At 39.2% G+C, this 72,089-nt stretch overlaps 1 protein-coding gene and 1 pseudogene across 1 annotated transcript; both read right to left on the reverse strand.

The window, feature by feature from the left end:
- Positions 1–399: 399 nt before the first annotated feature.
- Positions 400–55,912, reverse strand: LOC116253097 (uncharacterized). Its single transcript, XM_031627860.2, has 13 exons — positions 55,683–55,912; positions 54,135–54,182; positions 52,180–52,228; positions 52,038–52,086; positions 50,836–50,906; positions 36,813–36,871; positions 31,427–31,522; positions 31,277–31,334; positions 25,508–25,644; positions 24,732–24,788; positions 1,763–1,860; positions 842–1,044; positions 400–749 (listed from the first exon to the last, which is right to left on the reverse strand). The coding sequence occupies exons 1-13, from the start codon at positions 55,758–55,760 to the stop codon at positions 673–675; spliced, it is 1,080 nt and encodes a 359-aa protein (XP_031483720.1). The 5' UTR covers positions 55,761–55,912; the 3' UTR covers positions 400–672.
- LOC116253726 (K(+) efflux antiporter 3, chloroplastic-like) lies at positions 45,058–47,004 on the reverse strand (annotated as a pseudogene).
- Positions 55,913–72,089: the final 16,177 nt, after the last annotated feature.

Here is a 72,089-nt window from a genome sequence, read left to right on the forward strand (position 1 = left end):
AGCTATAAGTCGGCTGGCATATGGGAGATCCGAAAATTAGGTGGTTGTAGGGTGCAAGGCATAGGTGCAAGACATACATCAATATCGCCACATCAAGTCCTAATACTACCTGATCCATACAATTCAGGACATGGCAGGAAGGTGTCTAAGTACATGAAGGTATATCTCAATCACCAAAATTTCCTTCACCTTGAGGACAATGTTTTTTTCATAGAAGGGAGTAATTATTAGCCACTGGGTCTCGGATCATAGCTGCCGTATGGGTTGGGTCCTAAACATAGACCCCAAATTTTATGCCCTTGAAGGCAGTTGAAGGTTAACAAAATCTCATCACAATGTCGTTGCAGCATAACTGGATAATGATATAGTGGATTCTCCGATCATTATAGTTCATAAAAAGAATCTAAAGCCAATATAGGCATATTAAGGAGGAAGGGGAAAAAAAAAGCGTCACCATGAAAGTGGAAGTCTATAAACCCGTCCTTTTAAGAAGTACATAACCGCGAGTTCTGCAGATTCCCCAATATTATCAACACAAAGAGAGAACAAACCTCACACCCATGCTTTTAAAACAATCATGCGATTCAATAATTGCTTTCCAGATTCTCAGCACATATTCATAAAAAATCTACAATTGTACTTTGAGAACGAAACTGCCAAGTGTAAACTACCTTAACTTACAACAGTGCCTTGAGAAGGAAATAGCTGCTGAAGGGCGGGTTTCATACTCAACATAATTTCTGCATAAGCTGCAAAAAACAAAGAATGGAGCAGCTGAGCAATCAGAGACTTCCATGTAACTAAAATAAGAACTATTTTGAAATGCAAAAAAGGACTGCACCTTCTGGTAAACCAAGGGTTCGCAAGGCTTCCTCTGCAAATGCGAGATGAGTTGGGATAAGCTGAGTCACCCCTGGCCCATTTGCTCTCCTGCCACCAGACAAAATGACTTGCTTCGAGCAATGAACAGGCCATGCTAGAACTTTGGTGCGTGTTGGCAACACAGAAACCAAATCGCCATACCTAAGACTAACAGTCACCTTGCTGTGTAAATGAGGAAAAAAAAAACATTTAGAACTTAAGCGATAGATGCCCCACTTACGGACATGAGCATTCATTTCCATTCAAGGAACAAAAGCTATATTCATTCAACAATTTAGAAAGCAATAACAAAATTATTGAAATGAAAGAAAAAGAAGAAACCATAGATTCCTTAAAATAATGATTATTGGAGAAATGGAATAAGTCACGATTCTTGCTAAGGATTTCAGTGTGAATAAAAATTGCAATATTTTTTTGTTACTTGTAAGTTTATTTATTTAACTGATCTCCAGAAGGCATGCAGTTGCTGTGGCACTTTTCACTTATGTGGATGACAATTGCTTCAGCACGTCTAGATTGATCTGTTAGTATGATACTATAAATAAAGAACTTCTGGAGAAGGCAGTTTGCTTAGCCTCAATGTTCAAAACGTTTACATTCAGAAGATAAAAAAATTCATGCACTTGCAACTCAAACCAAACACTGAAGGTTTTCCACGCATAGAATTTCAAATGTGCCTCAAGTAAGAAAGCCATAGGCATGATTTGGACATGAAAAGTTTGCAGCTGAGGAGTGTGTGAAATTTTACATACTTTGTCATATGTAAATTTGTACGAAACAAAGAATTTTTTGTTCTTGGCAGAGTTAAAGAGGAATAATTCTTTCATTGGTCTACATGCACAAAAAGCAGGACAAGTCCTAGTTCCTTACAGAAACCCACCAGTCAAGATCATCAATCACAAACTCGATTAAGTTGTACGACAGACTATGATAAAGTTCTCCAATTTCATTTCTGTATAATTCTTTGAGAAGTCGAACCTGCAGATTCAACAAATGAGGCAACTTAATATTGTATCACCGAGACTGTAACTTCAAGAAACTTTCAGGTAAATTAACAAGTTCATACATGCAAACTAGAAATGACAAAAATTGGATAGTAAATCTGGAAAATTACCACTTATGTAGACTTCATGTAAGTACTTATGTGTGTGTATAAATATATACTGCCATATATTACAATTTCTATGTGTACATGAAATCTTTGCATATATGGTTGGTGATTGTTTATATTTGATATATATATATATATATTACTTGTATATCAGTTTATTTTTATGTTCATTTTGTGAGAGGAATTTCTAAAGAAAACTATTAAACTACCTCGATCAGTATTCCAGCTAACAGATAGATCTCTTCACCAAAGGACTTGGCCCTCCTCCTTTCTCTTTTCTCCTCTGCAAACTTTTGGTTATCATACCATAAGATTGAAGACGGGTATTAAGATTTTTACTTTAGATTAGTCTTTAGATACTATTTTTTATTAGCTTTTCTCAGAAATTTTTAATCCTTTTTTGTATTTTTTTTCAGCAGAAAGCTCAGCTGTTTGAGCTGTTGTGTTACTCAACGGTACCCAACAGTTAGTTCTTGTACCTATACCATGCTTTTCTAGAGCTGCTTTAAACACTGTCAAAGTAAATTCTCAAGTGCCTTAGTACACTGTTTCCCTATCTCTTTTGTGAGTGGTAGATGTGAGAAGAAAATATTAGTTTCTTGTGTGATTCAACTTGAATCATTCAAGTAGCGTGAAGACTTCAAGAATTGATACGTGTATTTTGCTGTCTTACAATTTTAATAAAGAAGTGCACAAAGATGCACCTCTTGGTCATAAAATCCAATCTGACCATTGTGACTATATATTTACAGAAGGGATTATTAGAATGAAGCACCATTTTGTAGGGACACATTGTCATGTGGCTCCATGAACAGGAAAACCGGATAAACCTTTGCCATCATTTGTGCATCACCAATGTCTAGATATGATTAATAATTTACATCAGAAGAAGAAGGTACAAAAACAAATGGAAGAGGCAGATCAGGGCTATGGTGAGCTTTGGGAAGTTGAAGAAGAAGATGAAACCATTGAAGTTGATGAATATGACATCAGTGAAAGAATAAATGTGGATAGTCCAAGAGGTAAAGGGAAAGGAATCATGTATAAATGAGATAGATCTGACCATCTGGGAAAAAGAGAAGAGGTGCACTAGATAGGCATGGTCGTGGACCTCATGGTTGTGGTGGATTTGGTAGTAGAGTCCCTAGTAGCAGGTCCAAGGTTGGTTCTATCGGGAACTTTTTCCCTTCTTATATCGGTCTAAGTTCTCAGCCCCATATTTGTACTGCTATGACTTTTAAAGATATGCTAGAACAGGTACAAATGACAGTAGAGAAATAATTTTACGACCCATATATTCCCTTCAGTGCAACTAATCCCTTTCAGTTCCAGGCCATGGCAGATGCAATTGCTTCTATAGGCTCTGTTGGAAGATAAATTTAGGTGTTTAGGTGGTTATTAGCAATTTCTAAAAGTTAACAATGGCCTTATTCTTTTATTATAGTTAGTCCAGACATTATTTAATAATTTCTATCTTTTACTCTCCCTCTTCATGTTCTCTCCTTCTTCCTCCCTCACTCTCCAAATGACATGGTATCAGAGCGGTGAAGTCTTGGGAGCCTCTTGACATCGAAATCTCCTCTCTGCTGTTGAGTTCTCTTCCTATTTTGTTGCTCAATATCTGCTGCATTTGAGACGTATTTCCTTTTGGTTTGTGGTCACCTAATATGACCTAGGGTTTTCTAAAACCCTAGGTCGATATGCTGTTGAAGTCGATGGTGGAGTGTTGTTGATCTTCTTGTTGAATGGCCTCTAAGCTCCCACGTTGAAGGATCTTGGCTGCTGTTGAATGATAAAGGAGTTGACGTCATGGATGCTGCACCACGAAACTGTGAATAACATGGAAGTCCATAGTTGTTGAAGTCGTTGGATGACTTCATCTCTTGTGGACCAAGTCTGTCATCAAATGTGTGCTGCTGTTCCAATCTGATAAAAAGATCATGACAGTATTCAAGAAAATTATATTAAAGTCGTTGACCAGGTCAGATTTATTTACAGTTATATTCTTGTTCAGACTGCAACCATGGTTGAAACTGTCGTCATTATTTGTGTAATTGTGTTCCTTTCTGGTGTCTATTGGTATGCATCTCTTTGTTTGGTGGAGCTGAAATGAAATCTGTGTGCTGATGATGTGATATATATATTTTTTTTCTCTTCTCTCGTGGGTATTGGATGCTGTGGTGGTATAAAAATTTTGTCTTCAATGCTAGCCACTAACATACATTAGTTTCAGTGGGAGTTGTTGATTTCTATATTGCTGATTCCTAGTAGGTTTTCTTGGCTATACTTCAACTAGAATTAAATTCTTTGTATTAGTGGTGATTTGGGACATCTTATAGTTGTTTATTTACGTTGAGTTGTGCGGTTCTAATGGCTGCAAATAAAAATCATGATCAAGGGTCCGTTTCAATTGCACCTCAGATTGGGTCACTCATCTTTCAATAAACTTCGTCAATTGTGTCCACAGATTCCTTCTTCGACTACCTTCCAGTGTGAAGCTCGTCAACTCGGAAAGCATCATCGTAGTTCTTTTCCTTCGAGTCAAAGCCTATCGAGTCACAGGTCTTTTCAGCTCATTCATGTAGATGTCTAGGGGCCTAGTTGGGTCTCAAGTCGGTCTTTACTCAAATACTATCTCGTCATTGTTGATGATTTTTCTAGAGTGTCTTGAGTCTTTCTCTTAAAAGAGAAGTCAACAATGTTTTGCATTCTCAAATCTTTCATTATTGAAATAAAAACTCAATTTGAGGTTTTAATCAAAACTGTTGGCACTGCTAATGCACTTGAGTTCAAATCTGCATAGTTACTTCAATTTTACAAGGTGATGGAAGTTGTCCTTAGTATACTTGCCCGCATACCCCACAGCAAAATAGAGTCGCCGAACGAAAGCATCGGCACCTTCTAGATGTTGCCCATACCATTATGCTCCAATGAACTTGCCTTCTATGTTATGTCACATAGGTACGGGTACGAACCATTTTTAAAAAACTTGAGTACGGGGGTATGGCCGTACACATACATGCACATATACATATATATGTCAAAAAATTTCAAACAAAATAACATATTTGCACATATATATATATCAAAAATTACCAGAATAACATATTCATAAATCATAATCCAAAATTTATCAGTCTTGATTCTCATTCTCCTCAGTCTCATAATTAACATTCAAAATACATCAACTTTGTTGATTTTCATTCTCCTCACTCCTCAGTTGCATCATCAAGATTAGAAGGAACAACAGGTTCTGTAAGATCCATATTAAGAGCATGCAAATCATGTTCTCCTTCAAGTTCTACGTCAATATCTTCTGGATTAACATCCCAATACTTGGATGATCCTGAAGTGCAAGTTGCAACAAAATCAAAATATGATTTAAGTTAATATTAACTTTAAACAACCAACATAATATACATATGTAATATGTATACATATCAAAGATACAAAAAGAAAGAAATACCTGTTATCATTTCAAGTACGTGAAAGCAAGCGTTGGAGTCGACATAAACTAAATCTTCTGCTCGCTTACTAGTTAGCTTATTTCTCTTGATGTTGTGAATTTGAGAATAAGTGCTCCAATTTCTTTCACAACATGAAGAGGTTGCAGGTTGAGATAATAACTTCAATGCAAGTTGTGGAGATTTGGTGTCGATGCTCCAAAACATAACCACCAATTAACAAGATCTTCTTCATCTCTTGCCATTGCAACTTGTATTGAATCATTTCTTTCATCAGAGAAGGTCGCAAACTCATTATTTATTATCTTCAACCGATGAGAATCCGAATATAGTCTTCCCAAACATATCTCCCTATTTTTTGATATTTTTGGATCTCGATTAGGAGGAACACGACCAGTACTGTAACGTTACTTATTTGGGCAGGTCGGGTCGGATCGGGTCCAGATCCAGACCCGAGCTCCACTCGCGGAAAGGAGCCCGTCGCGCGAGGGAGCTTTTCTCCCTCGCCTTCTTCAGCGTCTTCTTCTTCTCCTTCTTCGACTCTTCCTCTACTACGACCGCAGCAAAGAAGAAGTGGGTGGACGGTGTGGTAGTGGTGGTGGCTGGACCGGCGGCGGCAGCACGTTGGTAAGCTCTCTCACCCTCTCTGTCTGCCTCTCCCCTCCCTGTCCCTCATGCGCATCCTCCCCTCTCTGCAGCGTTCTCTCTCTCTCCTCGCATGCTCTCCCTCTTCCTCCCACGCATCCTTGCACGCCCCCTCTCTGCCTGCACTCTCCCCTCTCTGTCAGCGCCTCATTCTCTCGCACCTGCTCTCTCTCTTCTCTCACGCACTCACACCCTCACTGCCCGTCTTTTCCCTTTGACCAAACCCTCTCTCTCTCTCTCTCTCTCTCGTTTTCAGCCTCCCTTGTATCTACCGTAGGCTTTTCTAATGGCAGAGCCTTCTCTTGCGTTATTTCTCACTGATTTTCACACGTGCGTATGTGGCTATGGATTGGAATACAGTTGGGGACGCGTTCCTCCCTTCATAACAGCGACTAGACGGCGTTGGTGGTGGCGGCATTGCATGATTTTTGTCGTTTGAGGATCGTTTGAACGCTTGAGGTGGCTGCTGGGAACGCTACGACAGTTTGGACTCTAAAATTGGGGTGAGCAAGGCCTAATCGAGCGTAGATTGTTATGTATTTTCTGTTGGAACACGTATAATTATTATTTGAGCATGCTAGACTCATGATTTGATGATTTAGAATGCATATTAGCGATGTTGCTTTTTAGGGAAAGTTTAGGATTATGTTGGACAAGCGATGATTCATGCCTATTGTTGAAGTATGTTAGATGGGTCTCGGGACCGGGTCCGGATCCGTATCCGATCCAACTTGTAGCCCTTGTTGGGCATTATTTAAGTCGTGTAACCCTAATCCTTAAGGTGTGAATGAAAGACTAAGGAGAGAGAGAGTCTGGCGGCTAGTGGGCACCGGCTCCTCCTCATTCGTGGTTTTTTCCCTCTTGTTGAGGGTTTTCCACGTTACATCGTGATCGTTGTTTCTCTTTCTCTTCTTGTTCGTGTTTCTACATGGTATCAGAGCCGACGAGTTTGGGAAATTTTTAGGGGTTGTGAAGTTCCAACCCTAATATCTCTCACCGCTACCACCGCCACCACTGCAGCCACCGCCGCCTCCGCTGCCACAGCCGCCGCTGTACCCAATACCACCGTCGCTGTTTCTGCCGCCGCCGGTGTCACCCTTTGCGCCATCGCCATCGCAGCCACTCTTGCGGCGTCGCTCTTGCGCCGTCGCTCTTGCGTTGTTGACCGTCGCCGTCACCGTTGTCCCTTGCGCCACTGCCTTTTGCGCCGTAGTCTTGCTTCCCGGAGAAGAAAGAAGATATGCGTGCTTAGGCGCTTCCTAAGCTTGCCTCCCCCTATTCACGTCACTTCCTATGGGTCTTTTACAAATCCGGTGAAGTGCATCCGCCTCTTACCTGCAATATATTGCTTGGTTGATCTTTGATTCCATCTTCTTGTTTTTTTTTGGCGCCCACCATGCAAGAAGAGGTGGCTGGTCCATGACTTGGTAGAGGACGTAAAGGAGGAGAGGAGCGTAACTTGAGGATTGCCTCAACGTCCGTCGGCGCTCCGGCGATTGCATCCCCCTTTCCTTACAAAAGACCGGGGTTAAATTGGTCTTACGGGTGAAGGCTTTCCTCGTCTCGAAGTTGATTTCCTATTCACTTCTATACCTTGATACTTGTTGGGTTTTGCCTCTTGGATCTTGATTCCAGCAAGGAGAACGTGTGGCGCAACCTCTACCCGTGGGAGATTGCAACCCGAGAGAGAGAAGGAACCGCTTCCGTCGAGCGACATCGACGATCGTTTCCCCCAATCGACATTCCGTTCACCCTTGGGGCTGATTGGGAATCCGTTTCTTCATCTATAGACGTTATGGCGGATTGCCGTATGGGAGAGTGGATCATTGACAGTGGCGCTACTCACCACATGACCGGCGATCCTAAGGTCTTTCATGGGTATAAGCTTTCATCAGGAAATGATCGTGTTTCCCTTGCCGATGGTTCATCTATCTCTGTGGCTGGAAAAGGGAGTCTCCCACTTTTGAACAAGTTCTTAGTCCACAATGCTCTACATGTTCCTCATATTCCCTTGAATCTCTTGTCGGTTAGCAAGATCACGAAGGAGTTAAATTGCAAACTTATATTTTCCGCTGATCGCTGTGTTATGCAGGACTTGGTGACAGGGAAGAGGATTGGGATTGGTCTAGCTTCTGACGGGCTCTATCGTTTACCTATGCATGCTGCTCAGGCTCTCATGACGGCAATCAGCCAAGCCACGAAGAATAGAGAGGACTCCCTTCAGTTGCTTCTACGTTGGCATGAGCGCCTTGGACACTTGCCTTTTGGCCTTCTTAGACAGTTGTTTCCTGATATATGTTCCAGGTTAGATATGATTATGGTGTCTTGTGATGTCTGTCACCTGGCCAAACATGTTAGGGCTTCATACCCTTTGCCTAGCCATCGGTCTAATGAGGTATTTGCCATGATTCATTCTTATGTGTGGGGGGGCCTGCAGAGATTCCTTCTTGTCAAGGTTTTCAATATTTTATCACCTTTATAGATGATTATTCTCGTAACACTATTGTCTACTTGCTGAAAGACCGTAGTGAAGTTCCTACTGTCATAGAGACTTTCATTGCTTATGTGGAAACTCAATATGGAGCATCTGTTAAGACTTTCATCTGACAATGCTCGATAGTATATGTGCCAGTCTATTGATAGCTTCTTTTGAAAAAAGAGAATTGTTCATGAGACTTCCTGTAGTTATACCCCTCCTCAAAATGGAGTTGCTGAACGAAAAAATCGTCAGTTATTGAATATGACTCGGGCTCTTCTTTTTCAACGTCATGTTCCAAAAAAGTATTGGGGGGATGTTGTGCTGACCAGTGCGTATCTTATAGACCGGTTGCCTAGTCGTGTGTTGAATGGGAAGACGCCTCACTCTCTGTTATCGGAGAGTCGTGAACCTTTCTCTCTTCCACTCAGAGTTTTTGGTTGTGTTTGTTTTATTCACAATCATAGTCCTCACATTAAAAAGCTTGATCCAAGATCTATTAAGGGCATTTTTTTAGGATATTCTCCCACTCAAAAAGGGTACAAGTGTCGAGACCCTTCCACTGGTCGGGCATATGTTACCAAAGATGTCACTTTCCTTGAACATGTTTCCTATTTTGGTGAGAATCCTCTTCAGGGGGAGTACTCTACGTCACGGGAAGAGTATTCTCCGAGTCAGGAAATTCAGTTTACAGATTTTTTGGACTACAGGCGTGACTCTGTTGGTCCATCTAGTGAGGTGCATGAACAGGAGAAAAATGGAGAGTGTTCCACTGAGGCAGAAGAGAAGTGCAATCGTCTATTTGGGCAAGTTTACTCTAGGCGAAGAGTTTGTACAGATGAGATGACAAGTGGTGAGAATTCTACTCCCAATCCAATTAGTCCTTCCCTGGATGACCCAAGTCGTGCGCAGAAGCAACCTGTTGAAGAAGAGATTCAGACTGTTGCTGCTAGTGAAGAGCTTCCCATCGCCCTGCGAAAGGGTGTCAGGTCATGTACTCAACATCCTATTGGTAACTTTGTTTCATATTCTAGACTGAGCAAGGACTACAAATGCTTTGTATCTTCTCTTTCTTTGACTATGATTCCCAGGAATGTTGCTGAGGCTCAGAGTGATCCTAAGTGGACTTATGCAATGCAAGAAGAGATGGAAGCCTTGTGAAGAAACATGACATGGGAAGTTGTAAAGATTCCTGAGGCGGCTCACTTGGTTGGATCTAAGTGGGTCTACACCATCAAGTACAAACCAGATGGGAGTGTTGAAAGATACAAAGCTCGTCTTGTGGCCAAGGGGTTTAGTCAGAAATATGGGATTGATTATTTGGAGAACTTTGCTCCTGTTGCGAAGATGAAGACTGTCAGAGTCATTATCTCTTTAGCTGTGATGAAGGAGTGGAAGATGTACCAACTTGATGTCAAGAACGCATTTCTCAATGGAGACCTTGAAGAGGAAGTATATATGTGTATGCCTCCAAGATATGAGGAACCTGGAAAATGTTGCAAGTTAAGGAAAGCTTTATATGGGCTCAAGCAATCTCCTCGAGCATGGTTTGAACGACTCAGACTTGTCATGAGACAATGTGGATACCATCAAGGGAATGGAGATCATACACTCTTGGTGAAGAGAAATGAGCAAAAGGTTACTATTCTGTTGGTATATGTTGATGATATGATTGTCACAGGTGATGATGAAGATGAAATAATGAAGTTAAAGAAACTGTTGGCGATCGAGTTTGATCTTAAGGACCTTGGTAAGTTGAAATACTTCCTTGGCATAGAAATTGCTAGGTCTGGGACTAGCCTTGTGCTAAATCAACGGAAGTACACTCTAGATTTGTTAAAGGAGACTGGGAAACTAGGGTGTAGACCAGCTTCTACTCCTCTTCTACTCCTCTAGATGCTGGCCATAAGCTAAGTCTTAGAGACGGGGAGCCACTCTGTGAAAAGGCAAAAAGAAGATATCAATGTCTTGTAGGGAAGTTAATTTATCTTACTCTCACTAGACCTGATATTACCTTTGCTGTGAATGTGATGAGCCAATTTATGCATGCTCTCACGGATGCCCACTTGAAGGCTGTTGACAGGATCTTGTGCTACTTGAAGAGAAATCCTGGCAAAGGTCTCTTATATGTCAAGCAAGACACTCTTGGGATTGAAGGTTATTCAGATGCAGACTGGGCAGGCTGTATTGACACTAGGAGGTCCACCTCTGGCTATTGTATTTATTTGGGAGGGAATCTCATAGTGTGGAGAAGTAAAAGGCAAGATGTTTGTTCGCGTTCCAGTGCTGAAGCAGAATACAGAACTATTGCTATGGGAGTTTCTGAGCTTTTGTGGCTGAAAGTATTGTTGACTGATATTGGTATAAAGGTTGAAGAACCAATGAAGATGTATTGCGATAACAAGTCCGCAATTAACTTGGCCAACAACCCTGTGCTTCATGACAGAACAAAGCATGTTGAGATTGACCGGCATTTCATTCGAGAGAGAATTGATGCTAAAGAACTTGTACTTCCTTACACGAGATCTGAAGACCAAACGGCCGATGTTCTGACGAAGGCTTTATCTTCGACCTCATTTGAGAGAAATGTATCCAAGTTGGGCATGTTTGATATGTATGCCCAACTTGAGGGGGAGTGTTGAAGTATGTTAGATGGGTCTCGGGACCGGGTCCGGATCCGTATCCGATCCAACTTGTAGCCCTTGTTGGGCATTATTTAAGTCGTGTAACCATAATCCTTAAGGTGTGAATGAAAGACTAAGGAGAGAGAGAGTCTGGCGGCTAGTGGGCACCGGCTCCTCCTCATTCGTGGTTTTTTCCCTCTTGTTGAGGGTTTTCCACGTTACATCGTGATCGTTGTTTCTCTTCCTCTTCTTGTTCGTGTTTCTACACCTATAATGATTTTTTAAGCTTGAGGTGTTAATTTTTGAAGCTATTTGGAAACATGGTAGAGATTTTGATGTGGGTGAGAATATTTAGAACCGTCTTAGTGAGCACGTAGCGCATGCTTTTGTGAACGGGTGTATCTTGGCATTATTTGGGGAAAGAATACGTAAGTTGGATGTAACTATTGGGTTGACGCCTCGACTAAATAAAGCTAATGAGAAATGTGTTAGTGATGGATTGATCGAAGCCTTAAGTTCTCACGTTTGGTGGCAACGTCAAGAAGTTGGGAAGTGGCCTGTTGGAGGGCCTTGTGGTTCGACACTACCCGTCGACACCCTTTTGAAGCGATGACATGTGCCTCAATGATTTTGTTTTATATTTGTATGCTTTGCGAAACTAAGCTAGTAGAGAATTCACCACTTGTGTATGTTTGCAGGTACACCGGGCGCGTCCAGTAGACCTTGAGCTATGTCACATAGGTACGGGTCCGGGTGCCGGTGCGGGTACGGGTGCTGACCATTTTCAAAAAACTTGGGTGCGGGGGTACGGCCGTATATATATATATATATATAAACAATAAGAAATACTTAGAAAATATGTATCAAAATAAAAAATATACATCAGCATAAACAAATAAATAACATAGAAAATATATATCAACGGTTCTTGCAGTAGCGTGCTTAAGAAACCTATGAAAAACTTTAAACATATGGACAACCAAGCAGGCCCCTAGTCAAATATAAACATCAATCGAATTTTCACATCTAAAGAATAAAATAAAAAGTAAGGTGAAAAAAATTAAATCAAAGTAAAGTAAGCAGTTTGGATCTATAGGTACCCAAGTGTCAATGTATCCATTTTGGGTACGGGTACGGCGACACGGGTACGTGCACCTTACTGAAGTACCCATGTGACTTAGACCTTGAGCAACTAGACATGAAACTCGAGGCATTTTGGAGTGTTTTGTGGACACGCGATAGGTATGACAACATTCCAGGCAAATCCCTGCCTAGAGCCAATGTGTGAATCTGTGTTCCTAGGATCGTGGGATCCTAGGATTGTGATGTGATTGAATGATTGTTTTGTGAGTGAATGTATGTATGTATGCATGCAAATGATTTGATTCATGATAAGATTTGTTTTGAAAAGCTATTAGAAGCTTGTTTTGAAAATGTTACGCATTGCATGTGCATGCTAGAATTGATAACTGCTTAGGACAGATGAAGTGGAGTATCGAGTCAAGTGTCTCGTCGACCCCAATTGTGCATTAGAAAGCATCCTAGAATGATAACTGCCTAAGACAGCTACGAGCCAATCACGGATCTAGACTACTCTCCGGGATTTGGTTAAGTTTTGAAAGATGTGAATGATGTGTTTGATAAGATGTGAGTGCTTAAGAATGTAAATGTTGTGATCTGTTGCATATGCATTGCCACGGGCAATGATGCAAATGAATGAATTGGAGGGTAGTTGTACCCATACAGTATGACGGCTAGCTAAGAATGTAATGATATGTATGACCCTCGTGTGGAGGCAATTGGAGGTGTGGGTGCACTCGTGAAGTGTACCAACCTCATGAGCTAGCCAGTCATTTTGTGAATGTGCAATTATAATGATAATAATGAAAGAATAAGAGATGAGAGGCCAGTGGGATGTAGCTATGTGTTTGGGAGTTGTCCCGCCTTCGCCACTGGTCTCGCCTGTTCGGAGCGCAGGCGGTGCAAGGCCCCAAGGTACTGTTGTGTGATGTGCTTGGAGCGTTGGGCTCCCGCCTTCCCAACCTGGGTGTCCTAAGAAAGGCTAAGTATCTCTCTTTAGAATTCACACACCCATGGATGAGTGCTCTACCGCTGCAGCGGATGAATGGATCCATACTGTTATGGGCCACCACGGGGGTTGTCTCTCGGCTATGAGCCGCCCATGATGTGCACGTGTCTGTGTTTGCACCCACAAAAACTGTCAATTCACTAAAGCTAATGAAAATAAAAGAATGTGAATGAAATGTATGTGAATGATGTGCATATGAATTGAAATTATGTTATCTTGGCCATTGAGTGGCCTTTACATGTTGTGGTCTATGTGAGGGGCCCTCTTGGCAAATGATGTGACTATGTCCCGACACGACATGATGATAATTTGTTTTTATGATTGTTATTATTTCATATTTGTGCCCTACCTAAGAGGGTTTGGGATTTTCCTGGCTTGTTGTCATACTGTTCATTTATTTCTTTTTTTCAGGTTTTGGCGGACCCGAGGTTACAGGTTGAGCAGATGGCTTCACTCACATCCTATTGGGGAGGTTTTGGGTCGTTTATAATGCCGGCACGTCGTGTTTTGGGTTGTATTGATGTCTTGTTGTTCTTAGGCATCAATCATATGGTTTGGAGCATTTTTGTCATACACATTGATGTAATTTTGTATCAACTGAAATTGTTATATAAATGAAAGTTTGCCCCATGGTTTCTAATGGCATAGCTCCTTCCTTTTTGAATTATTGTGTCGTCGCACCTCAATGCTTTATGTTTATGTTTAGAAAAAAAAATTTGTTTGAGGGTCAAAAGGTTGGGATGTGACAAGTAACCATGTTTGTCCATAATATTTGGGATTTAAGGAGTGTGTCATACAATGCAAAGGGTTATTGTTTCTGTTCCATCTTCTTAATAAATTCTATGCACATGATTGAAAAACTCATAATCATCAAGTGCAACATTCTTCTTCTCATCTCTAAAAATGATGTTTTGAATTTTTTCAATCATGTTATCCCACATATCATAAACTTTATGAAGCATGGATCCTTCTTTATCTACTTCTCTCAGCATCTGCCAAATAGGCTCTGTAAACTGCAAAAAATATGTAACTTTATCCCACCATTCATCATCTAAAATGCATTTTTTTATTTCTTAAGCCTTCACAATGTCATCATTCCTATAAAACTCCCAATCATTGTCAGTCACCATAAGTGTTAATGCATTTTATCATTACAATAATGGATGCAAAACGAGTATCTGCTACCTTCAACAATTTCAAATCAGAATGCCCATTAAATATAGCAAGAATTGTTGTGGTTTACAACAAAATTTCTTATGTTTCTGACATCATGCTCAAGCTCCTCAATCCATGAACACAAGAAACCGGCATTTGGATCATCTTTTCATAGGTTGCAAATACTTTTAAGTGCTAGATTTATACTGTGTGCCACACAAGGGGTCCAGAATATGTGACTATACTTGGGATCACTTGTCAAATTCATTCCTGCTCGTTGGCAAATTGGAGCATTCTCAGTAATAATCTACACAACATTATCTTCACTCACTTCTTTGATGACTTCTATAAATAGCCCTTTTAAATACTCAGCATCTTTATACTCCCCAGATGCATCAACACATTTCAAGAAGATTAGTCCATCAGGCGAATAAGCAATAAAATTTATCAGTGGCCTCCTTTGTATATCAGTCCATCCGTCAGAAACAATGGATACTCCATATTGTATCCATGAAAATTTCTTCTTCTCTAATAATTTTTCAATGTTTGTCTTCTCTTCTGCAAGAATTATTGTTCTTAACTTCTCTAAACTCGATGGTACATAACCACTCAAACTACAATTAGCCAAACCTATAACATCTTTCCAATAAGGACTTCTGGCTACATTAAAAGGAAGTGACCTTGCAAAAAAAAACCTTCCGATCCTTCTATCCATCTCTGCCCTTCCCATATTACTGAATGTTTGTGCTAATGTTTTTCTTTTCTTTGAAGCATCTTCACCTTCTTCAATAGCATAAAGAGGGACAGACACACTTGACTTGGATGAAGATTTCTTCGTCTCAGCTGCATCTTGTTCTTTTTTAAATATCTTAATCTCCTTGTTGGTTACTTTATGGCATGGTCTAATTCCAACGCTTGAGATATGCAACAAATGTGCCTTGCAACGTGTATAAGAGCCCGAGAACTATGTCACACGGGTGCGGATACGAAGATACGGGTGTGGATACAGCAAGTTTCACAATTTCCGGATACGCGGATATGGCAAATATAATATTCTCAAAAAATTATAAATTGAAAAAAAAAACAAACAAAACATTGTTTATCACAAAACAAACATCACACGGCCATTGGCATATATAAAAAAGAGCCTGTAATGGTTTTATTTCCTCAAGTATTTATAAGGTACAACACAACCAAATGCTAAAAATTATATGAAAGCCATTTTCAGATGCAAGAAGCCATGGAAGAATGCATGCACATATCATCTTTCACCCTTGTACCTTCAATGGCCATGACTAAACCAACAACACTTCCACCCAGAGTCATCTCCATTCCTCCTACTGTAAGCCCAACATAACAAGTTGGTCAAGGAATTTCCATCATCATGCCCATTCAAGGTTCTTATTTTCTGCAGCGTGCTCTCCTTGTCATAGATAGCCTCCATGGCATTTGAAAATCCCTTCCACCCTTCACCAACACCATCCCTGCCCAAAACAGGCACGACCCAGTTCACCAATTGCTTCACAAAATCAGCATTACTGAACAACACCTCTGTAATTGGCAAGATTGGCAGCATTTGGATGCTGAGCCGGCATTCCCTCCACTCTGCCGGCGCAAACCACAGGCCACTTTCTATCTTGTTTGACCATAGAACACCAACCACTCTAGTTGCCCTTGCTGAATACTTTCCAAGTTTATTTATTCACAAGTAGTTGGCTATTTGGGTTCTGTCCAGCATCAGGACCTATTCTACTTGGTATCTGATGATGCATAAAAATAACATAAAAATACAAATAACAGGAATCACAGTCAAATACAAATAACAGAAAAAGCATGCTGTCAATCTGATCTAGTGACAAAGATCAACGAACAACCTATCACGCATCACGCATCATTCAACAAAAACTGAATGAGTTACAAAATCCGAAACCCTTAAAAACACCCAAATGAAGAACACATTAAACTCGAAATGAAAAAAAAAAATCCATTTACATGTCCGTCGCCGGCTATTGCCGGCGACGACCGGACGTCACCGTGGGTCGCCGGAAGTCGTCACCGCCGCCCGCCATCGCTCGTTGTCGAGTGAAGAAGAAGAAGGTCGGGTGAAAAAAGAAGAAGGTCGACCTAATTTCACGGATTAATGGATCATTTTTTTTAGGTATGGATCGGGTCTGACCCAAACCCGATCCAAATGTATCCGTGAAGTATCTGTATCTGGATCGCCGTATCGGCATATCTATACGGATACGTGGGCTAATCCCGCGTATCCATGTGACATAGCCCGTGAACATCATATCACAAAATTTGCAAGAAAACATTACATTCCCACCACCACCTGGTCCTTTTGCTAGTTTCTTCACATAGCGCCAAAGAGGCTGAGATGGATTATCCTTCTCTACTGTAGCGGTATTAACACTACCACTGCTGCTTTCTACATTTCCGCTTCCTGTAGGCATTATTTCTTTTCCTTTATCAGCCATTACAACTTATGTTTGAAAAGCACCTAGCAAAAGAGCTGCAACACAGAACCAATAGAAACAGGGATCATTCCAAATAGACGAATCCTCTCACGAAACGATATATCACAGCAATAACTAAGGAAGACGCAGAGATGAAAAATCTGCAAGATGAGACTCAAACATGTCTCATAGTTAAGTTATTTGACCTCTTAATCAGAAAACGACTATCAATTAGCCAAACAGCTTGCCGAACACATTTATCAAATTATCAACACATTGAATAATTCCAAAACTAGAACCGAAAATGGATAATAGACACAAACACAAACATTAGAACCGAAAATAGAAAATAAAACACAAAAAAACAGACGCAAACAAAGGGAACACAAACACAAACAAAGGGAACACAAAAAACAGACTCAAGATCGCCGACTGTCGTCGCCGGTGACGAAGGCAGGGGTGGAGCCGATGAAAATGAAAAGAAAAGTGAAAAATACCGTGACAGCCGCCGATGCCGTCGTCGTCGCCGTTCCGCTGCTGCCGTCGCCGTTCCGCCCCTGCATTCGCCGCCCTGCCTTCGCTGCCACAGCCGTCGCCGGATGTCGCTCGGTAAGAGGTTTGAAAACCCTTAAAACTTAAAACGAAAACATGTTTTAAGTTTCAAGGGTTTCGAATTTACGTTTTTTTTAACGTTAAGATAGTTTTAAAAGATAAAATCAAATAATCGTTAAAATTAAAAAACGGACATATTTGGACTCGTTCAACTTTGACCGTGTCAAAAAAAGGACGGATATGGCCTCGTACCGAAGCCCGTACCCATACCTGTACCGGTGTCGTACTGGTACCGGACGGGTACTCGTCCTTTGGAGGAGTATCCGTGTTACGGAGCTTCTATGTTTTGGAGGGATGCTATACTTACTACTTGTTATCTCATTAACTGAATCCCCTGCCGTCTATTGAGAATAAATCCCTACACAAGTCCTATATCCACAGAAACCTCTCTTTGCTTGTGCTCTTGCTTTGTGCATCTTCTTGGTCCAAGAAGGGACAAGCTTTCAGCCCAGTCTATCAAATGTGTCTTTCTAGGATACCCAAGAAATAAAAGAGGGTACCGGTGCTATGATCCCCTCACCAAGAAAGAGTATATCAGTGCGAACATTACCTTTTTCGAGTCTCAACCATACTTCCTTAGTCGTGATCCTTCTCAAAATACTGAGGTGCCATCTCCTCATTTACCCGTTCCTCCAGTTCCCTTAGAGTCTAGTCCAATCCCTCCTCTCATATTGACAATGATGTCTCTTGATTCCATGATCCACCTCCTGCATATACTCATCGTGACACCACCTCTCAGGATTCTCCACCATCTCCTTCTCAAGAGGTAAATACACCTGTTGACCTTGAGATACCTGAGGATATTCCCTCTGCAGTTGCTGATCCTATGATTAATGATGATTTACCCATTGCATTGAGGAAAAGAAAACAACAATGTACCATTTATCCGATTTTCAAGTTTGTAAATAGTAATAGACTCGGCAAACATGCAGTAGTTTATTACAGTTTTGTCAGCTTCTTCCATTCATATTAGCCACCAGCAAGGTCTTCTTGATCCTAAGTAGCGAAAGGCCATGGAAGAAGAAATGGAGGCGTTGGTATCTCAAGGAACTTGGGATCTTGTTCATCCTCCTTCAAATGTAGATATAGTCGGCTCCACATGGGTGTTGACTATTAAATATCACTCAAACAAATCAGTGGAGTAGTACAAGGCACAACTAGTTGCCAAAGGGTACACTCAAACATATGGTATTCACTTCTTTGAGACCTTCTCTCCTATTGCTCGATTGGGAACTATTTGTTTGGTTATCTCTGCAGCCATTTATTTTGGATGGAACTTATATCAACATGATGTTGAAAATGCTTTTTTTTTTATGGGGATCTTTCTAAGACAGTATATATGCAACAACCTCCTAGCTTTGAGTGACAGGGGGAATGTTCCAAAGCATGCTTATTGAAGAAGGCGATTTATGGTCTCAAACAAAGTCCTTGAGCCTGGTTTCACAAGCTTTCAGAGGTGATGACTAGTTTTGGTTTTCAGCGATATCCCTCTGATCACCCTTTGTTCATTAAGAAGAGTGAAAAAAGTAATTGTAGTGATCATTGTGTATGTGGATGATATCATTTTGACGAGTGATAATGAACAAGAGATTACAAAAACCAAGAAGTATCTGCAAAAGCACTTCGTTACCAAAGACCTTGGTCCTCTTAGATACTTCTTGAAAATTGAAGTGTCGAGGAACAAAGGAGTTGTTCTCTCTCAAAGAAAGTATGTACTTGATTTATTGCAAGAGACAAGCATGCTTAGAGCAAAACCCACAAACATCCCAATGAATTCCAAAAATTCACCTTCATGATGATAAATTAGAGCCTACAAACAGTACATCTTACAGGTCGTTGATTGGAAAGCTTTTTATATGTGACTGTTACTAGACCGGATATATCCTTGGCCTTTAGGATGCTTAGCTAGTTTATGGACAAGTCTAGAAGAGTTCACTTGGAAGCAGTCTTGATGGTGTTGAGGTTTCTAAAGTCAACTCCAGGGAAGGGCCTCTTATTCCAAAGGGGATCTTCTTTAGATATAAAGGCATACTCTGATGCTGACTATGCAAGCTCAGTTGATGACCGGAAATCCACTACTGGATTCTGTGTATTTGTTGGGAGCAATCTTATATCATGGATAAGTAAGAAGCAAATGGTAGTGGCCAGGTTTAACGCAAAGTCAGAATATCAAGCTATGGTCAAACTGCTGCAGAAATGACGTGGATGAGATTTGTGTTGGATGGTCTTGGTGTTCAAGTAAAATTATCAATGGAGATGATGTGTGATAATAAGGCGGCTATAGATATTGCCAACAATCCAGTTTTCTATGAAAGGACAAAGCATATTGAAGTAGATTGTCATCACATTCATGGTCTTGTGCAGGCCGGAGCTATATCCACCATTCATGTTGCTTCAAAATGGCAAGTTGCAGATATGTTTACCAGACCTCTCCCAATTGAAGATTTTTCCAGATGTTTGTGAGACTTCACGCTAACAAGCACTCACGCACACCAACTCTCGGTGAAAGCCCAACCTTCACTTAAAAACAAAGAGATTTCATTACATATTAGGGTTTTAATCTGTCACATGGGTGCGGGTGTAGGTGCTGGTGAGGAGAGAGCAAGTTCCAAAAAAAGTCGAGTGTGGCGAGAGCGTATATATATATATATATATATATATATATATGTGTGTGTGTGTGTGTGTGTGTGTGTGTTTTGTCTATATTTTTAAACTTTTTATCAAGGTTGCCTTAGGGGGCAGAGAGAGAAGACGGAAAAAAATAAGAGAAAGATAGGAGAAGGAAAAAAAATGAAAAAAAAAAAGAGAAAAGAAGAACATGTGCGGTCAACAGCACCCGATTCGGTTTGACCGAGTCGGGTGCCATGTCGGGCCACACCTACACCTCCATCGGTGCAGGTGCACTACCATAGTTGGCGCATCTGTGTGACTTAGGTTTTAATCCCTGCTCAGCTTTATACAACCAATAAGTGGGTTGGGTTAGCTTGAGCTAAATGAAATCATAACTTTACTGAGTTACTCTGATTCAACTAAAGCAGATAGGGCTGTTCATGAGCAAGTTCAAGCCGAGTTGAGCCAGCTCGAAATCGGCTCGTTTGTCTTGAAAGGAACTCAAACTCGGCTCGAGCTCGAATCGAGTTCGATTTCATTAGCTCGAGCTCAACTCGGCTTGAGTTCTTAAAACTCGAACTCGGCTCGATTCAGCTCAAGCCAAGCATTTCATTAAAAAGATTATTTTTTAAAGGAAGAGGCAGCATATAGACTTGAACGTGCAACCTACCACAAAACAGTCACGTGTATACCCATTTGAGCAATCTTTTTTTTTTGATAATTTTATTGATGTATTTTATATATTTTCTTTCTCGAGCTTAACTGAGTTCAACCAAGCCGAGCCCACTTAACCCAAGCTCAAATCGTTTAGGTTGTCGAGTTCATGTCTTAACTCGAACTCGACTCGTTTAATAAATGAGTTGAGTTCGAGTTAAGTTCATCGAGCGAGTTCGAGTATAAATCGAGTTACCTCAACTCGTTGAACAGCCCTAAAAGCAGATGAGTTAGATCAGAACAAACGCCTAACAATGTTGTAACAAGCTGAGCATGATAAATATTTATGCTCCAGCTTGAGGGGGAGTGTTGGAAGATAAGTTTAGGTGTTTAGGTGGTTATTAGCAATTTCTAGAAGTTAATAATGTCCTTATTCTTTTATTATAGTTAGTCCAGGCCTTCTTTAATAATTTTTTTATTTTTGTTTTGGACTGTTTTTGTAATTTTGTTTTCTCTACCGTAATCTCTTTTAACATGAGATTAGGGTTATTGTGAATAGAACTTTGTTTTATAACTCTCTCTCTCTTCCTCACGTTCTCTCCTCTTTTTTCCTCCCTAACTCTCCAAACGACAGTCTCTAGATCTAAATGTCGTCACACCATCAGTTGAGGGCAAATTCCTTGACGCTATGGTCAAAGAAGTAATGGAACATCACGACAAATTGAAATGGAGCTGGAAGTAAACAAGTTGCACCATTATGGCAGATGGATGGACTGATACACAATCAATAACACTTGTGAATTTTCTTATTTATTGCCCTAAAGGTACAATGTGCTTGAAATCTCTTAATTTGATTAATCTTCCTAAGACAGCTGACATTTTGTTCAACATTTTTTTATAATATCGACAAGAGATCAGATCTGCAAGCAATGTATAGTTTATTACAAATAATGCTGCAAAATATAAAACTGTAGAAAATATGTTGTTTCAAAAGTATAGAACATTTTATTGGAGCCCATGTGCCACTCATTGTGTCAATCTAATGCTTCAAGATCCTGGCGAAATGTATGATGTGAGATCAGCAGTTGACTCATGCCAAAAAATTACAAAATTTATCTATAATCATGCACATGCATTCAGTTTCATAAAAAAATTTACAACGGAGTTGAATTAATATGACCTGCACAAACTAGATTTGTCACAAATGTGTTGATTGTGCAAGAAAGTACACACCTTAATCCTATGAGATTGAACAAGTTTGATGTGCTAGAACCATGGGTTGAGGAAGAACCAACTAAAATATTTGAAGATGATGATCTTCAATGCTTCAACATTGAAGTTGAAAGAACAGAAATTGTTGATGAAGGATAGTCTAATGGTGGCAGGGATGTTGGAACTTCTTTCAACCTGTAGTTATCTTCTATTATATGTTGATGATATGATAATTATTGGCAGTGATGAAGGAGCAATTAAATAGTTAAAGGCTTTCTAAAGAATGAATTTGAATAGGCTATTTAACTTACTTTCTTGGCATTGAAGTTGCTTACAGCCAAAAGACATACTATCACAAATCAAATTTGTTAGTGACATTATAAGCAGGTCAAGCATCGTTGATGACAAGATGGTTGGTACTCCTAAGGCACTCAGAGCCCAAAAAGAAACTAAAAGAGATGAAAGAGAAACTATAGAAAATCCTACGTATGTCACATGACCAATTGATTAGAGCCTTAACACAATTGCCTATCACTAGACTAGACATTTCACTTGCAATGCATGTTGTAAGCGAGTTCCAACAAGTCCTACCTCTACACACATGCAAGCAATGATGAGGATTGGCTGGTACATCAAAAGCACAATTACTAAATGGCTATTTCTATCATTGTCTTCCTACTTAAATACGATTGTTTATACTGATGGTGATTGAGGTTGGGAACATAATAATAGGTATTCCACCACTGGTTTTTGTGTTTTCTTAGGTGATTCTCTAATATGTTGGAGATGGAATAAACATAGCAAGGTTTCCTTATCCTCAATATAAGTTGAATTTCATGTTTTGGCCAGCACTTGCATGGAACTTGTATGGTTTGAATAGCCTTCTAAAAGACATGGGTATTCTTATCAAAGATGTTGCATAACTCTATTGTGATAACATGAGCGTAATCTACACAGTCAACAACCAAACTTTTCATAAAAGAACCAAACATATTGAAATGAATCCTCATTTTGTTTGAGAAGAATATCTGCGAAATACAATTAAGTCATCCACCATTCTTTCATAATATCAACTTGGAGAATTTATCACCAAGGCTCTTGTATCCAGCTCATTTTAGTTTCTCTCAGGCCAATTTTCAAATGTCGCACCATAAGTTTGATGGGGGTCTTGACATTTAGGTAATTACTTGTGTATATGAATGTGTGTGTGTATATGTCCGTATATAAGAGGAGTGCTTGCTCACATCAATGTTATCCATGTGTATCGTACGATACGTATCGTATATGTTTAGAAAACCTATACGGTACGCTTACGATACACGATACGCTCGTGTATCGTAAGCGTACGATACGGGTTAAAACACAAAATTCTTTATTTTTTTAAGTTTAAACACTCCTTTCTCTCTTCTTGTATTTAAAACTCCAAAAGACGTAGGAGGGAGAGATTTTGGCCATTTTCATAAAAAATAACCGAGGATTCATCAATTTGGGAGATATTATCGTTGAACCATGAAATATGATAACTATATGTTTTGAACTTATAAAATTGTGATGTAATGTAAGTCCTAAAACTCCAAGTTCTAAGACTCTAAGTCCTAAGATTCTATAAAATTTTAAAGTTTAAAATTGTGATGGATGCATGTTATGTTATTTTGAATATATGATTTCTTATTCTTGAATGTGTTGTTGATACACATGAATGTTCATTATGTATGATGATCTTTTTTATATTTGAATACATTTTTCTTGACTTCTGATTTTTTGTTTATTTTTTCAAATTTTTCATGATTTTTCTCTATTTTTTCCGATTTTTAAATATTTTTAAATTAAAAAATTAATTTACAATACGCTAAGCTATGTTTGCGATATGTTAAGATACGGCATATAGGTCGGCCCGACCGATACACGTTACACTACATCTTTTACAACATTGGCTCACGTACACCCCAGTGGAGCATTGCTCGACTTCTATGCACTGTCCAATAGGACAGCCCACATTTATTTCTAATTAGAAAAGGGGAGGCGGCAGCCTCCCTCTTCCTCAAAGGGGAGCCTTGATGCTTCCCATCTCTTTTTTGTTAGAAATCAAACTTGGCCATCCGATTCAGCAACCTTTTTGGAATCCTCGTCCATCTGGATGTCTCACACATGCAGCCCGATGCATTGCATGGGGCTGCTTGTGTGAGAAATAAGGATGGACGGAGGATTTCAGCTTCTCTCTCTCCCCCTCCCTCACATTCTTTATATATATATATATATATATATATATATAGTTGCTTCCACCTTTTCTCTCCCTTATGTTTATGTCCTCTATACAAATAAGTTGTAACCCATATTGTACATGGCCTTAGTGCCTTCTTGGTATGAAGTTCTTCATCAATTAATTCTGTTTTCCTCAAGTGTAAGAATACTTGCTTTTGATTAGATGTCTAGAATCCCTATTTTGTGTTTCTTAAGGCAATGTGCCTGTCAATTTTGTGATTGCTTGGGGTCTGATTTACATACACGTCTTAGTCTACTCATGTGAGTTAAGAATTTCAGAAATCCCTATTTTGCCCTTCTTAAGGCAATGTACATGTCTCTTCTGTGATTGTTTGGGGCCTCGTTTACAATTTTACACACGTCTTAGTTTACTCATCTAAGTCTTAAACCAAGATAAAGTATTGCACCACAATTTGCCATATTTCACTACGTGAACTTGATGTTGGCAATATATAGAGCACGTTATCATGAGTTACCTGCTCTCGCCTGTCTACATATCCCTGCAAGCAATCTCCAACATAATCGATGAATTTCTGCAACATTGCAAGAGATGCAACTAAGTCAAACATCTACCACACTACAAAAGGTTCATAAATATGCATATATATATATATATATATATATATATATATATATATATATGCATCCATTAGGATATGTTGACCCCCCATGCTACAAGTTGTGCTAGTTGTGTAAATGCCTTCTGCCAATGTTTTCAAATTCAACCCTAAAAGTATGCTTTAATGTAGTGGTACCAAGCACGAAAATGGTACCTTGTTGGCAAAATATGCAGGATGAGATTCCCACTTACAATGAATCAATGCATGAAAATCAGCCTTTGAAAAAAAACCATAATTTCTTAAGCATGACTACTTACATAATTTCTAAAATATTGATTTTAATCTTATAAAATACATTTGACAAGCAATCCAAGTGTCGGTTGTTCGCAAGCATTCGGCTAGGATGCTTGACATGATGGAATTTCGAAATGAGTAAGAAAATGCATAGAGAAGCCTCACATAAAAAAATTTAAAAAAATTCTGAACACATATATACAAGTGAAAAATGAAAGAATCAAACATAGCTGAAGAGATAGACAGACCACATTTTCATGGGAGAAGAAGCTTGGCTTCTTTCTGCTTCAGTGCCACCCCACCCAAAACAAAACCTCCCCCTCTTTTCTTCTCATTCGATGGCCAAACCCCAAATTGGAAAAATAAATAACTGAAAACAATATATGAAATACATGTACCATAGCATTCGACGACAAATAATCAGCTTCAGCTTCCTGTATAGGTATAAAAAAAGGAACTGTGTGTTCGCTGACCATCATCTTCTCAAGAAATGATCTACTTTCAAGCACACAATAATAAAATTCACATGTTTCACCTGCAATGGCACTATAACATAAATGATGACAGTTTCACATAAGATACAGGATCTCATAAGTTTCAAAATAACAAAAATTTTAGTCAAACACCACATGGTAGGTCAATAAGTTCTCAAGAATCATATGCCAGCCACTTGAGAGAACTTGAATAACATGTAACCAATTGAAAGAAGTTTGTAGCTAGCATGTGTTTTGTGATAGCATTAATTTTTAATATTATTTTCATGCAATTTTGATGTGATTGAATGCTTAAATCTCCATGTTTATGTTTGTGTAGGGCTCAAGAAGTCACGGTTCGAATTTGATGGAAATTGGAGCAAAAATGAAGAAATTATGTAATAAAACAATGAAATTTGGCTCCGAAGGGTAAAATTTTCTTTTCCTATCCTAAAAACCCATATTTTTGGTTGAAGTTGTAAGATTTTGGGTATCAAAGTATAACCCACGATCAGTTTCAACAAAGGAAAGGTTAAGAGAGAGAGAACAAGTAAAGAGAAATGAGGAAGGGAGATGAGTCTTTACATTCCGACACAGCCCATTTATATAATGATCCTTCTACACAGTTTACAAGAATCTAGAATGAAGCAATCACAATAATCTAGAGTATAAAGTGAAGCTAACACAATAATCTAGAGTCTAGAATAAGACAATTACAAAAAATTACAATCATGACCCTGCCTAGATAAATGTGATCAGACATAGTTAGACGTGTTGGATCTGGATCAGATTAGATCCAACATCTTATCAGAAGTTAGGCCTTTGAATCCTATTTCACATTTGTTTAAACTTTGATTTTGCGTTTTGTCTTAATATAGGTTTATGTGGAAACTAAATGAATCAAGTAGAAAAGAAATGAAAGAAGGTGTTTTTATAAAAAAACGAGTTGAGGACAGGTGTTTTGAAAAAGGGGAACAAAATATTGATTTTCTGTAAGGGATGCAGCTGCTTCCTCTTTGGTCTTCTTTGGTGATGCTTTGGAGGAAGGAGAGGCAGCCAAAGGTGATGCCCCATGGAGGACCTCCACATCCTCCGTGATCCAACCCCTTTCACAGCCTCATCCCTCTAAAACCCTTCGGTCAAGCTCAGCGGATAGAGGAGTGAAGTTAATGGAGGATTCTAGGAGGCAGCTGCAACTTTGCATCCAGGATTCAAAGGGGCTAGCACCATTTTAGGTAGGCATTTATCATTTTTTTTTTGCATTGCGCATTAGATTCTAGGCAATTTTTTTTTATTTTTCTACTGTCTACAATAGATTTCCGACTTGTTTATCCATTTAATATCTGTTTTTATGTGCCTTGCTGCTAAAAACCGTGTGTTCTTTTGCAACATAGTGCATTCGCCTTATGCTTTGGGTATTAATGTTGTGCATTTTCACCTAGAATGGTTGTATAACATAGTGTAGTTCATAGGTTTGTTATTTTCTATCGTGTAGTACTAGTAGGTCATTTGTTTTACCACAATATAGACTCTGTCTATTACCTACAGTGCTGCAGTTTTCTGTTGTAGCAGTGTTGAATCATGTACCCATGTTGTGTTTAGTGTGTTTTTCTGTTAGGGACCGGGTCCTGGGTCGCAGGTCAGGCCCATTAGACTGACCCAGGAACAAGTATAAATAAGGATTGGGCAGCTGTAATTAGGGTATCGCAGAAATTAGTGGGTGTTCCTCTGGGAGGAAAAACCCTAATCTGGTGATTAGGGCTGAGTGTGTGAGTGGAGTTGGGGTTTCTCTTGTAAGGGCTCATCAAGGTTGGCAGTGGCAAATAATGGTATCAGAGCCAGAGAAGGAGGAGCAGCTGACCTGGCGCGACACTTTGAAGGCATGAACGCCCTCCAAAAAGGGAAGAAAGAATCGATGGAGGCAGTGGACCAACGTCTGCAGGCGGTGTAGCAACATTGCTGGGAAATGGACGGAAGGATTCCAGTTGTTCTCAGTGAGCAGAAATCCCTCACGGTGATGATGCGAGAGCTTCTACAGCGAGGTAAGAACTCAAACTCACCGAATACAGAGAGGGCTGATACAGAGAGCTATCAACCGGCGGAGGGAGAGCATCGACTGCCTCCACTGGGAAAGGCAGAGACAACGCTGTCCTCGATAGGCAAAGGTATTGGGAGATTGACTGGCCGGGAGGCCGTGAAGATGCCCAACGGCATGAATAAGATGTGGGAGGCTATGGTAGCAGAATATAGGCAGATGCATTTGATGCTTGAAGAGCTTCTTGGCAAGGAACTGATCGAGGTTGTTCTGTCAAGAAGGGAAGTTCACGCACAAGCAACAATTGATTCAGAAACTTCAAATGGTGAACGGGAAGAAGAAGACGTTCAAGGCGATGGGTCAAAACTTGTGCTGGTGGGGAATTCTAGAAGAAACCGTCAAGCAGTTAGGGAGGATGAAGACATTGCTCTCCCACTCCAAGTCCTACCACAGAGGATGATTGGTCGTGTCGTCGAGCACCAAGGCAAAGACAACGAAGCTAAAGGTACTCTTATAGTTAAATGAATGAGCCAACGAGAAGATAGCATAACCCATAGGACTGCACACATCGAGTTTGGCACTAGGTTCACTAGTGAGGGAAAGAAGTAGAAAGAGAATGAGTTAGAGACGGAGATGCCCTCGCATATTTCAGTTAGGAGTCGAAGTTCAATTAGGCAGCAAGAGAAGCCCCCGTTGGAATCAAAACGTGGCAGTAACAACAGAGGATGTGGAAGGGTCGGCCATTGAGTTCGATGACCAAAAGGTGTCACTCCTGCCGAAAGAAGTACACGGGCAGGACATAGATGAAGACAACCACAACAAAAAAGGAAAAAGCTACCTACCATTACAGTGCGTGTATGGAAGAGATGCTTTGGGCGACTGTGGAATTTGGCCACCGATTAAAATTCTGAGGTATGCTTCTTTCTTTTCCTTCACAATTCATTAGACTTCTATGCAACCCAGGCAGCCATCTCAACCAGATTAGGCCTTCTGGGATGGAAGATGGAAGAGCCAAAGAAGGGTTCCATCGTGTGCAAGACCATTGGTGATGATGAACGAGGTAGAAGTAGCCTTCGCGTATGAAAGAGAATGACTCTAGAAATCGAAATGGAGGAAGCAGCCGGTGAGAAACGGGAAGGAGAGACGAAGTTGACTGTAATTTGGACGTTGGGTGTTTGGCTTGCCATAGAACTGGCAGGGTCACTTGTCACTGTGACTGCCCTAAAACCTACCCTGGCCTCTTTATCTAAATTCTTCCATAGTGAAGGTTATAAGGTCGACCTCGCCATGGCGTCCTTGAGGTACCTCGAAGGGGGGTGGAAGCTACAGATGGCTAAGGGAGGAGCAATCCAAACCATTAAACTCATATTGGGACCATCGATGTTGTCATTCTATCCAACACCATATATGTTGGTGGAAGCTGCACTTGGCGCAGGAGAAATCTTGGTAGAAAGTGGTAATGATGAGCATTACCTCACCAGGTGGCTAGAGAAGTTCAGTGCTGCACATGTTCTTACTGCAGGTAAGGACACTTGTCACAATCAGTCGGTAAAACTGGATGACTCATGGGATATATGTTCTGCCCTATTTTGTCAACCCACATATGTAGCAATTCATGATTGTTACATGAAGGAAATAGTAAAAGGGAGGCCATTTTTTATCATAGCTTTGATGAGGTTAGGTGGACATTTCTTCAATTGCTAGAATTTTCTACAAAGAAGCTATCTGAGCACTTCAAGAAGGAAGGACTCATGCCCTTGCTTGATTTTCACGCGGAAAGGTTACTAGATGCCAGATTAAAGGAAATGGAGCCTACTCTTTGCTTGAAAACATCTAATGAGGCAGCTGCCTTGTAAATTATAGGAATAATGAAGTAGCATGCAGGGAATTTTGTGTTTCAACTTTCACTTCTCTTACAACAGACAAGAAGGTGTATGATGGATGGAGGAATTCTTTATGCCGACTGCCACCACGTCGAGCTACTCCCAGCAATATTGGAGGCCATTATTGAAGGGGTCACAAGGAGAACGGGTCTTCGGTCACTTACACCAAGGCTGGGCAAGTTTGGATACGAAAGTTCCAAGCCTCTAGTGGTCACTAATGACTTCAACTTGAAACTCAAAAGAAAAGAGGGAACATCCAAGGGCTGCACAAAAGTTAGAAGAGAGGCCATAAGACAAACCAAAGGGAGTTTGACACAGTGATTGCCTTCCATGCTCACATCTTGAGGGCAAGGCGTGTTTCAAATGGGGGAGTATTATTAGGGATCAGGTCCTGGGTTGCAGGTCAAGCCCATTAGACTGACCCAGGAACAAGTATAAATAAGGGTTGGGCAGCTGTAATTAGGGCATCGCAGAAATTAGTGGGTGTTCCTCTAGGAGGAGAAACCCTAATCTGGTGATTAGGGCTGAGTGTGTGAGTGGAGTTGGGGTTTCCTCTTGTAAGGGCTCATCAAGGTTGGTGGTGGCAAACAGTTGCTTATACATTTTTAAGTAAAAAGCTAATTAGAATTAAGAATAGTGAGAAGGAGTAATCGGCAGCTGCTTACAAGTTGTCCCATGTGGCTGCTGTTTGTGTCCAGCAGCATTTGAGATCTATTTTCTTTTAGTTTCACTTATTTTCAGCATCAATTAATTAAGTTTTAATGTGCACTAATATAGATTAAGCAAGTTTTAGTTGTATCTTGTTAATTAAGTAGTAAATGGGCAGCTAGATTTAGGGATTTCTCTGTTTTCAGCTGAAGCAGTCAAAAACAGAAAGTTGGGGCTCGTTCTAGCACCAAAAGTAAGTACAAGTCTATGGCAGTAGTTATAGCAAAGGTCACATGAATGAGAAATGTATTGGGTGAATCAGACAAATAGATTAGTTGATCTATACTCCTGTGATAATCAAAGTGCTATCAACGTAGCATTCAACTCTCCAGAGCAGAACGAAACATATTGAAATTGATCAACGTTTTATCAGATAGTACTTGGAGGATAAAAAGACTGACTTGTGACATATCATAACAGACAGTAAGGTTGTGATATGTTTACCAAAGGATTGACCAGCGACCAATTTTGATTTCTCAAGAATAAGTTGTGCATGGTGAAGGACCATGTACAACTTGGGAGAAGGTGTCAGAGAGGATGTATTAACATGTTTGGATCTGGATCAGACCCAAACACATTATATGTTGGGTGCACCTTCTATTTTGTGTTGTAACCAGGGATGTTATTGTCCAAATGTGTAAACTCATGACATTGTAGATTACCATTGAAAGGCTGAAGCATGGAGCACCCAACTTTCCCTATCTGTCTCTCTCTAATTTTCTCGAAGATAGGGATGCAGTGAACTGAAGACTGATACCTCTTGATCTTACAAAAACAACATATTCTGCCTGATGCAAACAATATAATCTGATTTCATTGTATCATTTACTTAAATGATTTATTTGCCATACCAATACATCACCAACCACAATTTGTAAACTTGCTTGACAAAAATATCTCTAATCAAACGAATGGTGCTAATATTGTACTAAAATCCTAAACGTTTACCAGTACTTGGAATGCATTCATGTCCATCAACAGAAGAGCGAAGGGTAACTGAACAACATATTTAGGAAATTAAATGAACTTACTAAAAATGAGAACATGTTGCACATCCTCATAGATTACCAGCAAAAGATGTTCGATACTGTATGCCAATTCTTGCCCCTTCCAAGCAGCAAATAACCTGATAACATAGATACAACTTACTAACAAATAACAAGCTATAAGTTGTCATTCCTTGAAGCCGTTGATAAATAAATGTTAAGAAATATGTACCTTGTTACCAACTTTATAAGTTGTCTTTCCTTGAAGTCGTTGATTCAAAATACTGGTATGTCCAGGCATATTTTTCCTATCAGCTTCCATGTGAACCTGATTATATACATAAAATTCAAATTTTACAATAGGTACACTTATGCAAGAGAAGTGTAAACTAGTAAAAGAATCTCTGACCAATAGCATCCCAACATGTAACTAGGAATCCAGAAGAAGAAAGCAACGTCATGCATCATCTCTTAGTATAAAAGTAGTTTGATGCTTCACTAATACTAGAAAACAGCCCCAATAAGGACAAGCTCTAGAAGGTAAAAGGTCATCAACAAAAATTCTAATGTCAAATCAAATAAATTTTTTTATAAACTAGACTTGCTTTTTCACAATTTTACAAACTTGTCACCTTTTGACTTTTTTAAAGGCATAATCCTCATACAAAATTTCAGACTAATCGATATATATTGTAAATAAGGAAAACATAAGCATAATTAATGTATATACAACTCTTAGACTTATATTTTTTATTAATTTGAGAATATATTTATTGTTAGAATATCTTGTATAGGGAACCGGGTCTGGATATGGACCCGGTCCCATGTGCATGGGTACCGAGGGTGGCTCGGTACCCTAGGCGGGCCTCCCTCTCATATTATCTCACTTATTGTGTAATTGTTGATTAAGTGAAAATAACATTGAGTGTCCTACGGAAGGCTGAGTATCTCACCTTGGAGCGTAGGCTCCCACCTTCCCAACCTGGGTGTCCTAGGGAAGGCTGAGTATCTCACCTTGGAATTCACACATCCATGGATGAGTGCTCTACCGCTGTAGCGGGTAGATGGATCCATACTGTTCTGGGCCACCACGGCAGTTGTCTCTCGGCTGTAGGCCGCCCGCGGTGTGCACGTGCCTGTGTTTGCACCCACAGGAACTGTAAATTCACTGATAGTAATGAAACTGAAATGTATGTGATTGAAATGTACAGGATTGATGTGCATGTGACTGTTGTGCTTATGAATGCAAGTGACATGTTTGAGTATGCCTTGCATGTGATTGAAATTATGTTATTGTAGCCATTGAGTGGCCTCTGCATGTCGTGTCCTGACACGACATAATGATAGATTGTTCTGATGTTTGCTTGTATAATTGAGCCCTACCTAAGAGGGTTTGGATTTTTCCTGGCATGTTGCCATACTACGAAGGCTAAGCCTTCAGTTGTTTCTTTTTTTCAGGTTTTGGCGGACCCGGGGCAGCAGGCTGAGCAGATGGCTACACTCACGTCCTACTGAGGAGGTTTTGGGTTTTGTTTTTGTAGTGTCGGCGCGTCTGGTTTTGGTTTTACTGATGCCTTGTTTTTTATTAGGCATCGATGTTGTGATTTTGGGGCATTTTTGTCAAATGTACAGTTGAACTGAAATGCTATATAATGGAAAGCTTGCCCCATTGTTTTGAATTGCTTGGCTCATTTCTTTTTGAACTGTTGTGTAGTCACACCTCGATGTTGGATGTTAGGAAAAAAAAAATGTTTGAGTGTCAAAAGGTCGAGGTGTGACATACCTAATATTAAATTCCAAAATACATAAAACTTTAAATACCAAAGCAACACATTTTCTCAACATTAACTATATGTAGCCCTCGTGTGGAGGCAATTGGAGGTATGGATGCACTCGCGAAGTAAACCAACCTCATGAGCTAGCCGGTCATTTTGTAAATGTACTTTCATAATGATAAGTAAGAAAGAATAAGAGATGAGAGGCCAGTGGGTTGTGGCTATGTATTTGGGATATGTCCCGCCGTCGCCAGTGGTCTCGCCTGCTCAGAGCGCAGGCGGTGCAAGGCCCCAGGGTACCGTTGTGTGATGTGCTTGGAGCGTTGGGCTCCCTCTTTTGCAAACTGAGTGTCCTAGGGAAGGCTGAGCAACTCTCCTTGGAATTCACACATCTATGAATGATTACTCTTCTGCTGCGGCGTGAATGGATCCATATCGTTTCGGGCCACCACGGGGGTTGTCTCCCAACTGCAGGTCGCCCGTGGTGTGCGCGTGCCTGTGTTTGCACCCACAGGAACTATCAAATGAAAAGAATGCGAATGAAGTGTATGTAAATGAAATGATTGTAAATGATGTGTTTAGGCATGAATTGCATGTGACTATTGAATGTGTTATTATGGCCATTGAGTGGCCTTTGCACATCGTGGTATAAGTGAAGGACTTCCATGAAAAGTCATGAGACTACATGCCCCATCATGACATGATAGTGGTTTACTTTCGTAATTGTTATATTCCAAATTTGAGCCCTTACCTTAGAGGGTTAGGGATTTAACTAGTGTGTTGTCATACTGCGAAGGATAAGCCTTCAGTTGTTCTTCTTTTTCAGGTTTTGGTGGACCCGAGGCAGCAGGTTGACCAGATGGCTTTAATCACATCCTACTAGGGAGGTTTTGGGTCTATTGTAGTCTCGGCGTGTCGTGTTTTGGTCTTATTGATCTCATGTTTTTGTTAGACATCAATGTTGTGATTTGGAGCATTTTTGTCATCCGTGTTATTGAGAGATATGAAGTGAATTTTGTATGAACTGAATTTATTATCTAATGGAAAGTCTGTCCCATTGTCTTTGACTTGCATAGCTCATTTCCTTTTGAATCGTTGTGTCGTCGCACCTCAATGTTTTATGTTTTAATAAAAAAAAAAAGTTATTTGAGGGTGAAAGGGTTGAGATGTGATAGAACAAAAGCTCCAAATTGAGTTTCCACAAGGATGATGGTCTCAATGACATTGGGCACTTCATTACGGTCCTTCAAAAGTACACAAGGATGTTATGAGAATAATCATCTATAAATGTAACAAAGCACTGAAAACCATAACAAGAGAGAATTCCCGAAGCCCTACACATCTGAATGGATGAAAGCAAATACTTTATTAAAATGATTTGTGGAAACAAGGTACGAAGCCTATCACGTTTAGCCAAATGACAAACATCACAAGATGACATTGTCATATCTAGACTAGAAAATAGGTCAGGAAACAACTGTTTAAGTACTCTGAATGGAAGACGCCCAAGTCTCTCATGCCACTGCAAGACAAGCTGAAGGAAGTCCTCTCTACTCTTCTTCGTCCTATTAACCACCATCACGAAAGCCATAGCAACACACATAGGTAATCGATAGAGACCCTTAAAAGCCAAACCAATCTCAGTCCTCTTCTCTATCACCAAGTCTTGCAACACACAATGATTAGTAGAAAAAATAAGCTTGCAATTCAATTCTTTCGTAATCTTGTTAATAGACAAGAGGGGTAAGGGAAGGTGAGGAACATGTAAGGTATTATGAACCAAGAATTTGTTTAACATTTAGAGACTCCCTTTCTCGGCTACGGAGATAGATGAACCATCGAAGAGAAACCTGTTCCTTCCCAAAAGAGAGCTTATATTCATGGAAAACCTTAGAATTTTCGGTCATATGGTATGTAGCACCACTATCAACAATCTACTCTCCCGCACAAGAATTACCCTTTTCACCAGAGATTGCAAGGGTGCGATTGACTTCCACATCATCTCATGACTCAACCTGACTACTATCAATGCGGCTCAGGTATGCACGAAGCTCACAAATCTGATTGGCAGAGATTATTGGTTTTTCCCCAGCTGGATTTGCAATTTCAGAGATAGGCTTCTTCTCACTAGAAGTTCTTCCACGACTATTTTTCTTCTCGGGATGAAGATCTCAGCAAAACTCAATGGTATGACCAGATTTCTTGCAGCGAGTACACTTCTGAGAAACAAGACAACAAAAAAATGTGCAGTCGAGGCAGGCCATGGCAGCAGCTTAGACGGTGGACACTAGCGGTAGTGGCAGAGGGTGACGGTGAAACCGGCAGAGAAATCTACTTGAGCTGCACGACAGAGAGATCTGCAGGAGCTCCACGCCAGTGGCGGAAAAGGAGAGGACAACGCCGAACTAGAATAGCGAAAGGATTTGGGCACCGACAAAGGAGAGTGCAGCAATGATAGGGGAAGGTGACGCAACGCTAGGGACTACGACAGCAAAGACAGACAACGCAGTATCAGAGGAGGCGACAACAGAAGAGGCGGGTGCTAGGAAGAAGTGCAACGCCGGCAACAGCGGGAAGGCGATGCTCTCAAGCGGAAGGCGGCGACAGTAGGGAAGGCGACGACCCCAGTGAAGGCAGTGGCAGACGATGACGGCAGGGAAGGTGAAGACAGGGAAGGTGAAGACAGGGAAGCCAACGATCAGGAAGAAGGAGGCGACGGAAGGGCAGGCGGCAACAACAGCAATTGACCAGATGTAGGCTGTGACAGCTCAGGTGGCGACGACAAAAAAAGGGACGACAACGGCAACCGGCAGCTCAGGCGACGACGGCACAAGGGGCAACCGAGAAGAAGAATAATCCGGTTGGTGGGTCATACTCCTCCAATCGAACAGGGTTCCACCGAGATCGCCAAAGATTGAGGAGACTGTCTAAGCGTTTTTGGCAGTCGATGGTCGCCGGTTGCGGTGATTGTGTTCCTTGGATCAGGCGGAGCTCTGCAACAAGGCAGCGGCTTACACGTCCCCCACCCCCAACTTTTCTTTTGCCGAAAAATCATCACAAAAGCTCTGACACCATGTTGAACAAAAAGAAATGCAAAGAACACAAAATGTAATGTGGAAAACCCTCAACACGAGGAAAAAAAAAACCATGATGTTAGGAGATGATTCCGGCACTCACCAGCTGCCAGTCACTCTCTCTCTTAATTCTCATTAACACACAAATTAGGTTTACAAGGGATACTTAAATAGGACCCAACATGAACTGCTCCTTTGGAATGGGTCGGATCGGGTCCAGACCCGGACCTAGTCATACATAAGACGCCAATAGAATCCAAGTCCAGATGTAAGGAAGGTACATCATCACCATGAGAGCGAGGGCAAGAGAAAGTATTATTCCTCTTTCTTATCAAACTTTCTAAGAAAATCTTTAAATAGTAAATTCATGATAATACTGCCTTATTTAATATGTCAATAGTTTGGAACATGAGAATTAAACAGAAAAGTTAGCTTTCTGTTATTTTGTTTGTTCATTTTTTTTTAGTTATGGGTCAAACTTCATAGTTTTTTATTATATTTTATTTGTGAATACTTTTTCCCGATTATTAGCCAAATTTCTTACTTTTTTAAGTAATTTGTTTTTGCATTATATACCATAGAACTATCTGTACATCCAACAGCAGCTTTTGAAAGAACTTCAAAATTTTGTTTACTTTAATCTGTTATTCTCGGGAATGTAATCTGTTATTCTCCAAAAAATAACAATAATAATACTCTTAAATTACACATCAAAAACAGAAATTGTATCAATATTAATGACACCTAGTAAGTTTAGAGGACTCCATACCCGTTCCCTGATAGTTGCCAACAAGCCATCATTCCACTGTTCTCCATTTAAATGCAATTCTACACAATAAAGAAACAAATAACTAAGTGGAAAGCACAAAGGAGAAAATGAAACGAAACTCTAGGCCTCAAACAAATGAGTACAAAAATAGACACATCTATGTCAGGTGTGTGCTAGGGGTATATATCACATATATAGAAACAACAAAATTAAAATTTTAAGCAAACAAACACATACATTGATTGTTTATATTCATAAATTATAGATTGCTAAACAAAAACTACCAAAACATACCAAAAATATACCCAAAAAAAGCGTTGTGGTCAACCCATGTCTTCTTATACCTGCACCTGTGCCCAACCATCTCGACATAGTACAGTGTAACAGTCCCTGTCCAGGAGTGTTGACATAAACACGTGCATCTGTGCAGGACACATGCATGTGCAGTAGGATAAAGAACACCAGACGATGAATCTACTACTAGAAAACATGGAGAAGAATTACAACCAGTGCACCAATGACTTGGACATCGCCAAAGAATCCAAACATTCTGTCAGAACACCAGTCGCTCCATGTCCTCCTTTCGAAATGCTTGATAAGGTGAACCCACAATCGACTTCTGAAAATGCTTTTGCTTCACACCTCAATCAGGAGAAGAGGGGAGCAGCAGAGACAATCAACGCCCTTTTTATGATCGACCACAAAGGCAAAGGAGTAGGTAAAAGGGAATGTGCAACCCAACCACAGAGCCCCCTCTAGTGCAGAGAAAGTTTACGGTTCCCAAGATGGAGTTTCAGAGTTTTCAGGTGACGACCCTCTCAATTGGGCTAAATAATACTTCGAGTCAGGTGATGGTCCTCTCTATTGGGTCTTTTGCACTGAACAATACTTCTGAGCAGCAGGTCTTCCTATAGAACAGTGTATCACACACATTGCAGTTCACCTGGAAGGCAAAGTGATCATGTGGTATAGGTGGTTATTAGTGCATCTAGGTAAGAAGCAATGGGAGTAGCTAGTCAAAACCTCACTAGTCATATTTTCACCATCACCCAACTTGGATTACAACATGGAGTTGTTCAAAATTCAAAAGAGTAGATTGGTGGTGGAGTATCAAGCTAAATTTGATGAACTGAACAACTTACTTTACGGATGGCCCATAGAAGCATTATCGATGCTTTTGTTGGGGCCTAAAGATACGAAATATAGATTGAAGCGAAAGCAGCCACAGTTTTTGTTAAAGAGCTTTGGATTAGTTAAGTGGCCAAAAGGAAGAAAAAAAGGATGAGCGATGGAAGCAAGGAAAGCTTCTGCCTCATCTTCATGAAACTAGTGGCTGCATCTAAGGACCACACTGATAGTCTATAGCAAAAAAGGATAACCAAGAAGGGAAACCTACAGTGGTGAAGAAACTTAACCCCAAGCAGATAAACAATCAAAAAACAAAAGGGGTTAGTTTTCACTGTGTTAGAATATCACGTAATAGGGAACCGGGTCCGGATATGGACCCGGCACCCATGGGCATGGGAACCGAGGATGGCTCGGTGCCCTAGGCGGGTTTCCTCTCCCTCTTATTTTCTGATCAAGTATTGTAATCAGTTGATTAAGTGATAATTGACTCTCTCTCCTAGGGTTGCGGTTTTGCCCCTAGGTTAGAGCTTCTCTGTGGTTTTTTTTCTCTTCCTGAGGTTTTCCACATATATCCTGTGTTGCTTCTTCGTTTTTTCTTCTGTTGCGTGTTTCTACATGGTATCAAAGCCAGGTTGTGTGGGGTTCAGTCTGTGATCGTGGAGTTTCCGCTGTTCTTGTGCCGCTGCCGTCGTTTCCGCCGCTGCCGTCCTTTCCGCCGCCTGCGACGCCGCCGTCGTCACCCTTTGCTTTGTCGCCTCTTATGCCGTCGTCGTCTCTTGTGCACCGTCGCCTCTTGCGCCGTCGCCGCTACTCTTGAGCCGTCACTGCCTCTCTTACGCAGTACTCCCTCTCGTGTTTTCTGGTGTTGGATATTGTTTGTCTTTGGTGCTCGTGATGGCCGCAGAGATGACTCCCAAGAGCGAGAATGTGCCTGTTCAAGTCACCTCTATTCGGCTGAACAAAGACAACTATCTCTCTTGGTCTGCTGCACTGGAAATTGGAATTACGAGTCGCGGTCGTCTGCCCTACATCACTGGGGAGAAACTCGCGCCTAGTAAAACCGATCCTAGCTGGGCGTCTTGGGCGTTGGAGGATAGTCAAGTTAAGGTGTGGATTATTAGTTTTGTTTCTGCTGATATTCAGCCCCTTATTTTGCGAAAGTCAACCTCATATGACATGTGGACTGTGCTTGCGAGGATGTATGGCCGTAAAAAGAGAGTCTTGTGTACGTACCAGATCAAACGCAGCATCTATTCCCTTAAACAGGGTGACTTGTCTGTGGCATCCTTTTATGCAGCCCTGAAGACTAAATGGGAAGAACTGGATTATCATGTGAATGATGACTGGAATTGTGGTTCTGGTCATGCCCTGTACTGGCAGAAGGAGTGGATGGACCGGACGTTTATTTTTCTGGGAGGTCTACGTGATGAATTTGAATCCATTAGGAGTCAAATTCTCAACTGTGACGAGACTCCTGGGATTGAGGAGGTGTATGCTCGGGTGAAATCTGAGGAACAACGCCGTCAGGAGATGCATATCGACTCTAGTCATGGGAGTTCACCCTCAGCCTTTGTTAGCCGTGCTCCAGGGACTGGGCAGCGTCCTGTTCGGCGTTGTAGTCATTGTAACAAGTTGGGGCATTCTGTTGATTTCTGTTGAGATATTCATCCTGAGAAGAGGCTCACCCGTGGTCGTCCCCCTTCTGGTCGGCGAGGTCCTCCTGTGCCCGACTCTAGTCATGGTAGCTCTACCAATGTTGAAAAATCAAAGCTTTCCTCCGACCAAATCAAGGAACTGCAAGCTTATATCAGCCGGCTTTCTACTACTCAGGAGGACGCCTCCACGTCTGAGGGTGCTCAGTTAGCCCAAGCTCTTGTTGCCACAAGCGATCAAGGTAATCCCTCACTTGGTGATTGGATTGTTGATGGTGGGGCTACGCATCATATGACAGGGGACCCTAAGATGTTTCAAGAGTACAAATTGTCTTCAGGGCAGCAACGCGTGTCTATGGCTGATGGGTCTTCCATATCTGTGGCTGGAAAAGGGAGTTTGTCCTTGTTAAATAAATATCGTCTTCATAATGTTTTTCATGTTCCCAATATCCCTTTGAATTTGTTATCTGTCAGCAGTATTACAAAAGAACTCAATTGCAATCTAATCTTTTCTGCTGATCATTGTTCCCTGCAGCACTTGGTGACAGGGAAGAAGATTGGGATTGGTTCGGTTATTGATGGTCTCTACAGACTGCCCGTGCAGGTTGCTTCTGCTCTCATTTCAGCCACTAGTGGACAGTTGTCGGGCGTGGAGGACAGGTCTACCATTATGCGATGGCACGAGCGTCTTGGACATCTCCCATTCCAGTTGATTAAGAAGTTGTTCCCTAGTTTTTTTACTTTTATTTCCATGAACTCCTTCACTTGTGAAGTGTGACAGTTGGCTAAGCATGTTAGGGCTTCATACCCTATTTCTATCAATAAAGCCACACGTCTTTTTGCTTTGGTTCACTCTGATGTTTGAGGTCCTTCGGGAGTACCCACTTGTCGTTGTTTTCATTACTTTATGACTCTTATTGATTACTACTCCCGGTGTACGTTCATGTACCTATTGAAAGAACGTAGTGAAGTCCCAGTCATTGTCAAAAATTTTGTTGCATTTGTTGAGAATCAATTTCAGACGTCTGTTCAGACTTTCCGCACTGATAATGCTAGAGAGTATGTCTCCCAATCCCTGTATGACTTCTTGAGGAGCAAGGGTATTGTTCATGAGACGTCCTGTAGCTACACTCCTCCACAGAATGGCGTAGCCGAACGGAAAAATCGCCATTTATTAGATGTCACCCGTGCTATTATGTTCCACAGGCACGTTCCTAAGCGCTACTCGGGTGATGCTCTTCTCACCAGTGCCCACCTTATTAACCGTATGCCTACTCATGTGTTGAATGGTCGTACTCCTTACTCTGTGCTCAGGCCCACTCATAACCCCTAGCCTCTTGCTCCTCGGGTGTTTGGGTGTATTTGCTTTGTTCATAACCATAGTCCAACCATCAAGAAACTTGACCCTCGGTCTGTCAAAGCTGTCTTCTTGGGGTATTCCTCAACTCAAAAGGGATATAAATGTCTTGATCCTACTACTTCCAAAATCTATGTCTCCCGGGATGTTACCTTCCATGAACATGAGGCGTATTTTCCTGTGAATCCTCTTCAGGGGGAGTGTATAAGGAACAGTGTGGAAGAGTATTCTTCAAATCAGCTTATTCAGTTTATGGACTTCTTGGATTACAAGGCTAGTTACAATGTGGAAGATACAGTCAGAGATGATAGAGACAGTGGAAGGGGGCCCTGTGGATGATCAGCCCACAGCCCGTGATCATTTATTTAGCCAGGTGTACACCAGAAAGAAAAAAGATGTGGTTGAGGATGTTGATGTAACCAATCCCAATCCTGTGAGTTCCCCGAATGAACCAAGTCCAATGAATGAAGAGCTTCCCATAGCCTTGCGCAAGGGGACCAGGTCATGTACTTCTCACCCTATTCAGAGATTTATCTCATATGTGAAACTCAGTAAAGATTACAAATGTTTTATTACTTCTTTGTCTATGTCTGTGATTCCTAGGTGTGTGGAAGATGCTAGAGAGGATCCTAAATGGCTACAGGCCATGACAGAGGAGATGGATGCCTTGGCAAAGAACAACACGTGGGAAGTGGTTGATATTCCCAAGGGGACTCACTTAGTCAGTTCCAAGTGGGTGTTTAATGTGAAGTATAAACCTGATGGTACTGTGGAACGGTATAAAGCTCGCCTGATTGCAAAGGGGTTCAGCCAAAAATATGGAATTGATTATCTTGAAACCTTTGCTCCTGTTGCAAAGCTGAAGACTGTGAGAGTCATCTTAGCACTTGCAGTGCAAAAGAAGTGGGGCATGAACCAGCTTGATGTCAAGAACGCCTTCTTGAACGGCCATCTAGAGGAAGAGGTCTATATGAGCATGCCTCATGGATATACTCAAAGCGGAAAATGTTGTCATCTCAAGAAAGCCCTGTATGAACTGAAGCAGTCCCCCAGAGCATGGTTTGAAAGACTGAGGGTGGTAATAAAGACTAATGGGTACAAACAGGGAAATGGTGATCATACCATATTCATTAAGCAGAGAAATGGCCTAGTGAGCATTCTTCTTGTATATGTTGATGATATTATTGTCACAGGTGACGACGAAGAAGAGAAAAGGAAGATGAAGGAGAGGTTAGCTGCTGAATTTGACCTTAAAGATCTGAGAAAATTAAGGTACTTTCTGGGAATAGAGATTACTAGATCAGAGACAAGGCTTGTTATGAGCCAAAGGAAGTATACTCTGGATCTTCTAAAAGAAACAGGTAAACTGGGATGCAGGCCCTTTCTAACTCCAATGGAGTCTGGTACAAAGATAAGTATCAAAACTGGTAACATCCTGGATGAGGAAGGAAAAGGACGGTATCAGAGGCTGGTTGGTAAGCTTATTTATCTTACTCTTACTCGCCCTGATATTACTTATGCTGTAAATGTGTTGAGTCAATTTATGCATGCTCCTATTGTCACTGGAAGAGTGCAGAAAGAGTGTTGGGGTACCTGAAGAATGACCCAGGTAAAGGACTTCTTTATACACAGCAAGACAAACTTAATATTGAAGCATACTTTGACGCCGATTGGACAGGGTGCACAGATACTAGAAGGTCTACCACAGGGTACTGCATCTTTCTGGGAGGAAACCTGGTGGTATGGAGAAGTAAAAGGTAGGAAGTCTGCCCTAGGTCCAGTGCTCAGGCTGAATACAGGGCTGCTGCTATGGGGGTTACAGAAATGTTATGGCTGAAGATTCTTCTTACAGATATTGGAATTGAAATGGAAGAGAAGATGAAGATGTATTGTGACAATAAGTTTGCAATTAACTTGGCAAATAATCTTGTCTTGCATGACAGAACCAAACATGTGGAGATAGATCGTCACTTCATACGGGAGCGTATAGATTCAAAGGAGTTGATTTTTCCTTATATGAAGTCTGAAGATCAAATTGCAGATGTGCTAACTAAAGCCTTATGTACATCACAATTTGAAAAGAATGTTAGCAAGCTTGGCATGTTTGACATGTATGCCAAGCTTGAGGGGGAGTGTTAGAATATCACGTAATAGGGAACCGGGTCCGGATATGGACCCGGCACCCATGGGCGCGGGAACCGAGGATGGCTCGGTGCCCTAGGCGGGTTTCCACTCCCTCTTATTTTTTGATCAAGTATTGTAATCAGTTGATTAAGTGATAATTGACTCTCTCTCCTAGGGTTGCGGTTTTGCCCCTAGGTTAGAGCTTCTCCGTGGTTTTTTTCCTCTTCCTGAGGTTTTCCACGTATATCCTGTGTTGCTTCTTCGTTTCTTCTTCCGTTGCGTGTTTCTACACACTGCAAGGACAAACGGAAAGTAGGGCACACGTGCAAAAAAAGCACACATGTACTTGGTCGAGGATTCTGATGCCATGGAATCAAAGGAGAAAGAAGACATTACAAGTAGTGAAGAGTATAATTCACACCAAAAATATCTTTTCATGCACTAACGAGCTACGTCACACAGGTGCACCTAAACAGTTGTTGTGCCACAGTTGATGCAACAATGGTGCTGGTGCAAATCTGGTACAGCAGTAGAAGCAGACAGTGTGCGTCTGATGATGGGTGAACATCAAAACTAATCATTTTAGATGCACACCCAACTAAACTAACCCTAATACAAAATTTTGCAATAGCTAAAATGTAAATATATACAAATAAGGCTATTAAGTAGTTAATTTAACTATAGAATAGATTATATGTATACATACATAATTATATATGTGTGTATATATATACATACATACATAATTATACACACACATACACACACACACACACACACATATGTATACACACTCGTTGGTGCACCTTGCACTTACATTTTTTAAAGAATTGTTGCATCAGCACATGCATGCCAACCTATCATGACATAGCAAACGAATAATGATGCGTCACAAGTCATGTGAGTGGCTGGGCAATTGAAAGAAGGGAAGTGAGCAGCCTTTATGGGCACAAGGTCCACGAAAAAAAATTTGTGTGCAATTAAGACAGCGCAAAACATGTAGATGCAATGTGCTTGAACAACCTGAATTCAAGGTTGTTGTTGGGAATGGCAGTTTTCTTATGTGAAAAGGAAGATGTCCCAAGGAGACAGTGGAACTACAAAGGCAAAAAATTTCAGATCAAACATTATCCCCTTGCCATGGGGGGGGTGGACATGGTTCGAGGCATCCAATGGCTGAAGTAGTAGGACAACGTCATGTGGGACTTCATAGATATGAAAATGAAGTTCCAAAGCGACACTGAGACATAATCACTTTGGGTTGTTCCAGCAAAAGATGTGAAATTGAAAAGGGGAGTACCAAGTGAATAAACTCAGCCATAGGAACCAACTATGCGAATTCTGTTAGCCTTCACCTACTAACTACTCTGCTGATGACCCTGGAAGGAGATGCGGGCAAACACCAAGAGAAATAACTAAAAATCATCACCTCCATCCCACAACCAGTCATAGAAGAGTTCACGGATGCAGTTGAGCAGCCAATGATTGAAGAATTGTTAGATGAGTTACAAGGAGCAACGATCTTCTCAAAGCTGGATTTGAAAGTCGGATCTTCTAAAAACATTTCCAACATATTTTTCTTCATGCCTTAGATTAGTTGCACACAGATAATTGTTTTTTTCTCATAGTAAGTTATGATTTATTGCACACACTTTGTAGGAATATGCACCAATGACCGACACAAATTGCAGTAACCATCAACACTCGAGAATTTAAAGAACTGGTTCTAATCATGTGTAAGCCCCCTGCTAATTCACCAACCCTTTACAAGAAAACCCTAAGATGACATATGCACAAACACACACCCTAATCCCAGATTAAGGCTTCTTCCTCCCAGAGGTAAGACACTCTCAAAGCTGCGATGAACACTGATCTGGCCAACTGACCCTATTTATGGAGGCTATCAGGTCAGTCCAATGGACCTGGCCCATGATCCCATATCCGGTATCTAACAATACTTCTCCCATCGAAAAACGCCTTGTCCTCAAGGTGTGAGTGGCTGACAAGAAAGATTCGCTGCATGAAAATAGTCCTTCCTCACCAAAATTTTGTTGCATTTCCCATAAAGAACTGGAAACCCAAGTTTTCTAGCTGCCTTCACAACATTGGGGTCAATATCAAATGCCACATATGGCCAACCCATGATATTACTCTCCAGACCTGAGGCCAGTGGAGTTGATAAGAAATTGGCAAGGACCTGCCCATCTGTCCTGTTGAAGCATGTAAAGATGGGTCTTGGGACCGGGTCTGGATCTAGACCCGATCCAGCTTGTAGCTCTTGTTGGGTCTTACTTAAAGACGTGTAACCCTAATTTCTGGTGTTAATGAAGTTCTAACAGAGAGAGAGTCTGGCGGCTAGTGGGCACTAGACCTCCTCACCCGTGGTTTTTTCCCTCTCGTTGAGGGTTTTCCACGTTACATCCGTGTTCGATCTTTATTTCCCGTGTTTCTACATGTCCAAAGCCAACAATGACAACAGGATCAATGGCATCAAAGTTCACCAAATCTGCAACTTTTTCCTGCCCTTTGAGCTTCTCCTCGATTATGCCAGCGGCAGTCCTCCCAAGTTCATTGAGGAATGGAGTTAATGCCATTGATAAAATAACAAGGATAAGCAACTTATTCAGCTCAAGAGCCTGTAGACTGAGAAAATACCACGAATCCAAATTCTCCTCCATGGGATAGAAGCAGTCCTATTTGCATACTTTCTTGCAAAGACAGCCTGACGTGGCCCTATTGCAGTTATTGTCAATGTATTGATTACAATGAGACCACCTAGGAGAGATAGTACATTTGGCCACTCCCGAAAAAGAAGCTGCATATCAATGGAAGTCCCTGTTGTTATATATAATAATACAAAAAAAAAAAACCCGAGTATTAGTCCTCTGAAAGGTCTAATATGTGCCTCAATCTGTGTACGGAAATTTGTCTCTGCTAATAATGCACCAGCCAGAAATGCTCCTAGCGTGTCACTAAAGCCCAACATTCTAGTAAGAAGAGAGGTGCCTTCTACAGTGAGGAGACAAAACAGCAACAAAAGCTTCTGAACTCCTTGATGCTGCAACAACCTCAAAAATACGCTGAAGTAGGTATTTCCCTCCCAAAGAGAGCATGCCAAGTCCCCCTAAAGCTTTCAGGCTCTCTGCAGCTAACATGGGCCAGATACTTTCTTGTACTAAATTCTGGCTCTCCAGCAGTGGAAGTATGACCAGGAGAGGAGCAACAGCAATGTCCTGAAGTAAGAGAATCCCAAGAATAGCAGAACGAAATCTGGTAGGCAGCTCTCCTTTCTCTGCAAGTATCTGTAGTACAAAGGCGGAAGATGACAAAGAAAGAACAGCACCAATCACCACAGCTTCATCGGCACTTCTTATATTGTGGGTGTGTGCATAAACTGAGAGACTTGATTCACTGCATATACTATTTTTGGGTGTGTAAAGGTGAGATATTGCAACATGCCAACTATACTCCGGTAAAAACTAGGGTTTGAGTATGGATCACTCCCATCAAAGGCATTCAATTTTGTGTTGAGAATACTATGAGTATTGATGGGCTTGCAATTTGTCATACTTGCTCTGTGCAATATATCAAGAGTATATTTGTGTTGCGTAATTGTCAAAATATCATCCTTTCTATCAAGCTCGACACCCAAAAAAATACCAGAGTTCTCCGAGATCTTTCATCATCAATTGTTGCTTCAACACTTAACATGAGAAGAGATATATGAAATGGAGAATTCCCAGTAAGAACTATGTCATCTACATATATGAGTAGCCGAGTTGTAATTTCACCTATATGATATATGAATAACAAATGGTCAAGTGAACTTTTGAGAAAATCAACTTGCTGGACATGGAGAGAAAATCTATCAAACCATGAGCGAGACGCTTGCTTAAGCCCATATAACGATTTTTGTAACTTACATACCCATCGAGTTGGATCATTGGTAGCATAACCTAGGGGTTGTTCCATGTATACTTCTTCTTTTAGAAAACCATGAAGAAAAGCATTTTTAACATTCAATTGATATAAAGTCCATCCATGTGAGATTGCAAGAGAAATGATAACCTGGATCGTTCCCATCTTGATAACTAGATTGAAAGTCTCATCATAATTTTTCCCGTATTGTTGGGTGAAGCCTCTAGCCACAACACGAGCTTTATATCTATCAATACTTCCATCAGGTTTATATTTGAGTTTGTAAACCCATTTTGAACCCACTACATTATTATCATCTGGATGAGGAACAATCTCTCAAGTTTGACATTCATTTAAAGCAGTCATTTCTTCATTCATGGCCTCGATCCAATATTTTCGCTTGCATGCATGTTCATAACATTTGGGCTTCACATTTTTGCTCAATTCTACCCTATGTCACATAGGTACGGGTAACGGTGCGGGTACTGGTACGGGCCATTTTCAAAAAATTTGGCTGCAGGGGGTACGGCCGTACACACACGCGAACATATCAATGTTATCACTGGCGTAGCGTATTTATCGGTCGGGCGACCTATACGCCGTATCGTGACGTATCGTAATGTATCGTAAAATTAATTTTTTAATTTTTAAAAAATATTTAAAAATCATAAAAAATTCCAAAAAATAAAAAAAAATCTCAAAAAACAAGAAAAAATCAGAAAAAATCAAGAAAAATGTATTTAAAGGAACATTCATCATTCATGTATATGATTATGAAGTATGAAGTATGAAGTATGAACTATGACAGTATGAAGTATGAACTATCAACAACACATTCCAAAATAAGAAATCAGACATTCAAAATAACATAATAAGCAGCTGAAGAGAATTCGATTACATCACAATTCATAAGTTCAAAAGTGAAAACATATAGTTATCAATCATGATCCATTCAAGTTTCAACAACAATCCTCGTCAATCGTCATTTCCATCATCATCTTCATGATCATCTTCATTTTCTTCATTAAGTGCTTTTATCCCCTCTGTTGGAAATGGAAAGTCACCAACATTCCATTGCTCTCCAGCCTCTCCTTCTTCAATAATCTATGCTACTCCTTCAAGGTTCAAAAAATCAAGATCGTCCTCAAGGTCATCAAGTATTACAGATTGTTCTTCTTCAAGCTTCTTTCTCCAAGCTTCCCACCGTCCCGAGACTCCCACAACAAGAAATAAAGCTTCTTCACTGGCAAATCTTGATGCAAATGGAGAAAATCTCTCTCTCCCACGTCTCTTGCAGTGTTTAGATTTAGAAACAATAGAAGAGAGAGAGAGGAGCATAGGTTTTAAAAGAAGATGCAAAAAAGGGGCCGTCGGGCCCCTTTTTCATTTTTACCCCGTATCGTACGATACGGGGGTGTATCGCCCGTATCGTACGATACGGGCGATACACGTGCAATACGCACGCGTATCATGCGTATAACATGTATCATATCGTTTTTGTTGATACGGACGATACGTATCGTACGATAGGCACCCTTATCGTACGATAGGCGCCCGTATCATACGATACGGATAACATTGGAACATATATATATATATATATATATATATATATATATATATGCCAAAAAAATTAAAATGAATAACATATTCACGAAATACAGTATGGAAGTAATTAACATACAAATATATCAGCTTTCTTGATTCTCCATCGCATCATCAAGATTAGAAGGAGCAACAGGTCACGCTTTTAAGATATATTGACATTGTTATGGTTATGGCTCACAGCCTCACACTATTGTCGAAGAGTCAAGTTATAGAGAAGGAATGGATTTTCGAAACATTGTATGGAAGATTTTAAAAGAAAAGTTGTGAGGAACTATGTACAAGAAAGGTTTAGAGTGAAAAAGGAAACAAGAAAAGAAGGGGATTTTTAATTTTCAACTCAAAAACTGGACAACTTTGGACTTGGACAAAAATGATCCTGGGTACGTTGACCGTACCCGATACTGTGTTGACTGCACCAGGGCCGTACCCGTACCCGTACCATTAAGCTGAAGATCTAAAGAAGAGTTATCATAATTTACCCACCTATCAATAGGGTATCGCACACGTTCTAAACGTAGGCAAGTAATGGTAGTTTCTGGAGCAGTTGCTATAACTGATCGTCGAGTATATACCATTCCTGAAAAAACGATTAGGTGAAGACGTATTGTCTGTTTGAGCAGATGGAGGCGTGTGGTCCATCTGAGCATCTGAGGCTGCCTCGAATTCATCAATAATCCTGTCACTGTGTGTGTGGCATGCATCATCTCCTTGGCCTAATATTTAGCATTTATCCATGGATCATATGTATTATCCCTTGCATTGAATGTTGTCTGTGGTTCCTTTAAGTCCATCAACCTGAGCTCCATTTCACATAGGTACGTGTACGGGTGCTGGTGTGGGTACGGGTATGGGTGCTGGTGCGGGTACGGGTATTGACCATTTTCAAAAAACTTGAGTGCAGGGTTATGGCCGTATATATATATAAACAATAAGAAATACTTAGAAAATATGTATCAAAATAAAAAATATACATCAACATAAACAAATAAATAACATAGAAAATATATATCAATGGCTTTTGCAGTAGTGTGTTTAAGAAACGTATGAAAAACTTTAAACATATGGACAACCGAGCAACCCCCTAGTCAAATATGAACATCAATCGAATTTTCACATCTAAAGAATATAATAAAAAGTAAGGTGGAAAAAATTAAATCAAAGTAAAATTAAGCAGTTTGAATCTATAGGTACCCAAGTGTCAAAGTACCCATTTTGGGTACGGGTACGGCGACATGGGTACGTGAACCTTACTGAAGTACCCATGTGACTTAGCCTGAGCTCTATGTCACACGGCAAAAAGGGGGCTGCACCTGTGTCAACACGATGCTGGTGCAGCTCCGACATGCATCACCACCAAATGGAGTCTCAAAGAAGACGCGAGAGGAAGAGAAGAGAATAAGTCTACACGAGAAAGGAAAGAGAAGAAAAACGATGGCCTTAGGTAAGCACCCGCCCCTTGTCATTACTTAAACTAATTACACTTAATTATCACAAATAAAATACACAAAAGAACAATAAATATTACAAGTTTGCCACCGCCCATGTGCTATGGGTCGGGTCTGACTTGTGGGTCGGGTCTGACTTGACCCAAACGATAACTTAACACAGTTGACATCCATAGTCCACTGGCGACCAACAACTCAATGACTTAGGGCATCTGACCACAGCTACATCTCAAGTAGTAGTGATTAGCTCCCTACCGTCTAATGTGCAGTGCCTCCACATGCTCCTTAGGGTTCCTCGTAAACTTAGATGTTGGAGGAGGAAGGATGACAGAAGGTGAGATAGAGAGAGAGAAGAGCTCTCAAACCTATGCTTCAGGGATCCCAGGGTAGACGTGCACTCTGATACAGTGTTGCGATAGATTTTGGGAAAGAGTAAAAATTGTATTCCATAACCTTAGTCCTATGTTAATATAGGAACAAGGGCACAATCAAGAACCTTTACATAATAAGTCCATACACTAATTAGAAATAATAAAAAGAGGCTTATAAAAGTAACAATTCACTTCTATAAGTATTTACTAAAAGAGTGTCTACGATATAACTATTATTACTAACAAAAAATATAGATTGCAGCTAGCGGTGGTAATCTATCTAGGAAGTTTGTGTAACATAGCAAGATGATAGGATGCTGCTAACAAAATTTTGATACAAATAACTTTGCACCACCATTTCCAACTATAAGAGAAAATAAGACTGTCGTACAGATGCAATGAAGTTTTAAAACTGCTTACCTTCAGTTTGGGCACTTAAAGCATCATCAAATTCCTTTCGAAGGCGCTCGGAAGTAACCTTGTCAGAATCTCTACAACGAGCAAGATATTTCATTTCAATCAATGTGGGAATTACAATGAACATGGTACCCATAAACATTTACAATTTCAGTAAAATTTTAAAATTTGGAAATAGCTACACAATAGGACATAAATTTGGCACGTTACCATGTCCACAAAAATTCTTTATTTATTTAGCTTTGCCTATAATTTTTCAAGATTCTTTTCATTGATTCCCATAGTAGCTTCTAGTACATATTAGTTGTTGTCCGTCTTGTCATCTTTTTGGTTGAAGCTATAACCCTCTACATCTGGGAGACCAGGAGTGTAGAAGAAGGACTGAAACTATCAAGAACCATATTAACCTAAACTTGCACATAAGCAATTCAATGATTGAATCTAACCATGGCAATGCCACCCAACCTTCTACAACATCTGGGAGACCAGCAATGTAGAGGAAGAACTGAAACTATCAAAAACCATATTAAACCAAAATTGCACACAAGCTATGTCACCACGGTACGTGGGGGAGACCCGCGTACCCATACTGGCACACTGGTAGGCCAAAACGGGTACGAGGGTACGGTGTGGTACGTTTGAATCGAGTTTCGGGGAGGAACCACATCCAAACCATAATAATATGTAAAACTTACCCGCCCACAATCTCGACAGACGATGCTTCTCCCTCTGCAATCTTCAACCATAATTTTGTTTTTTTTTTTAAAATAAAAATATATAATTATTGTCGTACCGCCGTACCAAGATTAGGTCGTACCCGTACGCGTCCCTATGTGCCATAGCACACAAGCAATTCAATCATTGAATCTAACCATGATAATGCCACCCAAACACTATCACGGCTCTCGTGATTTTTTTCTCCTTGAGAAATAAAACCTTATGAATATAAGTTACAATAAAGAATAAAATAAAGTTTCATTTTTGAGCAATAAAATTGGCTAAAAGGCCTCATAACATGCATTATATGGATATTGATCATCCAATTAATAGGATAGATCGAGGCTACATCTCTACCAATCACACGAACCAAACAATCAGAAGCACCAAATCAGAACAAACCAATTTACATATGACCTAGAAAGGTACTCAATACATGTGAATTTTTTTCTTCTGCTATGGAAGAAATTACAAGTCTGTGTAGATACCTTGTCAGCCGATCACTTAGTTGCTCATGCTTTTTCAGAATATTTGACACTGCAGAGTAAATGGAAAATACCAACGGTTTTGAATGCGAGTGAAACAAATTTGAAATCCCAAAATCAGAGGGAAGCAGTTTGAGATCCTTACATCTAGCCCGTGTAGTGTCTAGTCGAAAATCTGCTTCCTGCACAAAACTCTATAGAAGAGAAGAGAAAAAACCTTGACTAAGTTGCCTAAACTTGCATGAAACTCTAGAGAAGTATCTCCGGAGAATTAAGTACTTCATGAATGACAGTTACCAATATTCAATCATGAACCAGTATTTACAGTCAATTGACAACATAATTCAACACTGTTAAAGAGTCAGGCACAAGATTGGTTAACTTGTTGAGATAGTTTCTTTTAGCCAAAAGGTTATATTCCAGTATCCGATAGTTTATTTTTGCAAAAAGTTATATTCCGCCGAGTTTCCAATATTTATTAGTGCACATTCAATAATTATCATTCCCCTTCAGTCAAAAAGTTACTATTATATAATGACTAGTATCTTAAGCAATAGGGGCCTTCCAGCCTTCTTTGTCTAAAACTCTAAATCATGCAATTATACTGTCTTCCTATACCTCAAGATACTGTAACTAAATTCAAAAATTTTAAAAAATGAAATATTCTACAGGAAAGGCTCCAAACTGTGAGCAAGCAACTGAAAAATCTGTTGGAAGTGAACACTACATTTTGCAGGGGCAAAGAACCCTCAAAAAAGTTATCAGATTTTGTAAACGTATTTCAGCCTCTGGATGATCAAAGGGAAAAAGATATCCAGACAAACATGAGCAATTCCAAACATTATAAACTGAAACCAACAGATAGTCTATCCCAAAACATGATTGGTGTGGCTTTTTCATGAATAAATCAAGTCGCGTCTTTTTCAAGAATAGAAATTTCTAATATGCTTTTTGTGAAACTAATTGCAACCTTTGTTCTGATATATTATGTTGTTGCCAAAAAAAATGAAAGTGCTACATGATTTATGACCCTTTCAGAAACTAAATGTTATTCACTTATTTGACGAGGCAGCCTGTCAAATGTCAATAACCAAATACTTAAAGAGGCTATGAAACCCCGTGCCCTACAATTTCAGCAAATATCTTTCAACATCTATCAATAACAAATCTCCATTTTTTTTAATCTTCTGCATACATATTATTTTTGTACTCACTGCTTCTTACATTTTGTTCCTTCATTTAACCCTTTAAAGAAAATTGTTTATGGACAATAATTTTTGCTCCTCTCATGTTTCCAGTTAAAAAAATAAATAAATAAAGGATCATTTACTTCAAGTTAAATAGTTTTTCATCTAAAGCATGTGAAATGGCTATATAAAACTAGTTTGCACAAAGAGGAGATAATTGATAACTACAAGAATTGAGAAACCATTGCTAGGCTTTAATGCTCGCAGATACCTCCATTCATGCATGCTTGCATGTGGACATGATGTGGAGATTACTAAACATCTGCCCCAAGATATGAAGTAAAAATGTAAATATGTATGTTCCACAGTAAACACTTGAAGAAACAACAGTGCAAGGATAGCAACTGTAACACTCAAAGCTTATATAGAAACTTCCATTTTGTTGTCTCTGCGTCAAAAGACATCACCCAAAGGTCTCATGAGTTAATTGCATGAGTATTAACTTCTGGCAAAGAAGCTAGAAACCAACCTCGAAGTAACACTTTCAGCCAAATCCATTTGCACGCTCAAGCATTAATGACTAAAAGCACAATTGCAATTGATTATAAATTTTTAATCATGTAAAAATTGAAAATTATCAGGCAGACGGAGTTCATGATCTTAAGACATAAGAGCATCAAAATTCAAATGGCTTCAGTTCTCTACATACTTGGATTTATTGCAAAGGGAAGTTTCACTTCAAAGATAATGCATGCTGTCAGAAGATATTGTCTGAAACATTAAGCAATCCGCCCATCGAAATGACCAAACAACACAACATTAAATGCATTCATGAAGAAATACCAACTCTTCAAGCATCACAACCAACATCTTTCATGGATAAAGAAAATTTGGGTATGTCAGGTTTTATTACCACTTCTCCTGATAAAACATGTGCTGGTCTCTTAAGGTGCTCCAGCTGCTGCAAGATCAAAGAAATGTAACATCTAACTCAGAATGCATCAAAGCTTTGGGAAAGAAAGTCTCACTAACATGCATGTCGCTAGATGTAGTAAAGAATGATGATGTTGGCTGACAAAAGCAAGAAATTTTCTTAAATAGCGCCTGCCCATCCCTTGACCCAGTTGCGCAGTCAGACAGAAAGAAAAAGAAAAGAGAAAGAGTGAATTTAACCTCTGCAAAACTTGGATTTTGGTTGAAAAAATAGGACAAGAATAGAAATTGTAGAGGAGTGTTGAGAGTTATTCTATGTTATGCGGATCTTTTTTGTGATTTGGTAGAAGGAAAAGGGTGTTATTTTATTATTTTTAACCTTTTGTAAATGTAGTATGTAATTCCTTTTAGGCGACCCTAATCCTTATTAATATGGAATTAGGTCTAAGGAAGTTCACTCTCAAACCATGCGTAACAAAAGTAAATGCTGCAATGGGTTATTGTTACAACTTGATATTATATGCTAGGACAAAAGATATGAAAGGTGCAGCCGCGACTGGAAACATGTTCACTTCCTACGCATTATTCCCAGGGGCACAATGGTCCCCTACATCATAAGCACGTGCTTCTTTCATTTCAATGATAGTAGATATTACTTGATCTACGTTAACGGTAGAAAGCATCATATTATGCACCAGACTGTAACTTTCTCAGTTTATCCCACTTAATCAGAATAAGCGACTGCCCTAAATCACTTCTACAAGTTCCCAAAACCCAATTACCAATACCCTCCCCTAAATAATGGACAACTACCACTCTGAGAAACATGCTGCCTTAATGTCGATCAAAGGCACACGCCTCTGCAATGAAATAGTCAACAGACAAAAAAGAAATCAGGCATGACAGGACCAACCACTCCATGATTCCGAAGGCAGCAAATTTCATAATCCTAATCTTATAGACGCCCTAAACACGCCCTAAACAGCAAGTCTGCAAAGGACTGGCCCAATTCCGGCGGTGAATAATCTCATATCCGCAGAACCAATCATCCACAATGTAACCAACACTTCAGCCAGAATTCACAGTTTAAGTGGGCATGATATCCAGAAAAGCGCACACAAATAACCATCCTAAATGGGGGCCTATCAGAGAATCTGTCAAGCATATGCAAAAATACCCAGCAAACTCGAGAATCTTGTCACATACAATGGTTCATGGCATAAGAGTACTCCGTGACCCCATAGAATCACACGTACAAAGAGGAAACTCCTGTTATAATTAGACCACAGCTATTTCAAGCCCTATTTCTAAATTTTGACACCGAACACAAGCGAAAGCAAATGAGAAAACAAAGAGGAGAAGAGGGATAAAAAAAATACTCTAGTGTTCGACCGAAAGTATTTATTAAAGGAAAATCAGAGTATGTCCGAGAGAAAAAAAAAAGGAGGGAAAAAAGAAAATTGAGATGGGGAAAGAAGCGAATAAAACAGTCGGGAGATGAATTCGAAGTAAAGAAGAAGAAGACGACCTTGAGGGCTTCTTCACCCTGGGGACGCTTAAATCGCTCGGCTTTCTTCCTGAACGACTCATCCTTCTCTGCTTCCATTCTTTTTTATGGTGGCCTTGGCGCTCCGCTTCCCTTCTCGGGGAAAGAAAAGGAAGTATTCCCCGAGAGCTCTACCCAGACGTAGCCGCACAGCGTCAAACAGCTTCACAAATCTGTAATTAGCAGCTTTGTTTATAGCGTAGGCTATCAAAGCTCGACCCGACCGTTGATTTTAATCTTATGGGGGTGTTGGGTGGACGTATATTTTGTTGGGTGCGCAATATTTTTCGTCAATTTCTTAGATGCCTTCACCGGACGGTCCATAGTCGTTTATTAATTTTTACATGTATCTTACCTTTGTAGGAATGACTTTATACAGCTAATTGATGGCCTCTCATTAGCCAAAAAGCGATGCTCTTCCCTCCTTTGTTAAAGTGTGCTTTAGAAACCACCAAGAAAAAAAAACGTTATTCTCTCCTTGGTCCGAAGCATATTTTGGAAACCTCCTTTAGGAAGGGGGGAAACCTACCTGCATTTTTGTTCATTCATTGGTGGTAGGTTAATATGTTGCATATTCATGTCAATGTTTCAACATGTCAACATTATGACATTGATGAAGCTTACTTTAGATGGTCCATTAGAAGTCCCATATTAGGCACGAGCACAGTTAAAATTAGATTGAAAAACAATATTAACAAGTAAAAATAATATCCCAATTGATGTCAGTGTCATAACATCAAACTGCTAACTCTAAGTTTTTAATTGTGATTGCAGATTGGTTTGTTAATTGATAACAAAATGTTAAGTTTATATGCCATTGATGTATGATTTTTTATCACGGTTTTGGGTGTAGAATTATATAGCGATCCTATTCCATGTCATGAAGATAAGCCTTTTTTTTAGATGATAGAGACAATGAGTTGCATTTCGCAACATCAATATGGTTGAAGTTTTGCCTTTGATTTGTTTGTTGTAATTGAGGAAGATGACTAGCATAAGATGTCACACATTGCAGCCAATGTTACTTTATCAGCATCAGATATAGAATTATTCCTAAAACAATTCGAAAATGCAATTCTAGATATTGATTATAGCATAGGGGATGAAATTTCAAACATGGATTAGTTAGTTAAAGGTGTACGAGAAATACAAATTACAGATAGATTTTATTATGTAGGTGATTATTTTGTCGGTGTACCCAACAGAGAAACAACTAAAACAATGTACATGGAGCAAATAAAAATACTTCAATAGATTCAAGCATGCATGAACGATGACAACAATTATGTAACATGGTATGGACAGTTGTTCAATCAAAGATAAACCATTAGTACCTTAACAATGATCATGTATTTGACAACATAATGGTGATCAATGCTCACCAATGACGTTTTCCCCAGTTTGTAGCATGAAAATCATTTTATTATGAGATGGTACAAGGTTTGGCTTGTTTGTTTTCACAGTTGACTAAGGCAATGAATGAGATGCACTCACAAATAGTGTTGACAAATGTGGTCAATTTGATTGCAGTAGCCTCAACATATGTATGGCCAAATACACATCAACATCTTTGCTTATGCCATATATTTCAAAATGCATCAAAGAATATAGGGCCAATGGGAGTTCTATGTTAAATGGGTACATTTAAAAGTGCATGTTGAAGTTGCAAGATGGAAGTCTTTCCTATTGCCATGAAAGAAAATGATTGATTAATACTAGTTATAGGACAATAGTTGGTTGGAGAGGTTATACAATAACAAAAGGAAGTGGGCGTGGACATATGGCTAATTGTATTTATATGGAGACATGATTAGCATGCAAAGGGTTGAGAGTATTCTTGCTACCTCTAAGAAAAATCTCTACTCATGTTTAATGCTTTCCAATTTTGTGAACAATATAAGTTGCTACTGCCAGATCGGTCGCTCAAGATCTTTGGGGTGGAGAATCTTAGATACAATAAGCTATAAATAGATTGCAAAGAATTGTCAATTGTTCCAATGATGATTGATATAAAAGTGTTGATGCAGAAGGTAGACATGCACACCATTATGTTTGAATAAATGAAAATTGAATTTGTTGAAATTATTGGCAATCCACTTGCATAATTTCATGCAAGGACAATGTGCTTATATATCAAGTCGAGATCTGCATTGTGACACAAAATAAAGCAAGTGATGTCGTGTAATGCTTGTGCAAAACATTCAAATTTAGTTGTACTCCTTGTTAGCATATCTTGAAGGTGTTGAAGCAAGAGAATGCCAATGAGCTATTGGCACAAGGTGTACTACAATACTGGATCAACAATGCTAAGATTCAATTGATGGGCATCACTAAGGGGAAAATAATGAAAGATGTCTCATCACATCCCACTGCCAACATTTATGTTGCTCCTTAATGCATGCTGCCAAAATTGCATAAAAAAATGTAAATGTACTAACACATAGTAGAGGTTTAGGAGAAGGTATTGATGACCATTTTACCCCTTTAATGTGCTGATTTTCTCAGATGCAAAGGCCAAAGATCACATAGTCACAAATTTTGTAATCCAAATGTTAAGCAATTGGACCTAGTCACCCATCATGTCGTCAGTCAAAAAATAACCATCACCCCTGATCACCCTCATATTGCCCAAATTTAATATAATTTTCATGAAATAGCTCTAGAACTCCTAAGAATTATGTTCTACCAATTCAGTTAGAAAATTTCTCACATTTTCAAATCACCAAGGAGCTTCCACAACTTGTTTTCCAGCCCACATTTGGTCGAATTTAGCTCCAAGTGGTCCATTTCTGTTGTTTTCTAGTAAGTTCTTTACACAAGATCATATGCTGATCCCAACAACTTTGTTTTCAAATCCTTTTCAGTGTCAGTAGACTATTTTCAGTGAAACCCTCAATTTCTAGGGCCAAATTCCCATCATAAACCTTTCATTTCCTCCATTATGGCTGAACTGAGTTCACTAGCTCAGTGATTCACATAATTCTCAGCACTAACACCTTGTTAATACACATTGAGCTCATGTTAAGGTTTTCTCAAGAGAGTATTTTCCTCTCACTAATCCTAATTTGAGGTCTAGAGAATTGTCCTAATATCAAAGTTTTCCTATTTCCTTCATTTTGAGTGTCTCAATTGAGTTTTTTTCAATTGAGGGTTAGTTAGGTTGTGTCGAATTGGCAACATGTTTTTCAGTGTTAGAGCTGACTATCTTTAGCTCAAGTTGGATTAGTTCATCTAAAAACTATCTCATTTTTCATTTCCACTCATATCTCTCACATGTCTGGAGCTCTTAGTGATAGCTCAAACTTCTGAGCTGAAATTCTTACTATTCGGAATTCAAATTGGCAGTACATTCACATCAATGTGATTAGAAAACATCACAACCAAGTATCATTTGCTTCAGTCATCACTACCCTCAACCACTCAACCTTGTTTGAATCTAGACTTCATCACTTATGGCTTCAAAGATCAATCTGAGACTATAATTTTCAATCTGAGCACACTAATTGATTCAACATCCCTCGAAGAGAGTCTTAGTGCATCAATTTCTCATGAACAAGTTCAAAATCACTATTTTCCATTTTGCCCTCCGCATTTTCGTTTACAGCTTGGTCAACTTTGAAAAATTTGATTTTCCAAGGGCAAATCAAGTCCTTTTTCAAAGAAATTGCACATGAGCACATACTTTTTTGTTTTCTATGATTTGCATACTTTGATGTCCACTCTGACTAGTAGAACATGCTTTATGTGCTAGGGGCAAAATCATCATTTATTGTGTGCATGATTTTTATATTTTTCTAAGTTAGGAACCACTTGAACGCAACTTACAAGTTTCATATGATAGACCTGAGAACAACATAGCTCATGCAAGGTCTCCACTCACCTTGAATTCAGCTCATATCAAAATTGAACTTAGTCACCTCAATTTGACCTAAAATTGAACGTAGTTGACCAAGCCTGGTATGGACCTATGTCCAACCCAGCTCAAACTTAGAGCAAGCCCAAGTCAACATCCTAGCATTGAGCTTTAACCTACTAAACCTAGGCTGACCCTAGGTCCTGTGCATGTATCTTAGATCCTGATTTTAAATTCCAAATCTGCAATCTAGGCCCGCAATCTGCATTGTTTAGATTTGGATCTCATGTTTGATATCCAAAATCATTTTGGTCAATACAAAACAAGATCCAAACCTCTAATCTAAATCCAAAATCCAAATCCATGGTCAAAATCCATATCAGAACCCAGATCAAACATCATCACCAATCAAGTGCTTTAAACTAATTTGTCTGGAACCATATTGTTCTTGGTCGTCCATTTCAGGGCCGGAAGGGTTTTTCATCATTTTCGAAGAGAGAACCCTAAGAGTGATGCTCCCACTCCTATTTTCTTGGTAATTGTCTAAAAAATAAAATTTATATAGTAAAGTGTGGGCCCTTGATCAAATTTCCAAGCAAATCTCAACTGTCGATTTGCTGACACATCAACAATCACTGTTTTTCATTTTCTAAATATTTGATTGGTTAGAATTGGCTAAAATCTAGCCAAAAGCATTATAAAAAGGGGCTGGGGGTCGTCCAACCTCTATTCTTCCCCTGTGACCTGAATTCCAAGTTGAGCCTTCCCTCTTCTTTATTGTTTACTTAGTTCTCTTCATTTTTTTTGTTAACTTTGATTCTTCCCCTTTCTGCATGATTTTGAAGGTTTTCTAAGAGCATTCCAAGAGGTTTGGACATGGAACAGCAATGGAGAAAAGAAGAAAAAGAAGAACAAAGGAGAAGAACAAGGAGGCACGTTCTCTCCCTCTCTCTCTCATTCTCTCTCTCTCTTTCCTTCATGAACTTCACGTAGGAACTATCCTTCACTTCCATGTTCCTCTGTTCTTCATTAGCATTCATGCATTATTATTTTGTCATTTTCTTGATTTACTTTAAATTCTAATATGATTAGTTGATTGATTTACATGATTAATGTAATCACATTTGGGAAATTTCATTAAAATCTAGTTTAGGAGACATTAAATTTTAAGTTTAATGAAAATCAAACTTGTTGTTGTAAGCCATACTTTTTGCTTAACTTCAAATAACTAAATCCCTCAAACCAAAAATCATTTTTTGAATCCATAAAAAAACATGGTTTTGTGTACATGCCTAGTTTGTGACTACCAATTTTCATGCTTTTTTTATTATGATTTGACCATTTGTCATGTCAATTTTGAAAATTGGGATTCCTGTCTCAGATTTTTAACAAAACTATGACATAAAATTTTGTAGGTTAATTAACTTAGTTCTCTCAATCCAAAGGTTGAAATTCATTCTATAAAAACCATGAGTTTGTTGTATGTGTCTAGTTCCTTCACCTAAAATTTCATGAAATTTTATATTGGTTTGGCCCCTTAATTTAACATTTTAATCAGATCAGTTTCTACAACTTTTGTAGAACTCAGTAGGAAACAAAATTTTTGCACTACTTTGCACATGTATTACTTTATGTGTATTTGCTCTTTTTGAATGCTTCTAAGTTTTTTAGTTTTTATGCCATGTCATGAGTCTAACCCCAAATTTTTAGTCAAAACCTAGTTTTCTACCCCCCTTCAAATAAGATCACAAAGTCAGGTGATTAAACAATTCAACGCAGAAAAGTGGAATTTTAGTGACTTTTCCACTTTCTCATTTTAATGTCTGATTTATTTTTCATATATGTAAGATTTTGTAGTTCTTCTGATATGTAGAGAACCTATAGATAAAATTTCAAATCAAGGTGCGTTTTCTAACCAAACTTTACATCTCTTTGAAATTTGTGTAGAAATTGTTATAATAACTTAGTATTTTATGCCAAATTCTTGTTTTCCGAGTTGTTGCATCAACTTGTTAGATTAATAACTCTCTCATCTATGAGTCTTTTCTTGTGATTTCAAGTTTTGTAGACTCTTAGATGGAGCTTATAGATAAAATTTTACATTAATTTATACAAATTTGACATGTTTTTCAAAGAGGTAAACTTCATGATTTGAACTATTTTCTGTTTTCCACATTTTGTTTTCCTGCAAAAACTGTTTAATAGCCTATGTTTTTTAGTCTACAACTTTTGTTTTTAGAAGCTTTTTCAAAAATTTTAAATGTGGATACTAAGTTAGCATTGATAATTGAACATCATTCCATTAACTTTTGCATTCATACAACATGAGTTCTGATTTGTTTTACTGTTTTCTGGTACTCAAATTTTAGAGTATGCTTCCAAATTGCTACTTTGGTAGCAATTTTGCATATCAACAACCTTATCATCTCTTATTAAATTGTATTGATGCATTGTTAGATGTGCATTAGTTCAAATATATTGCATCTGGACTTCAATATATGAATTTAGGGCTTTGAATGAGTTTGTTACAATAAACCCTTCTCATTAATCTTAATATATCAAGTGAAAGCCCTAATTTTGATCTAAATTCTATATCATTTCAAAATATCATGTCATTCATGCATATATGTCTGTTTTACTTGGTTTTATTTCTGTTAACGTGTGTAACTGTGTGCATTCATGTAGGTTGTGCATTTGTTTATTTAGAAAATACACGTAGATTTAGGCTTCATATTAATCAAGTTAAGTTCGTCAACTACATACATGCAGCAATATCCCATATATATACTTGACTTAAGTCGATTATATGAAAATACAATTCAAAACTCATAGTTTTTGAATGCATATTTTCAAATGGCCTCTATCTAATTTATTTTTCTAAAAACCTAGATTCATTCACGATTGAGATCTAATCCTTAGTGTTAAACCTACCTAAAACCTTAGTTTTCTTTCAATATCTGAAACAAGATGTGATATTGAGTCAATAATCATGTAACCCGATCTGACACAAGACAATGCCTTCATTAGGTTGAACCTAAACCCTAGCTAAGGTAAGCTTAAACCCTAGCCAAGTTTAGCTTAAACCCTAGCCAAATTAAACCTAAACCCTAATAAGGTTAAAACAAGACCTTAATCGGTTAAACCAAAACCGCAGTTAGGTTAGACATGTGGATTTTAGAGAAGTTGGATCCAGATCTTAATTAATTGGATGTTGGGTTTGAGATCAAGCATAAGATCAGACTTGAATATGGTTTGGATCAAAGATGTTGGATTACTAGACCTAGATTTTATGAGAATTGAACATAAGATTTGGATTTTACATCAACATTTTAGATTTGGATCCCTTGCAATTTGGAACAAGATCATAAACATTTATTTTAGGTTTTAGAATCCAAACCTTGAATTTGGATCGTTGTACTAAATCTAGGATTTAGATAAAAAAACATTGGATGAAATATAATTTATAAATTGGATTCAATGAACTGCCAATTAGGATCCAAATTCAAATTCCATTTAGGATGACCCCAAGTCCAAATTGTGTGTTTGGATCAATCGTTGAATGTTTGGATCATCGTTAGTTAATGAATTTGAATTTAAACTTTGAATTAAGATCTTCCTAGCTGCACATCCCAAACTTAGAAATTAGATCACAATTATGTATTTGTTTACATGTAATTTTTTTTATCAAATCTTACATAAATACCATAATAAATGGGAAATCATTACATGTACTCGCCTCTGTTTTCCTGTACGGGATTTCAAGAGATGGGATCCATCATATTCGTACGAGGCCTAGCTGTTCTTGGTACCTTTACCGGGGGTGATCAGACCATGGAATGGGCTAAATGTTCCATTTCCTAAGTCTAAATGTTGTCCAAAGCCTAATAAAGCAAACATATCTTAATTTTGAAATCATGTATATTTTAAAATCTAAGTATATCTTAGAAATGGACTGATGAACAAGAAAAAATTAATCTGAAGTTTGTTCATGTCTATTATCATCGTAGATCAATGCAAATCAATGTCCTAAATCTAATATGATGCATGCAAAAACTAAGTCATGTAGACATGGAGTCAGGTCTCTACTAGGACTAGGATATGGGAGGTGGATCTATTAGGAGAAAAATGAATATTAATCCAAGACTTATAATCGTGATCTAAGAAATTTTATATAATTCTTGTCCTAAATTTGAAATAGGAGATGTTATAAAAGTCAAAATATCATTTCATGTCATTGAGACTCATGTTCCCAAATCTAGGGTCAAAGGTCCAGAAACTTTGATCTTGTATTCATCATTAGATGTTTTAAGATCCCAATTCTAAATGGGTAATCCAAATTTGATGATTATTGGGCTTAAAATTTTGTATTTGAGTCTCACTCTACGGGGATTGATCCTATGTTTATGATCAAATACTCATTTGCTTTGAAATTCAATCCAAGATCCAAGAACTAAAACCTAAGATCCGAGATCTAAAATCCAAGGTCCAAAACCAAAGGTATGAATCTGAAATCCATAATCTATAATCTAAGATTTACGATTCCAGACTTGTATGTCAAATCTGATTCAAAATCCAAAGTATAATATCCAAGATCTAAAATCTAAGACTTTAGATCTAAAATCTAAGATCCAAAATCTATAATCCAACATCCAAAATCTAATACTTGGGATCGAAACCCCAATACTTGAAATCCAAGTATGTTAGACTTGCGTTAATGTCATGGTTTAGATCAACATAAGGTTTATGATTTGAATCCAATTCTTTGAATTGAGATTCAAGATTCAAATGCACTAGGGTTAAGTTGGTCAAAATGATCTGGTTCAGTTTTAGTATGAATCTATTTGGGTTTGACCATGGTGTGTTTGGTCTTAGTGAAACCCTATGATGTAGGATATACAATTCATTCATTTTATGTGAATGAATGTAGTTCAAAGACGTTTGATCAGATCTAGGCTATGAGACTAGGTTTATAAGTAGTAGGCTCTAAGACCGGCCTGAGCTAAGTCTTAAAGAACTGAGCTAGATTTCGATTCCATGTTTACAAGGCCTGGGGTTTTTAAAGTCATTTAAAGAAGTTGATTTCTGAAAATATTTTGAAAAATTATGATTTTGAAATGGTTCTTATATAAGGACCAAGTTCGATTCAAGTTTTTATATACCAAGGGTGATGCACATAGGGTATGCTATTAAGCTGACCTAGTCTGGTTTCAGACAAGGGGTGCATGTGGGTGCAAGGTGAGCTAGTGCATATTGAAACATATAAGCCATGTATGGTTGAAGAAAGTATAAAAAAAAAACTATATCATATATCCATGGTTTAAGTAAAACTACATAAACAAAAACATGAAATTAAAAGAAATAAACAAGGAATAGAAGGGCATACTGACGCCTATGCCTACCCTAAAGACATTAAAATAAATCTAATCTAAAAAATAAACACTAAACTAAGAAACAAATAGACTAAACTAAACATGCTAGAAACAAAAGAAAACTAAACAAGCTAAAAGGAAAAGGAAACTAAACTAAACATGCTAAAAGCAAAACTAAACATGCTTAAAGAAAAAAGAACTGAATTGCTAATAAGAAAAGAAAGAAGAGGGAAAAATGAAATTGTGTGAAGCTAGTACCCTAGCTAAGCCCACCCAACAGCCCCCACACTGAGTCTGGTTGAGTCTAGATTGAATGATAATGCAGCTTGAAGTAAAAGCTTGCTTGGGGGTTAGGCCTCCTTCCTTTATTTCAACAAAATGGATATGTACAAGGGAAGGCCAAGAGACCTTAACAGTAAAAACAAAGGATTGGCCCAACCGTTCACCAAAAAATTGAAATCAAACATAGCCACCAAACTATGTCTATACATTGAAGCCAGCAAAAAAGTCATGGGAGTCATGGGCATGTTCCATGATCAGACGGCCTAAATCAACTGTTGTTCACCCTGTTTCACGGAAATTCTCCCTTGAAATTGGCCAAAAAACCTAGTCCAGCCAGCATTTTTCCTTCTACCTTCCAGCGTCTGTGTGGCTTTTCTCACCCACTCTTTGGTTGGGGAGATGATAAGATAGTCCCCACCATATTCCTTATGGAATCTGAGGATACGCTCCAATACTTTCATTTCTCCCTCATGGATCCTTCCTCGGTCCTTGATAATGACGACACAACCCAATTGGCCACTATCCTCATAGCTTAACCTAACTATTTTCGGTCCATGTCTGGTTTGAGCTCTAACAATGTTAACAAGCATACCACTTATACCGGAGGCAATAGTGTCGACATTGTAGAGCCCAGTTTCTAGCCAAATTCTTAATTTAATATTCACCTTGGGCAGCCATTTAGCAGAGAAAAAACTGTCCATGCAGTTCCTCCAAACCTCTCTTTTGAGACTACCAATCTGGGGCTGAAGACTGTCATGGAAGCATCTGTTTCTTAGGCACCACAGGCTCTAGCAGACAACTAAGAAGGACATTCTCCAACACTGCTGCCTCCACTACTCCAAAATCTCAGGTTGTAGCCATCTTTTGAACTCAGATGCAATCTCACCTGGGAGAAACTTCGCTCTACCGAACTTTGCAGCAACATACCTCCATACTTCCTTAGCAGCTTTACACTTTATTAAGACATGGCCATTAGTCTCCTCCACACAAAGGCACAGGGAACAATGATTGGCAAGATGAATTCTAGCTTTCTATCAAGAGTGGGAAGCCTGCCTTCGCATGCAATGTAGGAGTGCGAGCCCAAATCTTCTTCCTCCACCACTCTTTAACACCCTGAGTTCAATACTTCTTGATAATCTCACTTGCTTTGAAAATTGCCTTGCCATCCTCGCTCCAAACTAGCCTGTCCTCAGTTTCTGTAAGCCTAATGTTATCAATGGACACTCCAAGAATCATAGCAATGGCAAAAGACAAACTATCCTGCCTCCCACAATTAATCTCTCGAATGCTGAAGTTAAACTCCCTACAAAGCAACATATACCCATTCCCATCAACTCAATTTAAGAGGACTAGACCTGACCAACGATCAGTCCAAAACCTGATCCATTCTCCATTACCTATCTTCCACTCAACTTTGTCTTGGATCCAGCTCTTTGATTAGGGGCTCTTTTGAAGGTCCAAAGACTACGACAATTGAAATACTTCTCCTTAAACATGTTGGCCCAAGGTGCCCCATTAATCAAAAGTCGACAACATCTGTTGGCTAGCATCGCTCTATTCACATCTTCTAATTTCCTAATACCAACTCCTCCTTGCTCAACCGGCAGCCAAAGTCGGTCCCATTTAACAAAATGCATGCGTCTTGCACTATCTTCCTCATTCCACATGAATTTGATACAAGCTTGCTGTATTTTCTTTAACACAACATTTGGCAATCGAAACACCATCATCCAATAATAGGGCAATGTCATCAACACATATTGGATGAGACATAATCGGCCTTCATAGGATAGAATTCGAGCCTTCCAACCAGCCAACCTCTTTTCTACCTTAGTGAGTAGTGGCAAGCAAAGATCTTCTGTAAAGTTTCCCAAAAACAAGGGGAGCCTGAGGTACTCTGAAGGGAGGTCCCATTAGGCCATTGTAAGATCCTTTGAATTTCCCACATGTGACAGTCCACCATGTTTCTAGCAAAAATCTCAAACTTTTGCTTGTTCACCTTCATACCAGCGAGACATTCAAATTCCTTCAACATAACTTCTATAGTATTGATAGTACGCTTGGTGGCCTTAACTAACATAATCACATTGTCAGCAAACAACATAACACAACAATTCGGCCTCACACGCCAGATTTTAGGAACAAGAATATTTTTGCTGATTGTTTCCTTGGTGATACATCTATTGAACATCTCCATTACAATAAGGAAAAGGGAGGGGGATAAAGGATCACCTTGTCGTAGTCCGTGCCTCCCACTGAATTTCTCTCTCATCCTTTCATTCACCAGAACTCTATACGACACAGAGGTGATACATCTCATGATAGTATCAATCCATCTGGCATGGAACCCCAAAAACTTCATACTATTAGCTAAGAAGGCCCACGAAACTCTATCATAAGCTTTCATCAAATCCAGCTTTAAACAACAGTCTCCTTTTTCCCAAAATTCTTTAGAATTAATGGTCTCATTCACCCACAAGATGTTATCATGGATGTGTCTATCTTTCAAAAAGGTTGCTTGATTAGCATTGATAATATGGCTTAGGATGCTCATCATCCTATTAACAATGACCTTCATAATGATTTTATAAATAGAGTTGCACAGGGAGATGGGTCTGAAATCTTCGATTCTCTTAGAATTTTCTTTCTTAGGGATGAGGCAAATAATGGTCTCATTGATACTCCTCACTTTTTTTCTAGACGAGAAGAAGTCTTGTATTGCCTTCACAACATCAGCGCTCACCATCGCTCCTAATAGAAGTAATTAGGGAAGCTGTCTGGACCAGCGGCACTATCTTTGTCTAAACTCCACATTGATGTAGTCACCTCCTCCTCCAATATAGGCTTTAAAAGGTGTTCATTGTCATAATCTGTGACCTTAGGCATTGTATCAACACCCCCGTATAACCTTCCTTGCGGTTCATCAGTGGCTAGAACGTTTCGAAAATAGGCAGTGCATACTTCAAGAATCTTCCCACTATGAACATATTTTTTGCCATCACATTCTAGGCTAGTAACCTTTCGTTTAGCTTGCCTAAATTTAGCCATCGCATGTAAAAAGACTGTGTTTTTATCACCCTCCGCAAGCCAATGAATACGAGACCTTTGTTTCCACATTACCTCTTCTATGAGGAGTGCCTGAGAAAAATGCTTCCTCACCCTCTACTCCTCATCAATCACACCTTCAATACCTTGTTCCACACGCTCCCTGCAACCCTCCAAGCTGCTTTGAAGGTTAGCAATGTTAGCACTAAGGTTGCCAATACTTAGACCAAGACTCTAAAAATTTAACTTGTTTTGAGCTAAACCTTTTTGTTGAGTACCAAGTTGAAATTTTACCAATTTTATGCTTCTCTAGGAATAGCTCAAGTGTGTGTAGCGAATGGGGGAGGGGGTGAGGCCCTACTTATAATGGCTTGAGAGATGAGATTTTTCTCCCACGATCAATACCAAACTAAACTTTTCTCCTCTCTCAAAAGCACAAACCCTATGTTAGAAACATATTTTCAATCGAATTTTGTTTGGTGTGATCTTGTTTGGACTCCAAATTTGATTTTGTAAAAAGCCATGTATGCAGGAATGGGTGCTGAGTGATTCTTGATAAAGTATTTGGATTAACATTGAGCGTGGAGGACCAATGACGCAAGAATGTGAAGAGGAGAAAATACACTTTTAAAACTTTATTCTAAAATCAGAAAAATGTTTGTTTCGACCATATGCATATACCGATTTTGAGTCCATCTATGCTGGAGCACACAAAAAATTTCGCACATTTCAAGTGCTCATGTGTGAATTAACATTAAGCGTGGAGTGAGAAAATCACTGTATGTTTTTATATATATAATGTGCATTAAGCTCACATGTAGACACTTGATCTTGGTTTGATGCTGAATCCAAATCTAGGTCTAGTATCCAAGAAAAATTATGGAAGATGGTTCCAGAAATGGTTTTAAAATTTGGATTATGATTTGATATCCAGGATATGAAATGGAACAATGGATCTGGATATGTGTAGATATGAAAATAAGATTTGGATATAGATCTGGATTAAAAATATGAAATGGATATCTGAAAATACATGGACCTAGACCTGAGTTAAGGTGGGCTAGGTGGATTCAAGTTTCATGACATGGATTGGACATGAGTCAGGTCAGTTTTTGAAAAAGTGTGTTCAAGCCTTGTTGGGTGCAGGCTCAGCCTGGTGATGTCATTGGAAAGTTCAGTTTTAATGGGAAATTGGGGCTGGCTGAGCCTAGGCTGAGGCCTACCAAATTCATGAAATTTATATGAAAAGCTAACTTAGGTTCATGTGGTTCCTAATTATATTTCATGGAAAATACATGCATGGTGTCAAATGACCAAAATATCCTTGTGTGTAATGTTGGGCTCAAACAAGTTCAAATAAAGGGATGGGCTTGAACTAAAGTTCTAGAATCAAAGAAAATCATAAACCAGGGTATATGTGACTTATACCCTATGTTTGTGTAGAAGAATATGGCTCAAAAAGAAAATGACCATTTTGCCTCTCTTGTATTCTCAGAGTTTTGCATGAGTTTCTCAATGAGACTGAACCGGCATATGGCCAAATATCTAAATAGGATCTTGTTAAAATCTTGTTACGAAATCCCTCTTAGATTGTTCTAAAAATCAAAAAATGTTTTATTAAGTTGTATACAACATGTTTATAAACGAAAATTCAAGGATATAAGAATCTGATTTTTTGTTAGAATTTTCACAAGTGGAGCTGTGGGTAGTTGGAAAAGCTACTTACTTGTATAAAGATACTGAAAGATAAGATAAATTCAATTTAATTTTGCAAAATTGAGTTAGAGAACGATCTGTGGAGTTTGGGAAATACTAGGAAAAAGCTCCACGACCTTCATAACTGAATTGAACTTAAACTAGAAGGAATGAACCCAAATGAAACTAAGGGAGGATTGATTTACTCATGATAAACATTATATGAACTCGGTTTCACTTATTTTATCAGGTTGAGCGCAAATTCAACTCAAAACTCTGAAAATAGGAGAGTAAAAATACTCAAAACTGAATTGAACTCAAACTAAGATGAATGAACTCCAACCTAACTCAAAGAAGTTTGATTTATACATGATAAACATGATCTTAGCTCAGTTTCATCTCATGCTTTTGGGTTGAGCTCAAATTTAGCTCAAACCCCTTAAAACAAGAAAAAAGAAAGCACCTGAAACTGAATTGCACTCAATCTAAATTGAATGAACACAAACTAAACTAATGGGAGTTTGATTTATGCATGATGAACATAGTCGTAGCTTGGTTTTAGCTCAAATTCAGTTCAAACCCTGAGCACAAGAGAGAAGAAGACTAATAGCAATATGCAAGTTAGTACATGATTGAAACTTAGGTTGGATGATTCAAAATCAGTAAAAATAAAACTTTATGTGCATTAAAGCAAATTTGTTTTGATTTGGTTGAGATAAAGATCATAATTTTAAGTTTTGAGAGTTTATTTGATTTACAAGGGAGCCTACTTTAGACTAAAATAACCCTAGTGAGTTGATTTTCGTGATTGATAAGGTCATGCAAAATTGAGAAATAGAATAGTTGCTCAAATGTTAGGCAATTCTTAGAAATTTTGGTGAAAAATGCCTACTTTCATTTCTAAATGCCAGGATGTATGGGCAAAGTGGTAAGTTTCAGCTTGGACAACGTTGGTGGCATGAGTCTAGTTGTTCAATGTTGATGTAAAAAGTACTTGTTTGGCTCAGAAATGACATTCTGTTCTAGAAATTTGGTCTTTGAAATCTCTTTAGAAATCTCATTGTGAAGGGTAAAATGGCCATTTGAACTTATAAAAATTTTGGGTGTTCATAGATGTCCCTCTTTGCTATTGAGCCAAGAACCGTGCTTAGTGGCAAAGACCAAATACTCATCATAAAATGACAATATTTTTGAAATTGAACTTCCAAAAAAGAAAATCCATTTTGAAATATATATATAAACATGCTTCAGTTTGAACATTGGTGTGGTGCTTGTGACAATGGTTGAAAGCTTTTTGTAAAAACTATGCATTGGAGTGCTTGTTTGCATGTGTGTGTCAAAGCAAAAATCTGACATAAAATGTGGGTGTTTGTGAAAATGCATGTAAGATTCATGCATCCATGTGCTTCTATGCTTTTCTATGCCAAAATGCAAAAATCTTACATAAATGTGAGTGCTTGTGAAATAATTGTGGACTTGTTGAAATGCTTATAAAATCTGATAAAATTCCTTTGTTTGTAACTTTTGTATTTTGTAAGTAATTGCATGATTTTGTTCTTGTTAGCAATGTCATGAAATTCATGTTAAACAATTGTTCTCTTATTTCCAAGTGATAAGCTAAGAAGGGTTGCTCTCTATCTCATATGGTTTCTTAGTGTCGGATTTGTCACTATCCTGATTCCCTTTGCAATCACAAGAAGCATATGTTTTTATCATTAGAAAATTCTTGGACTTGGTTGCCCTTTGTTTTTTAGGTATGCATTTTGCTCATTTTGTTCTTTGAGTTTCGCCATTTTGGCTCTTCTTCTCTTGTTCTTGCCTTCTTGATATTTCAAGCTTTCACCCATAGGGGAAATATCTCTTGACCCCATGGGTTACTATGAGGCTCCATTGCTTTAATGGTCATGCAAGTTTGTCATGTTTATCAGGCTTTCTACTGAACCCTTGGAAAGAGTTTTTGGTTGGTAGCTCTTAAACCAGTTGAACTTACGAAACTAGGTGTAGAATAGCCTTTGGACTTACTTGTTCAAGCTTAGACAACTTTAAAGACATGACTGGAAAAAAATCATAGACCACATACCTGGTACTCTCGAGTATTAATCCAATGAAACAGCTACATTTACCCTGAGCCCATCTCTCAATGCT

This window comes from Nymphaea colorata, chromosome 4 (genome assembly GCF_008831285.2).
Source record: "Nymphaea colorata isolate Beijing-Zhang1983 chromosome 4, ASM883128v2, whole genome shotgun sequence".
In the NCBI taxonomy this organism is placed as follows: domain Eukaryota; kingdom Viridiplantae; phylum Streptophyta; class Magnoliopsida; order Nymphaeales; family Nymphaeaceae; genus Nymphaea; species Nymphaea colorata.

What these genes read in the sequence shown, in the direction of transcription:
- LOC116253097 (XM_031627860.2), bottom strand. Translation starts at nt 55,760, where the DNA reads ATGGAAGCAGAGAAGGATGAGTCGTTCAGGAAGAAAGCCGAGCGATTT. An exon ending in AGGGTGAAGAAGCCCTCAAG is followed by an intron (nt 54,183 to 55,682) that starts GTCGTCTTCTTC and finishes TTGATCTTGCAG; the next exon opens with CAGCTGGAGCACCTTAAGAG. An exon ending in AGACACTACACGGGCTAGAT is followed by an intron (nt 52,087 to 52,179) that starts GTAAGGATCTCA and finishes TTTACTCTGCAG; the next exon opens with TGTCAAATATTCTGAAAAAG.